Source organism: Zingiber officinale, chromosome 9A (assembly GCF_018446385.1).
Source record: "Zingiber officinale cultivar Zhangliang chromosome 9A, Zo_v1.1, whole genome shotgun sequence".
NCBI classification, from domain to species: Eukaryota; Viridiplantae; Streptophyta; class Magnoliopsida; order Zingiberales; family Zingiberaceae; genus Zingiber; species Zingiber officinale.
In genome coordinates this window covers 2994102-3066190 of record NC_056002.1, presented here as the reverse complement: position 1 = coordinate 3066190, position 72089 = coordinate 2994102, and the positions used below count along the sequence as shown (strand labels likewise).

The 72089-nt window shown below is 37.2% G+C and overlaps 1 protein-coding gene and 1 long non-coding RNA gene across 2 annotated transcripts; both read right to left on the bottom strand.

Moving 5' to 3' along the window:
* Nucleotides 1-54348: 54348 nt before the first annotated feature.
* LOC122021474 lies at nt 54349-55259 on the bottom strand. The gene is made up of 2 exons (XR_006122554.1): nt 55129-55259; nt 54349-54618 (listed from the first exon to the last, which is right to left on the bottom strand). It is a non-coding gene; the product is annotated as an uncharacterized LOC122021474 (long non-coding RNA).
* Nucleotides 55260-55773: 514 nt separating this feature from the next.
* On the bottom strand, nt 55774-56839 carry LOC122021493 (nicotinamidase 1-like). The gene is made up of 5 exons (XM_042579613.1): nt 56744-56839; nt 56526-56590; nt 56200-56329; nt 55922-56111; nt 55774-55784 (listed from the first exon to the last, which is right to left on the bottom strand). The coding sequence occupies exons 1-5, from the start codon at nt 56837-56839 to the stop codon at nt 55774-55776; spliced, it is 492 nt and encodes a 163-aa protein (XP_042435547.1).
* Between the last annotated feature and the right edge of the window lie 15250 nt (nt 56840-72089).

Here is a 72089-nt window from a genome sequence, read left to right as displayed (position 1 = left end):
GAATTATCTATCATCTAAACTAAACAAGATTTTCATTGATAATCTTAAATAAATAATCAATATTATTAAAAATAACTCTTAATTAAATACACCCTTAAATAGCTCCTTTGTTACCATATTCACACTGTATCAAAAGCACAAAGTTTTATACATCTTTCTACTATTATAGAAAAAAACAAAAAACTTCTCAAATTCTTCATGATTCTACAATTTTTAATTATATATATTTCTTTCTTTGATATTTAATTATTATATATAATTAATTTTTATAAAATTTAAATTCACACCGTCCTAATCTCAAATAGCATTAATAATTTTCTCATCTCTCATCTCTCATCTCTCATCTCTTTCTTTTATTTTTTTATTTTTTTATTTTTTAAAATAGAAATAAAAAAAAGAATTTAACAATTGGAACAGTTAGACTGTCGTGTCAGGAGTCAGAGTACCACTGTACTTTTGAATTAATCGGAAAGAAGGCCAACCACGGACCGAAGCTCTGGATTAAAAAAAACAAAAAAATAAGTAGGCCTTTCCACTTGTTAAAAAGAGGCTTAAAAATAATAGATGTCCATGTGTGCGGCTCAATGATTAAATATTCAAAGAAATAATAAAAAATAGAATTCAAATTTTAAATATAATGAATCTCATAAGATCATTTAAATAAATTGTATTTAAAATTTACTCGGAAATAATCAAGGTAAATTGTAAACATTTAAATTACCAAAAATAATATTACTAATTTTCTAATACTTCCTTTTACATTTTCAAAAATATTAATGACTAGGAAGATCCACATTAGATATCTTATTTAAAAATTTTGTTCTAAAATTTAGACATGATAATTAAAAAATTTTACCCTATCCATTCTTTAAATTATATATTTATGAACAGTACTTCTCTAAATTTATAATGGAATATATTTCCTAAACATTATAAAAGAGAGAAAAAAAAATAGAGAAGTTAATATATGGCGTATTGAAAAATGAATATTTAAATTTAATAAAATAATTTTTTTACCCTAAATTATATATTTTAGATAGAGAAACTATTGTGGATGCTTTTAGTGTTTAGTAGGCCTTTTGGCTTAGGTTAGACACTTGTGCTTAGTTTACTCGGACGGATGAATCCGTGAGAGAAAGGAATCAATGACAGGAGAAAAATCCCTAAGGGAAGGGAAAAGAAAGACAATGCAAAGAAAAGAATCCGAGGAAAGGAAGAGAGAAGAGAAGGCAGAGAATGGAAGAAGGGAAGTGGAAAAGGAAAAAAAAAAACAAGAGTGTCGGTCATGGGCACCATCGGTGTCATGCGATGTGTACCCAAAACTCTTGGAGGATGGACGCTTGAGCTCCTCGATAGAGTACTCGCGTGGGCTGATAAGGGGGAGGATGAGCTTGTCGATTGTGAAGCCCTTACAGATGGGTTGTGCCTTTTTCTTCTTCTTGGAGGTCTTAGAGGAAGTGATAGAGGGAAACTCCTATGGCAGTTGTTGTGGCAAGGATGTGTTAGTGTCATCGTCGTTGCCCTTGGAGCATCCACAATCGTGGATACCCTCAAGGAGTTCCTTCAATGTTATGTCAACGCCATGTCAAAAGTAAGAACCTCTCCATTTCCCTCCACTGTCAAAAAACCTCTCAACTACTCACATTTTTTTCATTATATAATTCATCTTTTCTTCAATTGATTGAAATCAATTAGAGATTATTTTCCATTATTGTTATTACCGCCCAACAAACTCAATAGGAGTGCCTGAACGTTAAGTTTGAGTGTTAACTTGGTAAAATGTTATCTAGATAATGGCTTGTACGAACATGAAAAACAAGATATACCACAAGATAAGTTGCACAAATATTATCACACCAAATTTTGAGCATAGCAGTTGAGGAAAAGTGTAATTTTGAAAGAAGAGATTGTAGCAAAAAAATTTCTAACATCGTGTTAGCTATAGTTTTATATTCAGCTTCAGTGCTTAAGCGAGAGACTATAGGTGCTTCTTTGAAAGTCAGGAAATAAGATTTTGCCTAAGAAATATAGCATATCCACTAGTAGAACGTGTTCGTGTAATTTGCACTAACGTTCTAATTCAGGTTTTAATGAATGACAAGTTAAGTTAGGTGTTATTGTGATCTAATGCATTTATCGAGCATGCAGATATTGACAAGTCTAGGGAACCTGACATCAGGATGAAATCCAACTAGGTCTGAGGACCCGATAGTTGGTGCGAAGCCCAGATAGGTCAAAGGGCCGACCTGATATCTGACGGGAAGTCCTGCTAGGTCCGCGAGGCTTGATAGTTGGTCGAAGTCCAGTTTGATTTGTAGACCTAACAACTAGCGAGAAGATCTAGTGGGTCAAGAAGCTAGTCGATAGACAGTAAATTGGTAAGTGAAAGTAAGTCACTGGAGAAGAGTGACTCAGTGAGGATGCGTACCAATTAAGGGGATAGTAGGTATCGATCCAATTTATGTTCATTTCAAAAATCTAAATTAGGACCCTGACTAGATCCTGGTATGGAGGATAGGGTCTAAGTCATAAATTAATCATATTATTACTATACTAACCTTGTTTTGCAAGTTAAATATTTTTGTATTAGACTAACACATTTTGTAGGGTAAAGAGAGCACAAAAGGCCTCGGGTGAACAGTACCCAAGGCGCCTTCTAGGCGACTGAAGGTGTCTTGAGTACTGTTCATGGAAGGTGCCTTCAAAGGCTTGGAAGGCACCTTCCATCAGATAAAAGCAAACTTCGTCGACGATAAGATGCAAGATTTTTTGGGATAAACTTTTACACATTAGAGGCGCCTTCAAGGCTATGGAAGGCGTCTTCCACACTCTATAAAAGAGCATCTCAACCAAGACTTCTAACACATCAATTCTACATGCTTCTACGGATCTTTTTGACGTTCTGACTGCTTCAGCTTCCTACTGCTTCCCTGCTATAACCTTGCTACGTCCAACTGCCACTGAGAAGCCATCCAACTCAGAACGCAATTCGATCATCTTTAAAAGTGTTGAGTAACAAGGTTCAATTTTGTACTTAATTTTTACAAAAGAAAAAGTGTAGCATGTTACACTTTTTCCTACTCTTTTTGCACTCGATCTCCTCTTTCTATGGTTCTAAAAGAGGTTATTAGTAGATTACCCGTCGATAGGTCCGCGGGACCTGGGTCTTGGAGTATGAGTCACCGAAGGCTCCGAACCAAGTAAAACTGCTTGTGTCTTTGTGATTTCTCATTTCTTTTTTTTTTTTGCTGCACATACTTTATTTTTTAAAAATAAGTTTTTTAATCACGTGATTCACTCCCTCCCCTCTCATGTGCATCTCGATCCAACAAGTGGTATCATAACCATATTCTACTTTAAATTGGCGCAACCACCAATCAAGTCGGATGAATCGTTTTATTTCATTTCAGATTTATATCTTTTGTATCTTATTTGAATTGGTAAAAATTTACCTCTTCAGATAATTATTTCTCATTTGGTTTTAACTCAAAGTTGGTGCAGCACCACTCGAGTCTTCGATATTTCTTTTTATCTCAAACTTTGCTAATCCAAGACCTAGTCTTGGGATAGTTCTTCTCTTCTATTTCTTTTACAAGAAAATTAATGGCTCAAATTGAGGGGTCCAGCATAGTTCATCCTCCACTATTCAATGGAGATGACTTCCCCTACTAGAAGAAATGAATGAAAGTATACCTGAAGACAACCATCGACCAGTGGTTTAACGTCACCAAAGGATATAAGGTGTCGGTCGACCACAACACCGGAAATCTAATTGATCCAGAAAATTGGAATCCGGAGATAAAGAAGAAGGCCCAAATCAACTTCAAGGCTCTCAACACAATTCAATATGGTCTAACGAAGGAGGAGCTAAACCGCGTCAGACCACACGAGAATGTAAATGAGCTATGGGACAAGCTCATAGAACTACACAAAGGGACCAACGACGCAAAGGTAAGTAAAAGAGATTTATTTTTAAATAGATTATTTAACATCAAAATGTAAGGAGAGACTGCAAGTCAATTACACACGAGGATCAAGGACATCCTCAATGGGCTCCACACAATCAACCACCAAATGGAGAACTGAGATCTAATAAGGTATGTTCTAAATATATTTCCTTGAAATGCACTATGGGAATCCATTGTAGATGCCTAAAATTTTGAGGAATTTATCTAAATTAAAATTAGACAAATTATTCTGTGAATTAGAGTTGTACGAGCAGACTAACGCTAAACCCACAGAGAAAGGTATTGCTCTTATTGCAAGATTGTCTAAAGAAAAATTCAGAACTAAACCAAAATCAGAAAATATGTCTAACCCAGACTTAGGCAACGAAGAACACCTAGTGAACCTGGTAAAATAAAATGTTCACTAGGAGAAAGAAAGACTTCACCAAAAAGGATATGCAGAAGATCAAGTCCACTCCCAACAACAAGGTAAATGTTGTTGGTGCAACCTTAGGTCAAGGTTGACTTGGTTGACCTGACTCGAGTTGGTCAAGGGTGACCTGACTCGAGTTGTATTTTGATGTTTGACAATGTTTGAGGAGAGTAGAAAAGTTGTATTCTGATGTGTTGACAAGAATACGAACTTGGGAGATTGTTGGTGCAACCGTAGGTCAAGGTTGACCTGGTTGACCTGAAAAGTCCTAGTATGGAGACTTGGCACGGGAAAAGTCCAAGTATGGAGACTTGGCATTGGAAAAGTCCAAGCAGGGAGCTTGGCACGAGGGAAAGTCCTAACTGGGATGTTAGGCAGTTGGAAAGTCCTGGTGAGTGAAGCCAGGCAATGGGAAAGTCCTAACTGGGATGTTAGGCAGTTGGAAAGCCCTGGTGAGTGAAGCCAGGCAGTGGGAAAGTCCTAACTGGGATGTTAGGCAGTGTGGAAAGTCCTGGTGAGTGAAGCCAGGCAGTGGGAAAGTCCTAACTGGGATGTTAGGCAGTTGGAGAGTCCTGGTGAGTGAAACCAGGCAAGGGAAAATCCAGATGGATCAGGGATGATCGGACTTCTGGTGTTGGAAAGTCCAAGTAGGTCAAGGGAGTGATCGGATACTTGGCACGAAGAGGAAAATCCAGATGGATCAGGGATGATCGGACATCTGGTGTGGAAAAGTCTAAGTGGGTCAAAGGATTGACCGGACACTTAGCGGGAAGTGCTAGGTCAAGGGAGTGACCGGATGCTAGGGATGATGTACCAACAGTCAAGGTTGACCGGATATTGGTGTGGAAGCCTTAGGTTTAGGGTCGAGAAGTTTGGATCGGTCGTAACCGATCCGGTGATCTGCGTTGCCCGATCGGTGGTGACCGATCGTAATCGATCGATGGCTCATCGATTGTAATCTGATCGGCCCGGAGACCGATCGAGGCAACGCAACCTCGCGAGAAGAAAGACGTGGATCGGTCTGCCGACCGATCTATCTAAGGAAGCGAGGGGATTCAGAGAAGGGGCGATCGGTCTATGGACCGATCAGGATGTTCCTGATCGGTCCACAAGACCGATCAGAGGTTCCTGATCGGTCCATGGACCGATCAGAATCTAGCTGACGCAGCGGCTAGTTCTCGCTCTTCTTCTTCGCGGTATAAAGAGGGCTCAGGACTTCGTGAATTTTGCTACTTCTTCTTCCTTCCGAAGTTCTCTCTCAAGCTTCGCTTCTTCTTCCTGAGCTTTGTTGAGCTCGTTGGGTGCTAAAGCTTCGAGTGAGCTTCTTCCTGTTGCTGGTTTTCTAGCTAGGCTTGGATCCGAGAAGCTGCTGCTTCACCAGGGTTCCTGCTGACTTCAAGAAGGCAAGCAAGTGTTGTTTACATTTCTGTTCTTGTTTTCTTGTTCCTATTTGTACTCCTATTGCTGTTGCAAAGATTGTGGTGAGGTTTCTCCACCCACAAGGAGTATCTATTAGCCGGGTTTCCGGGGACTCATCCACCGACGGATTGGTAGGCTTCGTCCACCTTACGGACACGCCGAGGAGTAGGAGTTCATCTCCGAACCTCGTATATGGTTTGTCTTTCTTCTCCTGTTTTCTTTCTACGTTGTATTTCCGCTGCACTAACCTAATCGTAGGAAGAAACGTGAAAGATTGGGGTCGGCTATTCACACCCCCCTCTCTAGCCGTACGAAGGATCTTAACAAATGTCATGTGCTTTGGATGCAACAAAAAGGGACACTACAAGCACGATTGCCTGAATCTCAAAAAGAAGAAAGCATTTAAGGCGACTTGGGACGAGTCTTCCTTAGACATATCAAAAGTAGATGAATCAAAGCAAGCAAGTTACCTCACGCTGATGGCAATCAGAAGTGAATCAGATCAAGAAGATGAGTCCTAATACGAGTCGAGCTATAGATCTGCATCTGGTTCGGACGAACCAACTCGGGTAAACTGCTTACATAAAAAATTAACAAAAACTGAGCAACACGTTAAACTCCTCTTTAAAAAAAAAATAGCATCATTAAGGAACAACTGAGCTTGAGTTCCTTAACTGACCAAGTTCAAGACAGAAATTCAACTCAAGCTGCAAACCTTGAGGAAGAAAATTCTATTTTGAAAAGTTAAGTTAAAGAATTATAAGAACAGTCAGAAAAGTTTACCTCAGGGTTCAAGTATCTAAACATGATACTTGATCCCAAAGAGTTGTATATAATAAATTCGGACTTGGATACAAGTCTAACTCTACCTTTAAATAATTTCTAACTCTAACTCAAAATAGGAAATAAACAAAAGCTTGGATTCCGAAAGCTTGTCTAACCAAGCAAGTAAAACTCAATTAATACTATATATCTAAAAATAAAATTCACTATCTGAAACCAAATAACTCAACCTTAATCTCAAAAATTAAAACTTCTAAGCTAAATTCAAACAAAATAAAAATGAAATCAAATAAATAAAAAACTACAACTAAATTAAATAAATATGAAATTAATCTAAACTCAAACTATAATCAAGTTTATTATTGTTGGTGCAATATTCCCTAGGTCAAGGTTGACCGGGTTGACTGAGCTTGAATTGAATCAAGCTCGAGTCATGATGTTTGGGTTTCAATGTTTGACAATACATGTAGACAACACATGAAGATTGCAGGGACAATTGTTCATGTGGGAAAATTGTGAAGGAGAGTCAAGTAGGTCAAGGTTGACTGGATACTTGACTGGAAATCCTAGTGAGTGAAGCTAGGCAGAAGTGAGAACTCCTGGTGAGTGAAGACAGGTAAATGGAAAGTCCTAACTGGGAAGTTAGACAGAAGGAAAGTCCTGGTGAGTGAAGCCATGTAGATGAGAAGTCCTGGTGAATGAAGCCAGACAGTTGGAAAGTCCTGGTGAGTGAAGCCAGGCAGAAGAGAAGTCCTAGTGAGTGAAGCTAGGCAGAAGGGAAGTCCTTGTGAGTGAAGCCAGGCACGGGGAAATCTAGATGGGTCAAGGTTAACCAGACATCTGGTGAAAGTCCAAGTAGGTCAAAGGAATTGATCGGATACTTGGCACGAGGAAGAAAAGTCCAAGTAGGTCAAAGGGATTGACCAGATACTTGGCAAGAGGAGAAAAGTCCAAGTGGATCAAAGGGACTGACCAGACACTTGGTGAGAGAGTCCTAGCTGGTCAAGGGTGACCAAATGCTAGGTCTTATGAATCAACAGGTCATGGATTGACCGGATGTTGGTTTGGGGGCTTGGGACTTGGTTTTGGGCAAAAACCAATGTCTGGATCGATCAGCTGATCGATTGACTGATGCCCAATCGATCGGCCGATCGATTGGGAAGGTCCCCGCGACAAGCCTCGAGTGGGCAAGTCGCAGAACGCACAGAACGCCTCTGGATTGATCGGTGGATCAATCCAGAGCTCCCAATCGATCAATGGATCGATTGGGAGTTAGCGATGTTGCGTGATAAGCCCTGGATCGATCAGCCGATCGATCCAGGCAAATTCCCAGAGCACAGAGGCGCTCTGGATCGATCAGTTGATCGATCCAAAGTCTCCCCGATCGATTGGGAGCAATCCAATCGATCGGGATCCGACCGTTGGCGCAGATAAAGGTCGTTGGCGTGCGTCTTCTTCGGTAGTGCTTACACGATTCATCTCCGATCTTCACTAGCGACTCCACAACATCTCTTGAGGTTCAGATCGCCAGTTCTTGAAGGATCTTGGAGAGACATCCAAGTCAAGAGGCGAGAACACAACAAGAAGGAGAAGCTAGGGTTAGGGTTTTCGGTTGTAAAACCTGTAAGATTTCTTGTATTTGTTTTTCTCTTTGCCTTCTTCTTGTATAGAGAGATTGTAGGGCTTCTCCGCCTTTGGTAGTTACCATAAAGGAGTGTTATTCATAGTGGAGGGTGCGTGAGTGTGTGGATCCTTGGATTAGTCACCTCTTGTGAGGTGGATACCAAGTAAAATCCATTTGTTGGCATTGTTATAGTTGTTTCTTGTATTTCCGCTGCACATCTTTGAAGAAACAAGCAACGTCAAGCACGAAGATCGCATCGAGCTATTCACCCCCCTCTAGCTCCATATTTGGTCCCAACAAGTGGTATCAAAGCAAGGCCGCTCTTCACCTGAATCATCGCCGGAAGAGGCAAACAAAACAAGCAAAGCTAGAGGGTGAAGAAGTTGGAGCAAATTCATCAAAGTCAAAAAATTCAAGAAGCTCAACTTCAAGATGCAATTTCAAGATGGACTTGGATTTGACACACGGGTGCCTCCACCATTCACATCTACAAGCTTCGATCTTTGGAAATCAAGGATCGAAAATTTCTTAATGGTGGAGATAGAGCAATGGTTTGCTCTTATAGAAGGCTTCGAACCTCCAACGAACTCCAAGGGCAAAGTCCTCAAGAAAAGCAAATGGAGCCCGGAGCAAGTCCAAAGGTGCGAAGCAAATGACAAGGTAACCAAACTATTGGTTAATTTATTGCCTAGCACAATTCTATGCAAAATTGGAGAGTTCAAGGATGCCAAGGAGCTTTGGAGCAAATTGGCATCAATCCATGAGATCCCCTCCACTATATCAAATCAAGAGGAATCTAAAGAGGGTGACTCATTGGAGCAAGATCAAGAGGAGGACTCCGAAGTTGAGAGATACTCAACTTCCGAAGAAGAAGTCCAAGAAGAAGTTTCATCTTCAAAGGGATGCAATGAAGAGGGCAAGGAGGGAGCATACTCCTTGTTCCATGTACAAGACGAAGATGAAGAAGTCTCCACCTCTAGGATTGAGGGGGAGCAACTTGTGACACCGGATCAAGAAGAAGGAGAAGTCTCCACATCCGGGTCGAGAAGAGAAGAGGATGAAGAAGCTTCCACCTCCACAAATCAAGTCATATCTATTGGAGGAAAATCATTTGCGGATCAAGAGGAAGCCTCTACCTCCGGATCTAAAGGAGAAAGTGTCATCCCTACACATGAAGATATAAGTGTGTCAATTAATAATAAAAATTATATCATATACTTTGAATGTAGGGAACATGGGCATTACAAGAGTAAATGCCCTAAATTGGCCAAGAAGAAGGGCCAAATGGCACAAAAGGGCAAGGAGAAGCCCAAAGAGATCGCTCCCGGAACAAAGAAGAGCAAGGAGCACATTGTGTGCTTCTCTTGCAATCAAAAGGGACATTATCGGAGTCAATGTCCCAAGGGGAAGAAAACGGTCAAGGCTCGAGGAGGAAGCTCAACTCAAGGGGGAGCCTTCAAGGTAAAAAGGAAGGTAACATTTATTGAGCCTACTCTTTTAAATCATGGTAAAAAGCGTGATAGTTCTAATCTATATCATTTTAATGCTATTTACCATGAAAATAGGAGGCATGATAAGGTTAAGGAAAATCATGTAGCTTATCATGCTAAAACCTCTCAACCTAGGCCTAGAAAGGTAGATAAAAATTTAAGCAAGAACCCTAAGGATTCTAGGTATGTGCTTAAGAAGAAGAAAAATCAAGGTTTTAGTGAAAAACCTAAGGTTGAAGAATTATGGAAGGAAAATCAAGTCTTGAGGTCAAGACTTGACAAATTAGAGAGGACTCTTCGAAAAATAACAAATATGACGTAAGGGTCCAAGAGTTAAAACCTAGGTCAAGAAGTATCAAAGTCATCCAATGGTCATAAGGGTTTGTGATACAAACCTAAAACCAAGAAGGATGTAATTTCTTACCATAGGGTTCCATATAGTTATGGAACACACCCTAGGTCTAGTGGTCAAGCCAAAAATACTAGGGAGGTCATCCCTAAGAGTATTTTTGCAACAAATGTGACTAAGACTTCTAAGAAGTCCAAAAAAATCACAAAGAAGGTCACAAGGGAAGCAATCCCTAGAGTTGACCTAGAAAACGTGACCAAGGCTTCTAAGAAGTCAAACAAGATCACTAGGAAGGTATCTAGGGAAGTTATCCCTAGTGAATACCTAGAGCATCCAAGGAGCACCAATAGGTTTTGGGTTCCTAGGAGCATCTTCTCTACCCCATAGATGGGTTAGAGAGTGTCAACTCTAAGAAGAAGGGTAGTTAACCCAATTTTGAAGAAATTGACACTCAAGGAGCATTTTCAAGATTATTATTAACCTTTGAAAATGAAATAGATTTATTGAGTTACTCTTTGAAAGAGTAAAATGTGTCAAATTTGAGAAGTATTGATTTTATTTTAAAATGGCACATATTGGGAAAATCATAAGAACTACCAAGTTGGGATTTTGGTATGTTCTTGAGAAATTAAAAGCAATTTGAGCCTTAATTTAAAGTGATACTCTTGTGGAAAAATGAAATATGTCAACACTTGAGGAATATGCTTAATCTTAATTGACATAAATTAATCAAGAGAATTAGAAATGCCAATTTAGGCTTTAGCATTTTCTTGGAGCATTTAGAGGACAATCTAGGTTTAATTTTTAAAATTAGCTAAGGTTTAAGGTTACTTAGATAGGTAATCTAGGTATTTTATTTATGCTAAATCTTGCCATGATTGTTTGCCCATTATATGTTATGACATCATGTTTATTGTTGCATTCATATTTTATTATGAAAAACACAAAAATATCATGTCATGACATACATACATCATGTAGTTATAGGAAATTTTCTTTTAAAAAATATTTCTTTTTTATGTATGTCATAACATTATCATGCATTATGTTTATTTCTTTAAAATTAAGGACTAATGGCATTAATTAACAAGTAACATCCTTGGTGGATGTCTATTATTCAAAAATGCCTAGATAGATATGCATGATCCCTAGACTAGGGCAAAATCAAACTTTACATCTCACAAAGACTCATAAGGTGACTTGTATGTGTTTTAGTGCACATTAGATATAAGTGAGATGTTAGGATGATGAACAAAATTCAAGATGTGGATTTAGTACATTCTTTTGAGTTTTAAGTTCATCAAAACACATAGGAATGTGTTTTCCCATCATTGGGAAAGCTAATGTACAAGTCATGTGCATTATGCCCAAGGAACATGGTGGGATATTGATTTTGAAAATGTTTTTGAATATATTTTGGAAAACCTTGGTGAAGGCTATCTTTTGATAGTAATCATCATTGAATAGTTGGACACAAACTTGAAGAAAACACTAAAGTTTTTGCGAGTTTTCAAGTTTGTGTAAATATTTGAAAATATGATGTATTTTCTTAGAAAACTATTTTTTCTTGAAAATATATACCCTAAATAATGTCTACACAAATTTTCACGATTTTTGAAATTTTGTAGCATTTTCTAAGGGTTTCTGAAGTTGACTGAAATGAAATTTCAGCAACTATCAGACCTCAATCGATCACTCGATCGATTGAAGGGTCTCAATCGATCGAGCGATCGATTGAGAACAGGCTTCTCACGAACAGAAGTCGTTGGATCGATCCACCGATCGATCCAGTCCTCCTGAATCAATCAGTGGATCGATTCAGCATGGTCCGATCGATTGGGAGCCAACTCCAATCGATCAAAGTTGCTGATTTTGGCTGGTAAAGCCTGATTTCAGCACTTTTGGACCATGGTTAGTCTAGGTAACCATTCCAAACCCTTAAAAAATATATTTGTATACATACACTACAAGAAAATTAGTCTATTATGACACACATAAATGTCCTTATAGTAAATTTATGGTGACACTAATGTTTTGGTGACATCTACTAAAAACTCCCTATAAAGTGATGTCGTCTTAAACCCTCCTCAATTTCTTGACATTTTATAATGTCGTTATACAATATCAATGCTAACATCAAAAGTGTCACAACTTAAATATATAATGACACTCTATAATGTCAGGAAATGTTTTTTAAGGATATTTATATATGTCGTGTTATCATTATAACAATGACAAATCTAAATGCCACCAAAACTCATTTATTATGATTTTTTTTTTTATAAGAACAATAAAAAGTATCACTAAAGATAATTTATAAGATCATTTTAAATGTCACCTTAACTAATATATAATGACATAATAAATATCATTATAATAATTTATATATACATTTAAAATGATCATTAATATTTATTTAGAATAATAACATGAATTCAAATTTATACATCATCACAATTCATCCACCATTTAGAATAGAAAAAATATAAAATACATTTAAAGTACAAATAGATAATCCAAATTCATCCAACAAATATTTGAGTCAGATTTACAAGATAAACTAATGACAAGTTCTTTACATCCAAAATTAATTACACACTACACTTAAAATATTAAATTTTAGAGCTAACAGAGTCTTATAAAATAAAACTAAACTAAGCAGACCATCTTCAACCATCATATTGATTCACAAAAATCCACGTATCCGTCGCCTATAAAATACACTGAATATATTTGTATTAGTGAAATAAAATAATATTGCAGACAAAAAGTTAATAGAAATAATGATAAAGATAGTATATCATATCAAACCAGAAGATGTAAAGTATCATTTCATATTCATCTAATAGTAATCTTCACTTATTGTTAACTGCAAATATATTTCATATTTATTTAAAATTATAATAACATGATAAATATAAAAAAATTAATAATATTTTAATAAAAAGTTAAAATTATACCAAATGATAATGTCAGACTATCATTCCTCCAAGTGTATCCTCAAACTTCTGTAAAAGATCATAAGATCTAATCAAACTCACTTCTGATTCTAGGAAAACTTGTATTCTTAATTCACACCGATTTGATCATAGTGCTTGTCTCCCTACTATAGTATTTAGATCCATGCTATGGAGCACTCCTTTTGCCACAATTTTTGTTGAATCAAATAAACTTTTAATCAAAATAGAGCATCCAATCTACATAAAAGTGAAAAAGAGTTAGAAATTTGAAGAGTTTGAAGATGTGTGAAACGGATAATAAAATGAAATTAAACAAACCTTAATCGTAAAGATGGATAATAAGGAATAGAAATTTATGGATTACTACTTGGTGATGTGTGTTGATTCCTGTTGTAATTTGAAAGAGGATTCTGGTTTGATTGATTAGAAATCTTGGCATTTAAATTAAACAGTCACTTAAGAAGCTAATAGTTCATATAAAAGCTTCAAATAAGAAGTACAAGTTATCTATTATCTGAAATTTTATTGTGAGGTAGAATCAATTTTCATTAATATTGAATGTTGCATCTACTGAACAAGACCCAGAAGAATAATGAAATTATAACTTACATTCACCAGCAGATGCATGCCATGTTTCACCTTGCCGAGCACCTAACCCTGTGAAAAATATCTCCTCCCACTTATCCCCCCCCCCCCTCCCCCCCAATTTGGTACCCATCTGTGTCTTTGCCCATTTGTTAGTCCTATTAATAATTAAGCATATAGTAAGAAGTTTTGAATACTGACTATTAGAAGCAAGATCACTTTAGCAACCAATTGTCATCTAGAAACATGAAATGCAAAATCTTAATATTGAGCATTAATAGATCAATCTAGAGTACATTATCCTTTTTATAAAGAGACCAAATAGATGATAAATGATAAACTTTTGGATGTATGATCTAACAAATAAAATCAACAAGACTAGTAATTTCTAGAAAAATAAGTTCAAATAGAATAAATAGCTTATATTAACAGCATTAACATAACAATTAACAAGTCCAACTCCTATTTTTTGGTGTTAATAGGATAAATTATCATTGCAACAAGCAGACATAACTTATAAAAAAGAGAATGATAAGTAGATAATGTAGTAGATATTGCTAATCTAACCATTTAAGCAAGGTATATTGTTAGGGAATAGTATATCCCGTGATGCTCAATAGACAAAATTCAAGGTGAAGTAAAATTAAAGAACCATAAATTTTAAAAAAATATATTACATTTCCTAATATAATTACCACAACTAAAAGAATCATAATTAAAATATTGTAATTAAGCAAACTTAATCACTGATATTACTCAAGAACATTATTAAAGTGATATTTTGCTATTTAATTGTATAAGCATAAACTTGATTAGATTCATTTAAAATTTCTCAAATGAAACTATGTTCAGTTTATTAGTTAGCTTATACAAGGTATTAGAGTTCTCAACATATAATTAAGAAAGGTAATATAACTTTTAATGGTTCTTGACAGCATTAATAAAAGTAGACACATCTAGGATGCAACAAAATAAAAATTGCTCAAGGTGTGGAAAACATTAAGAATAGAAAGGTCAATGTGGTAGAGATGGACATGCCAAAATATTGAAGCAGTACTAGTTGTCCAACTTTGTCCACAAGCATATCAAGTGCATTTGTATGTGAATATTGTAAATGAACATGCCAAATTTGGTAATTTCTCATGTGTAAGAGATTGCGTATATTTCTCATGTTGGATGCTCAAATCCAAAATTAGTTATAGTCACAAAGGGTTAACATTTTCTTGCAATTGCAACTTGGAGGTATTTTGCTCGCATAAACAGTTTTGGGGTATGGAATCATAACACATGTGAACGATAAATTCATCGCAACATATTCTTTCTGTCCTTTAATAATATCTATAGTACACATTTACAGAAAGAGATCAAGTTGGATTTCTATTTCTGAATTGTACCAAGGGTTATAATCCACAAGAAATAAGATGATGTAGACATGATACTTGAAGACAAAACTATATGCAATCAATGGAAACTCGAAAGCATGTTTAGTTAAGAAATTTAGTTCATTATAGTAATTTCATTAATTGTGATTGGTTGCCACAACTGAGGGGTAGTAGATGCATTTGACTAAAGAAACAACAAAAGAATACATCGGAAGAAATTCTAGTGTTCTAGCATGTTGTTGAGTCACAAATTCTATTATTAGGTCTTCAAGGTACACAAATATTAGGAAGACTAAGGCATTAATTGAAGCAACAGGTAAAAGAAATACTGTTAGTGAATTTACACATAAATGTAATATTAAGTAAAACAAAATAAAAAAATAAGATATGAAAAACATAAAACTCTTATCCTAATTGTTAGAAAAAAATAAGGGAGAAACAAGAAAAAAATTGAAAGGTACAAACCTAAGAGAAGATGAAAGGTGACTTCGGCGTGCAAGCGACGGCTTACGATGTGAGAAAGAAATGCAGCAGCGTGTGAAAAATAGAACTGTGCACGCCATGAGAAAGAGGTGCGACATTGGGAGAATAGAAGATCAAAGGAAAATGAGTTGGTGTGTGAAATTTGAAGCGGTTTGTGGTGTCAGACAGCAAATAGGAGAAGAGGAGATTGAAGGATATCGAAGGAGAAGAGGATATTGAAGAGGCTGTGTGTGGCGTGAGAAAGAAGTTCGCGCAGCGAAGGAGAAGAGGAGAACGAAGAGGCGTGCGTGAGAAAGAAGTTCGCGCAGCGAAGGAGAAGAGGAGAACGAAGAGACGTGCATGAGAAAGAAGTTCGGCACTATAGGGGATAGGAATCAGATTTAGGGTTTTAAGTTAGAAGAATTATTAATAGATTAATAATGACATTTTTTAAAAAAATGTCAGCATATAGGGTCTAATTTGATATTTAATTTTTAATTATTTTTGGTTTTTTATAAGTGTCATTATAAGTTGTTTATTATGACACTTATAAATAAGTGTCGTGAAGGTAATGTCACAATAGATTAATTTTCTTGTAGTGATAAAAGGGTGTTTTCATGTTGAAAACAAGGATGGATTGGTTAAGGAAGACTAAGTAGAAGTTTAGGTTGAGGTTTGCTTTGAATTTTGAATATTTGAACCTCAAAACTTCTAAATTTGGGTTTCCTAAAGGTTTAGGGATTCCAAGTCATTGTTGGTGCAATGACAGAAGGTACGACCATGTCTTTAGGGGGAGTTACTCTTTAAGGACATAAAAATTATGTTTCATACACCTTGGAAGGTGGTTAACCTTTTGTCGTAAAAATGCTCAAGGTTGGGCATTTGTCTACATTGGGGGAAGAATGTAGGGTTAAAGGAACATGAAAGGTATGGGACTTTCATTATCAAGTTGATCACAACGAGTGAAGTTGTGAACAACGGTGAGTCACTCTTCAGGGGGAGAGTATGTTTTGATATGTGCCCAAAGATAGGAAATGTTTGTGATGTGTGCCAATAGGGGGAGAATGAGTGTGGCTAAGTTAGGCCTTCATAACCTAAAGGGGGAGTTTGCCCTCTAGAAAAGGAGGAGAATGAAGGGAACCATCATTCACATATTGGCATGAAGGAAGTTGAGGCTATGAGATTAGCCTAACTTAAAGGAGGTATTGTCAAACATCAAAAAGGGGGAGATTGTTGGTGCAATATTCCCTAGGTTGACCGGATTGACTGAGCTTGAATTGAATCAAGCTCGAGTCATGATGTTTGGGTTTCAATGTTTGACAATACATGTAGACAACACATGAAGATTGCAGGGACAATTGTTCATGTGGGAAGATTGTGAAGAAGAGTCAAGTAGGTCAAGGTTGACTGGATACTTGACTGGAAGTCCTAGTGAGTGAAGCTAGGTAGAAGTGAGAAGTCCTGGTGAGTGAAGCCAGGTAAATGAAAAGTCCTAACTGGGAAGTTAGGCAGAAGGAAAGTCCTGGTGAGTGAAGCCAGGTAGATGAGAAGTCCTGGTGAGTGAAGCCAGGCAGTTGGAAAGTCCTGGTGAGTGAAGCCAGGCAGAAGAGAAGTCCTAGTGAGTAAATCTAGGCAGAAGGGAAGTCCTGGTGAGTGAAGCCAGGCACGGGGAAATCCAGATGGGTCAAGGTTGACCAGACATCTGGTGAAAGTCCAAGTAGGTCAAAGGAATTGACTAGATACTTGGCACGAGGAAGAAAAGTCCAAGTAGGTCAAAGGGATTGACCGAATACTTAGCAAGAGGAGAAAAGTCCAAGTGGGTCAAAGAGACTGACCAGACACTTGGTGAGAGAGTCCTAGCTGGTCAAGGGTGACCGAATGCTAGGTCTTATGAATCAACAGGTCATGGATTGACCGGATGTTGGTTTGGGGGCTTGGGACTTGGTTTTGGGCAAAAACCAATGTCTGGATCGATCAGCTGATCGATTGGGAAGGTCCCCGTGACAAGCCTCGAGTGGGCAAGTCGCAGAACGCACAGAACGCCTCTGGATCGATCGGTGGATCGATCCAGAGCTCCCAATCGATCAGTGGATCGATTGGGAGTTAGCGATGTTGCGTGATAAGCCCTGGATCGATCAGCCGATCGATCCAGGCAAATTCCCAGAGCACAGAGGCGCTCTGGATCGATCAGTTGATCGATCCAAAGTCTCCCCGATCGATTGGGAGCAATCCAATCGATCGGGATCCGACCGTTGGCGCAGATAAAGGTCGTTGGCGTGCGACTTCTTCGGTAGTGCTTACACGATTCATCTCCGATCTTCACTAGCGACTCCACAACATCTCTTGAGGTTCAGATCGCCAGTTCTTGAAGGATCTTGGAGAGACATCCAAGTCAAGAGGCGAGAACACAACAAGAAAGAGAAGCTAGGGTTAGGGTTTTCGGTTGTAAAACCTGTAAGATTTCTTGTATTTATTTTTCCTTTTGCCTTCTTCTTGTATAGAGAGATTGTAGGGCTTCTCCGCCTTTGGTAGTTACCATAAAGGAGTGTTATTCATAGTGGAGGGTGCGTGAGTGTGTGGATCCTTGGATTAGTCACCTCTTGTGAGGTGGATACCAAGTAAAATCCATTTGTTAGCATTGTTGTAGTTGTTTCTTGTATTTCCGCTGCACATCTTTGAAGAAACAAGCAATGTCTTATTCACATGTTCGAAATTATTCACATGTTTTTCGATGTTGTGTTCTTTTGTTTTCTTTCTTTTCCTTGTGATTTGATTGTTCTCTTTGGTTAACCTAAAGTTATTTTAGGAAATTAAATATTAGCTTTCTATTAAAGGTTTTGTCTAGTCGGTGGTGGTTGCTCCCATATCCAAGAAGGCCATGTGCCTCGCCACGTCAGTACTGGGAACCTTTTATGAAAATTAATATTTAATAGAATTAATAACTTAAGGAGACTTGGGTCGAACGTGTTAAGTTCCGCAGGAGATCCAAGTCAAAACCTAAAAGAACAAATAGATTAAGTTTTGGATCAAACGTGTTAAGTTCCGCAGGCGATCCAAAATTTAATTTAAAAGAACACATGGTAGCTAGGAAAAGGTTCGGACCTTTGTACAATGGAACCTATAGGTTTTCGAGTAGCAACCAACAATTGGTATCGGGCTAGGGTTTTGCCTCTGTGTATTTGGTATTTAGTTTAATTATGCACATGTCATACATAATTTAGGCAGGATAATAGTAGGATGTGCTAACTTTGTGGATGCAGGATCCAACTATTATGGCTTTTAGTTAATTATGTGTGTGATTGGACCCTTGGACATGTCAAGGGCAATTTATATGTGTGCATGATTGTATTAAAATACAGCAGGAGCTGTATTTAGTTTTATTAGGATTTTATTTTGATCTAGATACATGTACATTCCTTTTATGGAATATAGGATCAAAATGTAAATTCTATTTATGTCATGATCGAATCTTGCAAAGCGTGGAACCTTCTAAGGACCAGAGGCGCAGCGGAACTAGGAGCAAGATGGATGCGACAGGTAGCGGTGGCCAAATATGGCAGCACTTGGGATGACAACACACGGAGGACAATTAGAGATAAAAGTCATAATAGTTGAAAATTAAATTTTCTATTTATTGCTTTTATATTAGTGTGCATGTTAGTTTACAAGTTTAGTAGGCTAGCATAGTTAAAATTCCTCATTTATAAATAACTAAGTGGGAGAGGATTTTTAAATAAATCCCATGGTCTCCATTACTGGTTTGTAAGTGATGCAAACAAGCTTGCGTTGGCTCTGAGTGCCTTCCTCCATAACGGATGAGCTTGTTTGTGGATCACTAGAACAGACTTCCATTTTTGGATGACTATAGGAAATTAATTAAGAGCGTGTGATTTTCCCCAACGGAAGGGGCATAATCTTATTAATGGACTTAGTGTCAAGTAATGGTATACACTTAGACACATCTAATAGTATCCTCCCCAATGGAGTCACTATTATTATTTGTGTGACCAAATAATACCAACTATTAATTTTATTTGTCAAAAAGTTAGGTTGACAAGATAATAAAATTAATGGGTTAAAACCCTCCTTTTACAAATGTTGAATTTGTATACGTCCACACTAACGTGGCATACAAAATTCACGGTGTGATGAGGTGTTGGTTAATTTAAAATAGTATTGTTTGAGGAATCAATATTATTCTAAATTTAGAGTTCTGACCAAAAGTTATTTGTGATTCTTAGGATGACTTTCAACCCACTGTCCATCATACTTCAACAAAATAGACTTACTGGACCTAATTACATAGATTGGAAAAGGAACCTGGACATTGTTCTGACTGCTGAAAGTTATAAATTTGTACTGACTGAACCTTGTCCTGATGCACCCACTGGTGAATCTACCCAAGAGGAGATTGAATATCATAAGAGATGGGTAAAGGCAGATGAGATGGCGCGGTGTTACATTTTGGCTTCAATGTCAAATGTATTGCAACATCAGCATCAAGATTTACCAACAGCTTATGATATTATGAACAATCTCAAGGAGCTCTTTGGTCATCAGGATAGGGCTTCTAGACAAGAAGCTATGAGAAAGATAATAACAGCCACCATGCAAGAGGGTACTCCTGTAAGGGATCATATCCTAAAGATGATGGCTTATCTGAACGAGATGAGATCCTTGGAGGAGAAATTGATGGGAAACCCAGATCGATATGATCATCCAAATGCTACCTAGAAGTTTTGAGCAGTTCACTGAACTATAATATGAATAAAAGGATTTATTCATTAGGGGAACTACTTTCAAGAAGCAGAAGGATTATTTCGTCACAATTCTAAAATTCACTTTGAAAATGGTTCTACTTCTAAACCGAAAGGAAAGAAGAAGAAGAAACAAGCTGAAGAAAGAAAGTGAATAAATCTCGAGTACGGGATTAAGCTGGAGTGAAGAAGCCAAGGGCAAGTGCTTCATCCGCAAGCAGTCAGGCGGGCTGTCCTCGTAGGAACCAAAACAAAGGTATATCTCATGCTCGTTGTTGAAATATGTTTAGCGGTGTTATCTACCAACACCTGGTGTATACGGGAGCCACCGATCATGTCTGCAATTCCTTGCAGGGGTTCCAGAAACCCGACGACTATCTAAGGGAGATTACCGTCTACATGGGCAATGCTACTAAGGTGGCAGGTGTTGCGTCTACTTGTCTTTTAGTAGAAATAGAAATTTGGTTTTAAGAAATTGTCTTTATGTACCAGTTTTAGAAAGAATTTAATTTCAGTTTCTAAACTGTTTTTAGATGGATATTCAGTTTCTTTCAAGATGATGTAGTTATTAAAAGAAATAAAGTGATTATCTGTTCCGGTGCATTAGTTGGCAATTTGTATATTTTAAATCCAATTTCTTCCACAAAGCAAAACATGGAAATTTATAACTCATCTTCTAATTCTAATAAGAGAAAAGAACCTTCGGAAATGAACCAAGCATATCTTTGGCATCTAAGACTTGGTCATATTAATTTAAGTAGGATTCAGAGGCTTATAGCCGATGGACTTTTGAGTTCATTAGAGTTGGAAAATTTTCCAACTTGTGAATCTTGCTTAGAAGGTAAAATGACCAAGAGGCCGTTCAAGGCCAAGGGGTATAGAGCCAAAGAAGTGTTAGAGTTGGTTCACTCGATTTGTGTTGTCCTATGTCCATCCTGGCAAGAGGAGGTTTTGAATATTTTGTCTCTTTCATAGACGATTATTCAAGATATGGATACATTTACCTAATGCGCCGCAAGTCCGAGTGCTTTGACAAGTTCAAAGAATACAAGGTTGATGTGGAGAAACGATTAGGTAAAGTATCAAGACACTACGATCTGATCGTGGTGGCGAATACCTCTTAGGAGAGTTTAGGAATTACTTATCAGAGGTCGGGATTCAATCCCAATTGTCCACACCTGGTACACCCCAACAGAATGGTGTGGCAGAACGAAGGAATAGGACTCTTATGGAGATGGTTAGATCGATGATGAGTTATTCAGAATTACCAAATTCGTTTTGGGGATATGCTCTGGAAACAGCAGTATACGTTCTGAACTTAGTACCTTCTAAATCAGTTTCTTCTACTCCCATAGAATTGTGGAATGGGCGAAAACCCAGTCTAAGACATATTCGGATTTGGGGTAGTCCAGCACATGTGCTGAAACCAGATGCTGATAAGTTAGAATCTCGTACAGAAGTTCGCATGTTTGTAGGATATCCCAAAGGAACGAAAGGTGGTTTATTTTATAGTCCTAAAGACCAGAAGGTCATTGTTAGCACCAATGCCCAGTTTTTAGAAGAAGACTATATAATAGATCACAAGCCCAGTAGTAAAGTTGTTTTAGAAGAACTTAGAGAGGACATGTCTACTTCAGTACCAACAGTACAAGATGAAGTACCACAAGAGACTGCAACACGTGTCACACATGATACACAACCACAGACAGTGCCTCGTCGTAGTGGGAGGGTTGTGAGGCAGCCTGAAAGATTCATGTTTTTGGGAGAGTCTTCGGACTTGATCCCGGGTAAACATGAACCTGATCCCCGGTCATATGACGAAGCACTCCAAGATATAGATGCAGTATCTTGGCAGAAGGCAATGAATTTTAGAATAGAGTCTATGTACTCTAATAAGGTCTGGGACATTATAGAACAACCTGATGGTGTAAAAGCCGTTGGATGCAAGTGGATCTACAAAAGGAAAAGAGGGACATACGGGAAGGTAGAAACCTTCAAAGCTAGGCTTGTTGCGAAAGGGTACACTCAGAAAGAGGGAATCGATAATGAGGAGACCTTTTCATCGGTAGTCATGCTTAAGTCTATCCGGATACTCTTATCCATTGCCGCTCATATGGATTATGAGATTTGGCAAATGGATGTCAAGACAACTTTTCTTAATGGAAGTCTTGAAGAAAACATCCATATGAAGCAACCAGAAGGGTTCATTGAAAAAGGCAAAGAGCATCTAGTGTGCAAGCTCAATCGATCCATTTATGGACTGAAGCAAGCTTCAAGATCTTGGAGCATCCGGTTTAATGAAGTAATCCAGTCATATGGATTTATTCAAAGTCCGGATGAGTCTTGTGTATATAAGAAGTGTAACGGAAACGTGGTGGTATTTCTTGTACTATACATAGATGATATTTTGTTAATTGGCAACAATGTCAAGGTATTATCGGGCGTAAGGGTATGGTTGTCCAAACAATTTGATATGAAGGACTTAGGAGAATGTGCACACATTCTTGGGATCAAAGTTATAAGGGATCGTAAGAAAAGAATGTTGTGTCTATCCCAAGCTTCATATATAGATACAATCCTTGCTCGTTTTAGCATGCAGAATTCCAAGAAAGGTTTCTTACCTTTTAGACATGGAGTAGCTTATCTAAAGAGATGTCTCCAAAGACATCAAAAGAGATAGAGGACATGAAAGCAGTCCTTATGCTTCAACTGTAGGAAGCCTAATGTATGCAATGCTATGTACGAGACCCGATATCTGTTTTGCCTGGGCATGGTCAGCAGATATCGAGTAACCCTGGACAAGGACATTGGACTGCAGTAAAGCATATATTAAAGTACCCGAGAAGGACTAGAGATTATATGCTAGCCTGTGGGTTACACGGATTCAGATTTCCAATCAGATAGGGATAACAGTAAGTCTACATCAGGCTATGTGTTTACTTTAGGAGGTGGAGCCATTTCATGGAGGAGTGTTAAGCAGAAATGCGTTTCGGACTCAACCATGGAAGCTGAATATGTAGCAGCCTCTGAGGCAGCTAAAGAAGAAGTATGGCTCAGGAACTTTCTAATGGACTTAGATGTGATTCCTGGTTTGCCCAAAATCATCACAATTTATTGTGATAATAGCGGTGCAGTTGCAAACTCGAAGGAACCACGAGCTCATAAGGAAAGTAAACATATAGAGCGCAAGTACCACCTGATACGAGATATTGTGAAGCGAGGAGAAGTTGTCATCGCCAAGATTGCATCAGCGGATAACCTGGCAGATCCTTTCACTAAGGCCCTTCCAGCGAAAGCTTTCGATCGGCATGTGGAGGGAATGGGAATCAGATGTATGGTAGAAGATATGGCAGCTTAGTCATGTTGGTTGCTACTCGGAAAACCTAGAGGTTCCACTGTACAAAAATTTTGTACAAAGGTCTGAACCTTTTCCTAGCTACCATGTGTTCTTTTAAATTAAATTTTGGATCGCCTGCGGAACTTAACACGTTTGATCCAAAACTTAATCTATTTGTTCTTTTAGGTTTTGACTTGGATCTCCTGCGGAACTTAACACGTTCGACCCAAATCACCTTAAGTTATTAATTCCATTAAATATTAATTTCCATAATTGGTTCCCAGTACTGACGTGGCGAGGCACACGACCTTCTTGGATATGGGAGCAACCACCACCGACTAGACAAAACCTTTTATGGAAAGATAATATTTAATTTCCTAAAATAACTTTAGGTTAACCGAAAAGAACAATCAAATCACAAGGGAAAGAAAAACAAAAGAACACTATATCGAAAATAAATTCGAAACTCGAGAATCGTATGCCTCTTGTATTTGGTATTATTTCCAAAAATAACTAGTATGATGCGGAAAGAAAAATTACTAGTCATACCTTTTAGAAAGACCTCTTGATCTTCTACCGTATTCCTCTTCTAACCTCGGATGTTGTGTGGGCAACGATCTTCCGAGATGAGAACCACCAAGCACCTTCTTCTTCCTTGCAAGTTTCGGCCATCAAAACTTCTCCTAGGATGAAGAGGTTCGGCCACCACCACCATGCTCCAAGGGATGCTAGAAAAGAGGCTTCTTTTCTCTCCTTCTTCTCCTTCTTAGATCCGGCCACCAAAGCTATCTCCACCATGAGAAGGTTTTGGCCAAACAAAGGAGAGGAGAGGAAAGAAAGGGCCGGCCACACCCAAGGAAGAAAAGAGGGAGAAAAATAATAGAGTCGTTCGCCTTGAAGCCTCCTCTACCCCATCTTTTATAATCCTTGGTCTTGGCAAATAAGGAAAATTTAATAAAAACTTCCTTAATTCTTTTGTCATTGAAAAGGAAAATTTATTTAATTAAAATAATTTTCTCTTTTCAAATTATAATGGCCGGCCACTCTTCTCCCCAAAACAAGGAGAGTTTTAATTAAAACAAAAATTAAAACTTCCTAATTTGTTTCTAGAAATTTATAAAAATTTCTCCAATAATTTTAATCCCTTCATGATTGGTTAATAAAAATAAATTTTATAAATTAAAATCTTTCTTTTAAACATGTGGATAATTTCCAAAAAGAAAAGTTATCTCTAAAAATTAAAATCTCCTTTCAATCTACAAATAAGGAAAGATATTAAATCTTTTCTTAATCTTTTGTAGAAACTAATAAAAGAGAATTTTTAATTTTTAAACTTTCTTTTAAATCATGAATATAATTAAAAGGAAAGTTTTTACCAAAATTAAAATCAACCTTTTAATCTACAAATAAGGAAAGAGATTTTAACTCTTCTCTTAATCTTTTGTAGAATCTTATAAAAGGAAGGATTTAAATTTTTAAACTCTCTTTTAAATTATATTATACACATAAGAAAAAATTTTAAATTTTAAATTCCTTTTTATTTAATAGGGCCGGCCACATGAATTCACCCATGAACATACCCATGGCCGGCCCTAGCTTGGTCTCCAAGCTAGCTTGGCCGACCCCTATAGGATGGGTAAGAAGGTGGGTATGCGGTGGGTATAAATCTCTATATACTAGAGGCTACGATAGGGACCGAGAGGAGGAATTGGTTTTGGTCTCCCGATGAAATTAAGCATCCCGTGTTTGCCCCGAACACCAATCAATAATAATTCATTCCACTAAAGAACTATTATTGAGGACCAATCCCAAATTATATTTTGGGCTCCTTCTTATGATGCTCTGTGTTTAAGATAACAAATGTCCACCAATTAAGTACAACTCAATTAATATCTAGCTCAAGAGTAGTACCACTCAACCTTCTGTCGGACTAAGTCCACTTGCAGGGTTTAACATGACAATCCTTATGAGCTCCTCTTGGGGACATTCTCAACCTAGATCACTAGGACACAGTTTCCTTCTATAATCAACAACACACACTATAAGTGGTATCATTTCCCAACTTATCGAGCTTATTGATTTATCGAACTAAATCTCACCCATTGATAAATTAAAGAAATAAATATCAAATATATGTGCTTGTTATTATATTAGGATTAAGAGCGCACACTTCCATAATAACTGAGGTCTTTGTTCCTTTATAAAGTCAGTATAAAAGGAACGACCTCAAATGGTCATACTCAATACACTCTAAGTGTACTAGTGTAATTATATAGTTAAGATAAACTAATACTTAATTACACTACGACCTTCCAATGGTTTGTTCCTTTCCATCTTGGTCATGAGCTAATGTTTATAATTTATAAGGAACCGATAACATGATCTTCTGTATGTGACACCACACACCATGTTATCTACAATATAAATTAATTGAGCAACTACATTTATCATAAATGTAGACATTGGACCAATGTGGTTCTTATTTCTAGATAAATGTTTATACCAAAAGCTAGACTTTTAATATACACTCTAACAAGTCATTAGTATAAGTGGGAGATTGTTGGAGTGTATACTGAAAGCCTAAGCTTTGTAAACATTTATTATGAATAAAGAATCACATTTGGTCTAATTGTCTACATTTGTTTGTAGTTGTTCATTTAATTTATATTGTAGATAACATAGTATGTGGTGTCACATACAGAAGATAATGTTATCAGTACCTTATAAATTATAAACAGTAGCTCACGACCAAAATGGAAAAGGATCAAACCATTAGAAGGTCGTAGTGTAATTAGGTATTAGTTTATCTTGACTATATAATTACACTAGTACACTCAGAGTGTATTGAGTAGGACCATTTGAGGTCGTTTCTTTTATACTGACTTTATAAAGGAACAAAGACCTCAGTTATTATGGAAGTGTATGCCTAATATAATAACAAGCACATATATTTGATATTTATTTCTTTAATTTATCAATGGGTGAGATTTAGTTCGTTGAATCAATAAACCCGATAAGTTGGGAAATGGTATCACTTATAATGTGTGTTGTTGATTATAGAAGGAAACTGTGTCCTAGAGATACTAGGTTGATAATGTCCTCAAGAGGAGCTCATAAAGATTGTCATGTTAAACCCGCAGTGGACTTAGTCCGACATGACAATAAGGTTGAGTGGTACTACTTGAACTTAGATATTAATTAAATGAGTTGTCGAACTCACTTAATTAGTGGACATTCGATATCTTAAACAGGAGACTAACACACTCATAATAAGAAGGAGCCCAAAATGTAATTGGGATTGGTGCGGTAGTTCAATGATAGTTCTCTAGTGGAATGAATTATCATTGATAATATTAAGTTGTGTGTTCGGGGCAACACGGGATGCTTTTATCGGAGACCAAAACCAATTCCTCCTCTCGGTCCCTATCGTAGCCTCTTATTTATAGAGTTCTATACCCACCTTCTATACCCACCCAATAGGGCCGGCCAAGCTTAGGGCCGGCCTAGGTATAATATTGGGTGGCCGGCCCTAGCTTGAACCCAAGCTAGTAGGGCCGGCCAAATTAAATTTAAAAAGAAATTTAATTTTAATTTTTATTATTATGTGGAAGATATAATTTAAAGAGAATTAAAATTAAAATATCTCTCTTGTAAAAGATCTACAAAAGATTAAAGAAAGAGATTAGATCTCTTTCCTTATTTGTAGATTAGAGAGATGTTTTATTTTCTCTTTAAAAATTATTCACATGTTGATAAAATTAAAATTATAGAAATTTCCTTTTATCAACCATGAAGAGATTTTAAAGAAAAAATTTATTTTTTAAAATTTTCGGAAACAAATTAGGAAGTTTTAATTTGTTGATTGAAACTCTCCTAATTTGCTCTTTTGATTGTGGCCGGCCATCATAAGTTGATTGGGAAATTTTATTTTATTTTTCTCAATTAATTCATGTCAAGGAAAATTAAGGAAATTTTATTGTAATTAAATTTCCTAATTTGCCTAGGCCAAGGAATATAAAAGAAGGGGTGAGGGTGCCTTCATGAGACACAACATCTATTATTTCTCTCCCTCTTTTGTTCCTTGGTGTGGCCGGCCAACCTCTCCCTCTCTTCCTCTTGTGGTGGCCGAACCCTACTCTTCCATTGGAGCTCTTGTGGTGGCCGGATACTACTCGGAGAAGAAGAAGAAGAAGGAGAGAAAGCTAGCATCTCTTGGAGCTTGGTTAGTATTTTGATTTTCTTCCTTGGTGAAGCTTCCTCTTTGTTGGCCGAACCTAGCTAGGAGGAGAAGAAGGTGGTTGGTGGTTTCTCATCTCGGTAGATCGTTGCCCACACAACGTCCGAGGTTAGAAGAGGAATACGGTAGAAGATCAAGAGGTTTTTCTACAAGGTATAACTAGTAATTTTTATTTCCGCATCATGCTAGTTATTTATGGAAATAATGCCAAATACAAGAGGCTTACGTTCTAGTATTTCGAATATGTTTTTCGATGTTGTGTTCTTTTGTTTTCTTTCTTTTCCTTGTGATTTGATTGTTCTCTTTGGTTAACCTAAAGTTATTTTAGGAAATTAAATATTAGCTTTCTATTAAAGGTTTTGTCTAGTCGGTGGTGGTTGCTCCCATATCCAAGAAGGCCATGTGCCTCGCCACGTCAGTACTGGGAACCTTTTATGAAAATTAATATTTAATGGAATTAATAACTTAAGGAGACTTGGGTCGAACGTGTTAAGTTCCGCAGGAGATCCAAGTCAAAACCTAAAAGAACAAATAGATTAAGTTTTGGATCAAACGTGTTAAGTTCCGCAGGCGATCCAAAATTTAATTTAAAAGAACACATGGTAGCTAGGAAAAGGTTCAGACCTTTGTACAAAATTTTTGTACAGTGGAACCTATAGGTTTTCCGAGTAGCAACCAACACCCTCTCGCTCATTTGGTCCCAACAATTATAACTATAAAGTAAATTGACAGTACAAACCTAAAACCTAAAGTTCAATAATTCAGAGGGAGATTCCAAACTAGTTGGCACCTCCAAAATAATAATTTACCCGACTGGATAATTAGAACTATGTTAAATAGGGATAAAAGCTTAACTTGATAAACAGTACTGAAAAAATTTTGGATGATAGTAGTTTAGGGAATTTGTATCTATGCTTGTCTAGGAAGATATGACTTCGACTTGGTGCATTTGGCTTAGTAGAACTAACTGAACTACTCCTTACTAATCCTAACTAGTTAGACAAAAGTTTAGTACTAAGTTCAATGGACAGGACTATTTGAAAAATTTCGAAGGCATTGTTACTCTAATGATTTTCAGGTGACTCACCACAGTTTAGATGTTTATTCAAAGAATGTTTGTTTGTTGAACCCTAAGCTAACTTAACTCTAGAATTTAATTTAACTCATCTCACAAAAGTATAAGATTCCTATGATTGAAAATATAGATCGAATGAGATGAATAAAGGATTAAATTAAATTAAAATCAGATCAAACTAAATTAGATTAAATTAAATTAAAATCAAATTCAAATATAAATTAAAATTAATTAATTTAATCAAAGTAAATTAACGTTAATCATGACTCATACCCTTTGTAGGAAATCTAGTGGATATTGGATAGTGGTTGTTCCAGACACATAACTAGAGATCACACCAGGTTCAATCAACTAACATACAAAAGCTTAGAAATAGTTACCTTTAGAAATAACGACAAACTTAAGGTAATTGAGATAGATAATATCGAACTCAAAATTTATTTTATTATTAAAAAGGTATTAATTGTTGATAATTTTAACTACAATTTACTTAACATTAGTTAGTTATGTGATTCTAGATATAAGGTTAGATTCCTATCTCTAAATGTTTAATTAAGGACATAGATAACTCTAACATAAAACTGAAAGAGTTTAGGAAGGACAACATGTATGCAATTAACCTAATCATCTCTTCACTTAAGTGTCACTTGACACAAAAAGAAGAAACCTGGTTATGACATAGAAGAATGTCCCACACAAGCTTTAGAAACCTAACAATATTAAATGGCTTAGTTAGAGGCTTATTAAAATTCCTAACTTAGATTCAACGATCTATAATGCTTGTCAATAAGGAAAGCAAACCAAATCAACCCATAAATCAACTAATCAAACTCAAACAAGTTCTATACTAGAATTATTGCACCTGGACCTATTTGATTCCTATGAAATCAAATCAATAAATGGGAGTTTGTATTATCTAGTAATAATAGATGATTACTCAAGGTTCACCTGGGTGAAATTCTTAAAAAATAAAGATGAAACATTTGAAGTCTTCAATAATTTTTGCAAACAAATTGAAAATGAAAAAAAATTAAAAAATCAAACGAATTAGAAGTTATAACGGAGGTGAATTTAAGAATAATGATTTTAATCTATTTTGCCTTAAAAATGACTATTATCATGAATTTTCATGCCTAAAACACCCCAACAAAATGGAATAGTTGAAAGGAAGAATATAACCCTACTTGAAGCCTCCAGGACAATGCTAAATGAATATCAACTTCCAAAATACTTTTGAGTAGAAGCTGTTAGTATAACTTGCTATGTATAAAATAGAACTGCAATAAATAAAAATTATAATAAGACTTCATTTAAACTCTATTATGATAAAATACCCAATATCAAATACTTTAAAGTATTTGAATGCCATTTTACATATTAAATATAAGAGAATACTTAGGAAATTTTACGAAAATAAATTTTTGTATGTTACTCATTAAACAGTAGACATAACAAAAATATACTGAGAATTAAAGAAACCATAAATGTAAAATTTGAAGAATCTAACTATAACTTAGAACAAACTTAGATTCAACCAATTAATTTTGTTAGAGGTAGCACGAGTCAAGGGAGAGCAAGTGAAAACCTAAGTCAAGAATATAAAGAAGAACATCAATCATAAGGAAATGAATAAACTAGAACCATAAGGGATAACCCAAACCACCCACTTGAACAAACAATTGGTGACCCAGACCTAAGGGTCCAAACTAGAGCAGCCGTTAGAAACCTAAGCCAAATAGCTTTAATCTCTAACATCGAATCCAAAATAATAGAAGAATCACTAAGTGACCCAGATTAAATCTTAACTATGCAAGAGGAATTTGAAAGAAATAAAGTGTGAGATCTAGTTCCATTACTAAAACATAAAAAATTAATAGAAATAAAATGGGTCTTTAGCAATAAACTAAATGAAAAGGGGGAAGTCATTAGAAAAAAGGCCAAATTAGTAGCAAAAGGATTCAGTCAGGTTGAGGGACTTGACTACGATGAAACCTATACCCCTGTCACCAGACTTGAATCAGCTAAAATATTATTGAGCTATGCGGCCTATAAGGGTTTCAAATTATATCAAATGGACATAAAATCAGCTTTTTTCAATGGATTAATTAAAGAAGAGGTATATATAGGTTAACCCCCAGAGTTTAAAAACTTAGAACACCCTAACCATGTGTTTAAATTAAAGAAAGCCCATTATGATCTAAAATAGGCTCCTAGAGTTTGGTATGAAAGGTTGACCGCATACTTAATCTCGAAAAGCTTCAAACAAGGTCAAGTAGACCCAACCCTATTCGTTAAAATAATTAATCAAGATTTCTTTATAGCTCAAGTCTATGTAGATGATATAATATTTGGGTCAACTAATTCAAAACTTCTATAAGAATTTATAACATTAATAGAATAAGAATTTGAAATGAGTCTAATAGGACAACTAACATTCTTCCTAGGTCTACAAATCAAACAAACAAATGAATAAAATAATATACAACAACAACAACAACCAAGCCTTGTCCCACTAGGTGGGGTCGGCTGTATGAATCCTTTTACGCCATTGAGCACTATCTCCTATTATATCATCATCTATATTTAAATAAATTTTATCTTATTTTATTGTTGCTAACCAAGTTTTTTTTGTCTTCCTCTTCCTCGTTTGATATGCATGTTTATCATAGTTTCACATCGCCTAACTGCAGCATTTATTGGTCATCTAAGTACATGTCCGTACCATCTTAAACATGTCTCTCAGAGTTTTTCCTCAATAGATGCAACTTCGACTTTCTCTCTAATGCTCTCATTTCTTATTTTGTCCATCTTCATATGTCCACACATCCACTTTAACATCCTCATCCCTGCAACTCTCATCTTCTACTCATGTGCTCGAGTCATAGCCCAACATTCAGCTCCATATAACATAGCAGGTCTAACTGCGGTTTTATAGAACTTACCTTTAAGTTTAAGAGGTACTTTACGATCACATAAAACACTCGACGCTCCCCTTCAATTCACCCATCCTGCTTGTATTCTATGTAAGACATTTCTCTCAATCTCTCCATCATTTTGTAAAAATGATCCTAAATATTTAAATCTCTCGGTTCTGGGCAACTCATCCTCTCCTATCTTAACAATTGTTTCATTACTTCTAATATTGCTAAACTTAAATTCCATATATTCTGTCTTTAATCTACTAAGCTTAAAACCTTTCCCTTCTAGTGTTTTCCTCCAAGATTCTAGCTTAGCATTTACTCCTTCATGTGTCTCATCTACCAAAATAATATCATCTGCAAACAACATGCACCACTGTACTGTGTCTTGAATATGCACAGTGAGTTCGTCCATAATTAGTGTAAAAAGATAGGGACTTAGAGTTGATCCTCGATGTAACCCTATCTTTATTGAAAATGCTTCAGTTACTCCGCCTGAAGTCTTTACTTTGGTTATTACATCCTCATACATATCCTTAATTAGTTCAATATATGTTACGCTAACATCTCTTTTTTCTAAAATTCTTCATATAATTTCTCTTGAGACTCTATCATAAGCTTTTTCTAAATTAATGAATATCATGTGTAAATCTTGTTTTTGCTCCCGATTTTTTTCAATTAATTGTCTAAGAAGATGTATAGCTTCTATTGTCGACCTTCCAGACATGAACCCAAATTGATTTTCTGTCACTGTGGTCTCCTTCCTTAATCTTTTTTCTATTACTTTTTCCCAAAGTTTCATAGTATGACTCATTAATTTAATACCCCTATAGTTTGCACAATTTTGTACGTCTCCCTTATTCTTATATAAGGGAACTAGAGTACTTATCCTCCACTGATCAGATATTTTTTTTATTTTTAATATCATGTTAAATAATTTTGTAAGTCATTCAATACCTTGTTTCCCTAAGCACTTCCATACCTCTATCAGAATATCATCTGGTCCAACGACTTTTCCATTGTGCATATCATTTAAAGTTTGTTTTACCTCTGAAGTTTGAATTCTACAATAAAAATTAAACTTTCTATGCTCATTTAACCTAATTAAATTAACTAAGTTAAATTGGTCACCTAAACCTTCAATAAAAAGTTGATGAAAATACCGAATAAAATAATATTTATCAATAAAAATATACACTTGAATTACTCAAGAAGTTTGGAATGGAAAATTCCAAGGAAATTAAAACCCTAATGACCACCAATGTAACCCTAGACAATGATCCAAATGGAAAATCTATAAACCTCAAATATTACAGAAGTATCATACGAAACCTACTATACCTAACTACTAGTCGACCTGATATTTTATTTGTAGTTAGTATGTGTACTAGGTACCAAACGTGCGCCAAGGAGTCACACTTAGCTAATGTTAAAAGAATCTTTAGATACTTAAAAGGCACGTCTAACGTAGGAATGTGGTACCCTAGAATAGTCAATTTTGAACGTATAGAGTTCTCTGACTCATATTATGACGACAGTAAACTAGATAGAAAAGGTACAAGTGGTGGTTGTCAACTACTTGATCATCACTTGTCAGCTGGTTTAGTAGAAAGTAACATTTTGTCGCTTTATCTACTACTAAGGAAGAACATATATCAATAGGAGAATGTGTTGCACAACTATTATGGATGATGCATACCCTAAAAGACTTCAATATAAACTTAAAAAAATATATAAGTATTAATCGATAATATTAGCTCAATCAACTTAATAAAAAATTTAGTACATTATTCAAGAACCAAACACATCGAAATTAAGCACCACTTTATCAGAGATCATGTAACTAAAGAAGACATTGAATTCAATTACATTGAGTACAAGTCAAACTTAGCTGACATATTTATCAAACTCCTCCCTGAAAGTGAATTTAGCAATTTATGTCGACAATTAGAAATGTGCTTCATAGACTAGGACTTGCATTTGTTTCAAATTCTAGATTAAATATTTTTTTAAAAAAAAAGTAGGATATGTTTTTTCTTAAAATAATTTTCAAATGATTTGCAAAGTCTAGAAAAAAATCATTACTTATGTTTTATAAAAAATCTCATTTATCTAGTTTTTCAAAACTCATTTTGGCCTTACTCTATATCAAACCCATAGAAAGTATGATCCTATAGATCTAAGTAACGAGCATCTCACAAACACACTAGGTTTACCTTGATTGTGTATTCAATAAATTAGAATGACGTGAAATGCATAGGTCTTTGCCTGAACTTCAGATACTTATATTAGTACATCAACATAAGTTTGGGCGAAAAATACCAAGATTACAGTGATCAAATTAAGTAATCCATTTTAGTCAAACACTAACTGGATACATTTACTTAACTTGATTAACTAAGTGAACACTACTATATATATATATATATATATATATATATATATATATAAAAGGTTCAAGGGGAGGTTATTTGCAAAAAAAAAAAAAAAATTAAAACTTAATCAATTTTTTAAAAATATTTTAGCTAGATATTTTAAAATTTCCACTGATGGTATTTTACTTAATCTTTGTGAAAACTATTTTTCAAAATACTTTTAAAAATACCTTTCAAAATTTGCTTTACAAAAACTCTGATACTTTTTTAAAATATCTATTTTAAAAAATAAAATATTTGAAAATTGTATTGAAAGTTGCTTCAAAAATATTTGAAAAGATGTTTTTAAAAATACTTTGAAAATTTTTTAAAAATTTTAAAAATTATCCTTTCACTTTGAAAATTATCTTTACCAAACATTTTTAGTCTGTTTGAAAATCATTTTAAAAATACTTCTAAAATTATTTTGCATAAAAAAATTTCTTTGAAAACACTTTAAAATATTTACAAAATTCTTGCAACATTTTTTTAAAAAAACATGTTTTAAAATCTATCTTGAAAACTGGTTTCTAAACTTCTTTCATAATTTAAGTTTTGAAAAATTATTTGTTTTAGCAAATTAAATTTTTAAAGTTTTGAAATCTTTATGAAAAGTTAAAAAATTTCTTTCAAAATACTTTAGAAAAATATTATTAAATCCTCCTCCAATAAACCTGTAGATTTTTATAATTATTTTGAAAGTTTTATATCTTGAAAATCTTAACTCTAAAATGATCAAAAGAATAAAACAGAAATTAAAATTACTTAATTTCTTAATTTTCTCTTGAATCATGATATTACTATTTCATTTTTGCATATCTTTTCCTAAATTTAACTCAGGTTGTCATTGCATAAAAAAATGGGAGTTTGCTGGTGTAATTATATTAACGGTCTAACTCAGGTTTTGATGAATGCATGACAAGTAAGTTAAGTTAGGTGTTATTATGATCTAATGCATTTACCAAGTGTGCAGAGAATGGCGGGTCAAGGGCACCTAACACCAGGATGAAATCCAATTAGGTTTGAGGATCCGATAGTTGGTACGAAGTCTAGATAGGTCAAATAGCCAACCTAATATCTGACGGGAAGTCCGTCTGGATCAGCGGGTCCTGATAGCTGGTCGAAGTCCAGTTGGATTTGTAGACCTGACAACTGACGAGAAAACCTAGTGGATCAAGAGGTTAGTCAATAGACTATAAGTTGGTAAGTGAAGGTAATCACTAGAAGAGAGTGACTCAGTGAGGACGCGTCACGATTGAGGGGACAATAGGCGTCTATCCAATTTAGGTCCATTTTAAAAACCTAAATTGAGACCCTAACTAGATCCTGGTCTGGAGGACAAGATCTAACTCATAAATTAGTTATATTATTATTATGCTAATCTTATTTTATAGGTTAAATATTTTTATATTGGACTAACACTTTTTGCAGGGCAAAGAGAGCATAAAAGACCTTGGGTGAATAGTACTCGAGACGCCTTCCAAGTGACGTAAGGTGCCTTGAGTACTGTTCATGGAAGGTGCCTTTGAAGACTTGGAAGGTGCCTTCCATCAAATAAAATCAAACTTCATCGACAATCGGGAGTAGAATTTTTGGGATAAACTTTTACACATTGGAAGCGCCTTCAGTGCTATGGAAGGTGCCTTCCACACTCTATAAACGAGCATCTCAGCCAAACCTTCTAACACATCAATTCTACAAGCTTCTATGCATCCTTTTGGCTTTTCAACTTCTCTGACTTCTTGCTACTTCCCTGATATGACCTTGCTACGAGAAGCATCCTTTTGGCTTTTCAACTTCTCTGACTTCTTGCTACTTCCCTGATATGACCTTGCTACGTTCGACTACCGCTGAGAAACCGTCCAACCTCGAACGTGATTCAATCATCTTCAAAAGTGTTTGGTAGCAAAGTTTAATTTTGTACTTAATTTTTACAAAAGGAAATGGAGCGACTTACACTTTCTTCTACTCTTTTTGTACTCGATCTCCTCTTCCAAAGGTTCTAGAAGAGATTATTAGTAGATTATCCGTCGATAGGTCCACGTACGGGACCTGGGTTTGGAGTAAGGGTCACTGAAGGCTTCGAACCAAGTAAAACTACTTTTGTCTGATGGCACAATGGGGCTGGCAATTGGAGGTGAATTGCCTGTAAAACAAAATGCTTTTCTCAATCTTTCAACTCAAATTAATAGCAACAGTATAATTATAAAAATTAAATTAAACAACTATAAAATGAAAGAAGAGGCACAAGATTTACTTGGTTACAATTTAGGTGGTTGTTAATCTAAGACAAATGAAAAGCTCTTAAAAGTCTCCTTCGATGAAGGAGGAGAAGCCTTTTACACTCATTGAATGCTCAAACAGTTATTGGGAAATGAATACAAGAGTTGATAATTAATTCTTGGTCCAGGGGTCTTTTTATAGCCCCCGAAAAATTTTATCCGGGGTTGGAAGGTACCTCCAATAAGGCAAGAAAGGATAAAACTTTATCCTTCGCCAACGACAGTTTTTGCCTAATAAAAGGCGCCTTCAAGTGATTGAAGGTGCCTTCCATGCTTGAAGGCGCCTTCCACCATAAAGGTGCGAGGGCGCCTTCAATCCACTTGAAGGCGCCTTCCACCAGAAAGGCACGAGGGCGCCTTCAATCCACTTGAAGGCACCTTCAGCAGCTACTACCGAGCTCCAAGTCTTCTCCTTTGGCTCTTCCACTGCTCCGCTCACTTGGGTGATTTCGGTCAACCGGAATAGGGCTCACCAGAATCCATTTTCTGACCTTCTCCTCGAACAGTCTTCCTCCCTGTCTTCTTGTCCCTCGGACTGTTGCGCGCGTCCTTCTCGTCTACCAGTGTACTCTTCCGCAGCACCTCGTCCCTCGGATGCACTGAGCCCGTCGACTCTCTTCCTATGCCATCCTTCTCGCTAGCTGCGTCTTTCGCTCGACTTCTTGTGTTCCTAAGCTCCTGCACACTTAGACACAAGGATCAAATACACAGAACCTAACTTAACTTGGTTGATCACATCAAAACTACCACGAGATACCAACAGTGTCTTTGTGATTTCTCGTTTCTTTTCTTTTTCTACTACGCATACTTTGTTTTAAAAAAATAAGTTTTTTTAACCACATGATTCACCCCCCCCCTCCTTACATGCATCTCGATTTAACAGAATGTCTATCTTTGGGAGATCCAATTCTATCTGCATTACTGTAGGCAATCAACTCTCATAAGGGCTGATGATATAAAAGAAGATCATATAGAATAGTGCCTTTGAGATATTGAAGAATTTTCTTAACACCTTTCCAATGGTGTTCAGTAGGAGAATGCATAAATTGATAGACACGATTGATAGCGTAAGCAATATCAGGTCGTGTAATGGTGACATATTGTAGGGCACCAACAATGTTTCAGTAGATCTTGGGTCAACCATTAAAGAGGAGGATGAAGGTGCAGTGCAACTACCTTCAATGATTAATGTGGATATAGGACATGCATCATTCATTTTAGCTCATTGTAGAAGTCCAGTAATAAATTTACTATAAGAGAGAAGACAACCCTCAGAATATGAAAGAAACTCTATGCCAAGGAAAAAATGAGCATTATCAAGATCTCGAATAGGAAACTTTTGATGAAAAAGATGGAGTAAAGTAGTAATGTCATTTTGATTACTACCAGTTATTAAGATATTATTCACATAAATCAGAATAAATATTGAAATTCCTCATTACATTTGTAGAATATGGAAGAGTTAGTTTTAAGCCAGAAAATCTCCTAGTATAAAGTCAAGTAGATAGACGATGAAACCATACATGAGATGCTTACTGAAGACCATAATATAGATTTCTAAAGTTGGCATACATGTGTTGGAAGTTTCAGGTGGATGAATCTAGGTGGTTTCTCCATAAAAATAATTTTTTCAAGGTGTCCATGAAGGAAAGCATTCGAAGTATTTGATTATTGTATCGATCAATTGGAGCTAACAGCTATAGATAGTAGCAATCTGATAATTATAAGTTAACGACTAGACTAAAGGTTTCATTGAAGTCAATACCTAGTTGTTGATTAAAGCCTTTAGCAATAAGGTGAGCTTTGCAATGTTCAATAGATTCATCTGTACGATACTTAATTCGGTAAACCCATTTAGAGCTCATAATATTCATAGATGGAGTACAAGGAACTAACCTCTAGGTTGCATTATGAAGAAAAGCATCAAACTCTGTAGTCATCACAACACGTCAATTTGGATCTTTGTCTACTTGTGTAAAGCTATAAGGTTTAACAAAATTTGAAGAAGCAATAAGAGCACATGGAAGAGGATAATGAGTAGCAACTGGTTGACATAGTGCATAAATATCACTTAGAGGAAGCATTCATCGAGGAGTATCATCATTAAAGCTACTTAGAGATGAGTGGTCAAACAGATGGAAATCAGAACTAGAGAGTGGATCATCACTAGTTGCTGAGTCTAAAGAAATTTATGGAGATGGAGCAAAACTCAAGATATCATCCCCCCTTATACTTTCAATATGTCCTGATGAAGTAATCTGTGGAGATTCTAGTATATTACTTGATGATATTAAAAAGGTGTCTTGATTATCTAAAGGAGGATCCGAGATAGTAACTGCAAACGAAAAAAAAAATATCAAAGTAACATGTCGAGAAATATATATCCGTCCGATCGAAATATAAAGGCAATGATATCCATGATGTAAATTGTTATAACCAAGGAAAACACATTGTTAAGAACGAGAGTTTAACTTGTGTTTCAATTAAAGTCGTAGCCAAGAATAACATGCGCAATCAAAGATATGGAAGAAAAAGTAATCTAAAGGACGATTATAAAGTCTTTCCAAAAGACACTTGTTTTGAAGTAGTGCAGTGGGTAAACGATTGATAAGGTAGATTGCGGTTTGGACGATGTCATCCCAAAATTTAAGTAGAATTGAGGCATGATTAAAAAGAGCTAAGGCAGTTTCAATAACATGACAATATTTTCTCTTAGCGGATCTATTTTGTTCAGGAGTGTGTGGACAAGAGACTCAATGAAGGATGCTAGAAGAGGTAAGATGACTGATCCTGTCTAAAATCTGTGAAGTGGTGTGCTAACTCCGGTGAACGAAGATCCTTGATAAAGATAGCCTCTTAGAGACCTAAAAGAACCTCTCCATTATCCTGCGCACATTGAGATAAACCAACAAAGTGTTAGTGACCTAAGACTGGGGTGGGGATCCTTGGCTAGACCCTCCGACATTCAAGTCAATTTCTCTCTCTAGCGTGAAGAAGAAGAACAGTAACTGAAGTACTTTGAAACAGAGTTTAGATGCTAGAACTTGTGTACCTCACCAACGGAGAGGAACCCCCTTTTTATACTATCTCATATGACCTCTGTAGTCGTGAAGTAGTTCCCGGTTTGTTAGGAGATGAAGTCATCTCCCGAGCTTCGTGCAATAATCTTTTTAAGGAGTCTTTTTTGTATCCCTAAATGCACCTCTTTTATCATTTGTGACTCATATTTATGATGAGATATGCATATGAACACGTCATTATAACTGAAGAAGCTTCTAAAAGATATTTCCCACCAAGTTTGCAGGGTTGTCCTACTCATATACTTCTGTTAAGCATGTTTCAACCAATCGTTCAAGCTGGTCGTACATATATTGAGAATACCTCCTGCTAAGTATGTTTTGGCCGAGAATGTTTATGAACTTTAGGAGGCTGAGTGCCCTTACTCTCGGTCAGACTTTATCCAACCGAACACATACTGACCATAAGCTGTCGGCCGGTAATATACCATAAGTTTCTATAAAGTTAAGTACCTTTACTCTCGGTCGGGCTTTATCTGACCGAGCACATGCAGGCACACATTGGTGCCCGCTCGACCTTCCCTTGGTCGATAATATGCTAAGAGTTTCCATAAGGCTAAATGTCTCTACGTTCGGTCAGGCTTTGTCTGACCAAGCACGTGTAGGCACTCATTGGTGCCCACTCGGCCTTCATTTGGCCTTCACTCAGCTGGTAATATACTAAGAACTTCTATAAGGCTAAATGTCTTTATGCTCGGTTGGGCTTTGCCTGATCGAGCGCGTGTAGGCGCACATTGGTGCCCACTCGGCCTTCACTCGGTCAGTAATATACTAAGGGTTTCCATAAGGCTAAATGCTTTTACGCTTGATCGGGCTTTGCCTGACCAAGTGCATGCAGGCACTCATTGGCACCCACTCGGCCTTCACTCGACCGGTAATATACTAAGAGTTTCTATAAGACTAAATGTCTCTACGCTCGATCGGGCTTTACCTAACCGAGCGCGTGCAGGCACTCATTGGTGCCCACTCGGCCTTCACTCGGCCGGTAATATACTAAGAGTTTTCATAAGGCTAAATACCTTAATGTTCAGTCGGGCTTTACCTGACCAAGCATGTGTAGGCACTCATTGGTGCCCACTTGACATTCACTCGGTCGGTAATATACTAAGAGCTTCTATAAGGCTAAATGCCTCTACGCTCGATCTGGCTTTGCCTGACCAAGTGCGTGCAGGCACACGTTGGTTCCTGCTCGGCCTTCACTTGACCGGTAATATACTAAAAGTTTCCATAAGGCTAAATGCCTTTACGCTCAGTCGGACTTTGCTTGACCGAGCATATATGAGCACATGGGTACTCGCTCGGCCTTCGATCGACTGGTAATGTACTAAAAGTCATACATAAGGTTGAGTACCTTTACGCTCGGTCGGGCTTTGCTTGGCCGAGCGTATATGAGCATACCGGTTCTCGCTCGGCCTTCGGTCGACCAGTAACATGCTGAGAACTATCTACAAGGCTAAGCGCCCTTATGTCGGTCGAACTTTACCAAGCCAGGCGCATATACGCACACTGGCTTTCGCTCGGTTTTCGATCGACCGATAATATGCTGAGAGCTATTTATAAGACTAAGTGCCTTTATGCTCGGTCGGGCTTTGCCTGACCGAGCGCGCGAAGGCACTTTAGCTATATACCTCTCTTATCTTTCTCGATCCTGACTCCTTCTTCATTTGACAGACCATCCTATCATAACTCATATCAATGACGATGAAGCGCTTGATACTCTCCTCCCCAATTAAAATGACGAGAGAGTATTTTACGATCAAAATAACGCTCAACATGCTTTTGAAAATGAAAAAAAATATCGAAGAGATCAAATTTTCTTTTCATAGGAAAAATCTAAGTGAACTTACTAAAGTTATCAATAAAAATAATATAGTAAAGAAATCCCTGATTAGAAAGAATAGGAGTAGGACCCCATACATCAGAGTAAATAATTTATAAAGGAAAACTAGAGTTGCAAAAAGTGGATGCAAAAGGTAGTTTATGAGATTTTACTTTCATACAATCTTCATATAAATGAGATGATGATGCTAAAGAAGTTAGTAAACAAAAATGATTAATAATATCTTAAACAAGATGTAGATACGGATGATCAAGACTTGCATACCAAGAGAATTTGTCCATACATTCTCCAGCAAAGGTTTTGAGAGAGGTGGATTGAAGATGATAAAGATCATTTTTAGTGTCTCCTTGGAGTAGAATAGTTCCTCTCTCAGGATCATTCACAAGACAGTGATTAAGATGAAATTCAAAAAATACATTATTATCAAGAGTAAATTAACGTACAGAAAGTAAATTTTTAGTAATAGAAGAAACATGAAGAGTGTTGCGCATGTGAAAAGTATGACCACATGAATGAAATGATGTGTTTCCAATGTGAACAATTTGCAAACCTGAGTCATTGTCTATTTGTACCATATCGGGTCCATGATAAGGTGAAGCTTTTGTAAGAATATTATACTCCGGTGTAACATGATGAGTTGTTTCAGAATCCGGATGTCATCATGGGGTTTCAGGAACTGATGACGTTGCATTAAGAGGGATTGAGAGTGAGAATGCTCCGGAATGAGATGATTGAGTACTGGATTGCCAAGATGAGGGAGAGGGTCGATTTGATGATACAAATCCTCCTCAAAAATTTAAATCATATTTTTTATAACAATTTTGAGCATAAGGACCATAATTGAAGTAAATCTGATAACATCCTCGATCTCGACCTCAATCTCGGCTCTGGCCTTTGAAACCTCCAATCTAATTTTGATGACCATGTTGGGGAGGAGGTTGATTATGTTGATCAGGTTGTGGAGCTTTGCTAATCATGTGTGTCGATAAAGATAGAAACTGACATCCTTTGATATTATATTTGTAGAAGCCTTTTATGAGAGGATAACATATCATGAAGAGTTTCTAGTGGCACTTGATCCCTGTGAGTCATCACAGTGGGAACAAAACTATCATATTGAGGACATAAACATGCAAGAACATGCATTAATAGTTCTGGATCAGAGACTGGATGTCTAATTACAGTTACGTTGTTGACAATGGTCTTAACTGATTACATATAGTTATTGATATAAGCATCTCCTTGTTGCACAAACTGTAATTATAGACGAAGTTGGAGAACTCGAGCTTGAGAGTAGGATGCAAAAGAATAATCAAGAGTTTTCCAAACTTGACGCAAGGTATTGAGCCTAACGAGCATGAAAAGTATAAATTCAGTAATTGATGAGATTAACCAAGTCAAGATTAATTGATGATTCTTAAACCAAATAGTATAGGATGAATCATCTTTTCGTGGTGGGGATGAAGTACCATCAACATAACAAAGTAAGTCATGAACACAAAGTAAAGGAATAAATTGTAATTTCCATAGTAAATAGTTATCATGATTAAATTTAATAGAAAAAGATGGAACCATAGGAATAGGAAAAGAGATATTTTGTGATAGCGAAGGGATCTCAGTAGAATGGAAAGAAAATATTTTTTTATTTTTTTCCTCTGTTTTCTTTTCTCTCTATTTTTTCTCTGTTTTCTTTCTCTTTGTTTTTTTTCCTCTCCGTTTTTTTCTTTCTTATTTTTTTCTCTCTGTTTTTTTCCTTTCTCATTTTTATTCTCTCTCGAACAGAAAGAATGAAAAAATAGAATAGATAATAAAATAAAATAAACAAATAGCAACTCTACCTTACTACGATTGATGTTGCCAAAGTTGCTATCATCGACGAGAAAAAGCCATTGATGAAAGGTGAAGAAAAGTTACTATTGTAGTCATCAAAGTTGTCAAGGTTGTCGTACTATAGCTGATGATATCAAATTTATTGAGATTCAATCAAAGCCCCAAATTGGAAAATTTTGGAAAAAAAATCATAGACTTAAAAGGGTGTAATGGCGCAACAAGTGGTATCAGAGTCATGGTCCATACCAGATATCATGTGGGGTGGTCTTGAATGAAGTTAAGGGTAGGTCCGGAGTATGTCAGGTTGATCGAATGCTTATGGGGAGGCTCCGGAGCAGGTCAGGGTAATCGGATACTCACGGGGAGACTCAAAGCAGGTCAAGATGACCGAATGTTCACGAGGAGATCCGAAACAAGTTAGAGTGACTGGATGCTTGCGGGAGGACTCCGGAGCAGGTCAGTGTGATTGTATACTCGTGGGGAGGTCCAAAGTAAGTCAGGATGATCAGATACTCGCAAGGAAGTCCAGAGCAAATCAGGGTGACCGGATGCTCATGAGGAGACACAGAGCAAGTCGAGTGATCAAACATGGATGCTTGCGGGGAGGCTCGGAGCAGGTCAGGGTGACCGGATTCTCACAGGGAGGTCCAAAGCAAGTGAGGGTAACGGGATGCTCGGAGGCAAGGCCTGGAGTAGCTAAGGGTGACCAGATACTTACGAGGAGGCCAGAAGCAGGTCAAAGTGACAAGATGCTTGCGGGGAGGCCCGGACCATAGGCGTAATGGTGGTCCTATATTTGAGGGAAGGATTGCTGGGATTCAATCAAAGTCCCACATTGGAAAGATTTGGGAAAAAATCATGGGTTTAAAAGGATGTAAGACATCTCTACTAGCATGAGGTCTTTTGGGTAGAGCTCAAGAGTAAAACTATGAGGGTTTAGGCCCAAAATAGACAATATTATGCTATTGTGGATATATGTGAACATCCTTTTGGCACAACAAAATCAGCATGTAGAAACTCCTGTAGCCACTGTAATAAAAATTCGAAAGAGGAAAATTGGGAGGCTGATACCATGTAGAAACTAATAGATAGAAAAGAAATAGAATAGAGAATAAATCTTTTTGATCATCTATTACTAAAGCTAATAGGCTTATTTATATAAGTTATCCAAATAATAATGAAAAGATTAAATATGATATACAATCGTAATAATTATAAGCATATTAATATAATAAATTTAGAAATATTATTTTACTATTTTATTATGATGCCAAATATAATAAATCATAATTAATTGAAATCAATTAGAGATTATTTTTTATTATTGTCATTAACAACGAGGCATGCCATAAAGCCCGTTGTGTCCACCGCGCCCACATTTCCATCCCTACTTGCACGCGGTCAATCTATTCTAGTTCATTGTCATAGGTGTAGAAGGATAGAGAAAATATATAACTCACTGATGCACCTACGGAGAGGATGAGTGTGTTTAACGCCTCTGAGAGGAACCTCTCCACCCTACGAAGCAAATAATAGATCAGATGTTACTCGATGGAAAAAAACAATCTTGACTGAATTGCATCCGATAAAGACATATTTGATGCCAGACAGAGAGGTTGACCTCCTTTTGTCAGTAGAAGCGGTAGTAGATGGCCATGACTATCGTGGATGTGATAATGAGGGTAGACATCACCGCCACGACGAGGTAGGTCCACCGCTCCGCCTGCTTCATCGTCGTTCTCTCTGCCACTAACATCTGGACCTCAATCGGCCTATCAGCCACATCATCATTCTTCTCCGGTTCCATGCCCACCTCCTTGAGTACGAAGTGGACAACGGTGCTAGGGCACCGGTGGAGACAAGAAGCCTGGAGGTAGGAAGGGTAGAAAGGGAGCAAGCAACCATCGAAGGGTCATGGAGGAAAGGAAGTGTTGGATCGTGAAAGTCGATAGAAGAGGAGGGGGGTGAATATCGATCAAAAAAAGTTATCATAGAGTAAGTAGCGGAAAAGTAGAATCACAATGCTAACAAGAACCTTTTTACTTGGTTCGGAGCCTTGGTCGACTCCTACTCCAAAGCCCGCACTCGTCGAGTGCTTTCGTTGGGCAATACACTAGCAGTTCGAAAAGATGATTACAAATTTAAAGTACAGAAATGCTAAAATAAATGAAATACCAACAACAAGGAAAAGAAATTAGCGCATTGTCGGAGAAGCTTTGTCGCAGGAGCACAGTGCAAGATCGCAAGCATCAGAAGATGTAGTCGTGAGATCATCTTTGCTCCAGGGCTCACCCTCCTTATATAGGAGGCTCCGAGCGCCCGAATCCCTTCCGGGCACCTGGAGTGTAATGTAGCCCAGCCAACCATGAAGCTCCACGTGGCGAAGCGTGATGAGGATAACTTTTGCATTCCAGGCTCCCGGATCCCTTCCGGACGCCTGGACCTCTGTTTTCCAGCAGCTTCAACTCCCTGCAAGAAAACGTTAGTCCAAAGCACAAATGCAAATAATATATCCTGCAAAACAAAATGTTAGCACAATTTTATAATTAAAAAAGAGTATTAATTAGATTTCGTCTCACCGAGACCGGAATCTAGTCAAGATCTCAACTTAGAGTTCTGAAATGGTTCTAAGTTGGATCGGCGCCTAAGTTCCCTTCCCGGGAACGCGTCCTCGCAGTCACTCCCCTCCAGTGACTTACCTTAACTTACCTGTCAGACGTCCGGTCAGCCTTTCGACCCGTCTGGACTTCGTGTCAGCTACTTGGTCAGCCCGTCGACCTAGCTGAACTTCCCTACAACACTGAGTTAGCACAATAGATAAAAACCATGTTAACAGAATTCAAGTATAACCTAGGATTATCTCCCCCTAGGGTTGCCTAGCTTCACTCACTATGACTTCTATTGTCTGACTTCACTCACCAGGACTTCCTCCACCTAGCTTCACTCACTAGGGTCCAGCTTCACTCACTAGGACTTCCACCACTTAGCTTCACTCACTAGGGCCCAACTTCATTCACCGGGACTTCCACCACCTACCTTCACTCCTAGGGCCCGACTTCACTCACCAGGACTTCCACTACCTAACTTCACTCACTATGATCTGGCTTCACTCACCAGAACTTCCACTACCTAGCTTCACTCACTAAGGTCTGCTTCACTTACCAGGACTTCCACTTTGCCTAACGTTTGGTTAGGACTTACCTTTGCTAGTCATCTAGTTCTGACTAGACTTCTCTCTCTCAAATAGCAAATCCTATTTGGGTGAACCCTTGGTCATATTGTCAAACATCAAAACCCTAGAGATCGATTCCACCAACAGGAAGTGTGTTCGGAGAAGTGATGGGAGAATAGTGCGGTCGTAGTAGCCTTCATCATCTCTCAGTCTCTCCGACGAGTTGTGTATCGAGGTGTGTGGTGTGATGAACAGAGGCAAGTGCGACCGAATACTTTATTGAAAAAGATAATATAGTAAATATCAAATTGGGTTATATACTAAAATGTTCAAACTTAATGTTGAATCAAATAATATTATGTTATAATTTAATTTTTTATAATCTTAATTATGTGATTATCTATCTGATAAATGATAATTACATAATTAAAATTATGTATGATAACTTCAACTAAATATTTTAGTGGTATTAATAATGGAGGGTAACTTATTTGATCGAGAGAATAAGAGAAATTAACGGTATGAATGGTAAAATATTGTTCCTTTTCACAATAATAAAAAAACAAAAATGACTAATTGAATAGGTATATATAAATATAAAAGGCCATATCCTAATCATCCGAGTGTCCTGTGTGATCAGCATTATAATCATCTATAGAAAAATAAATTAAGAAATTAATCAGATCATCATATGAAAGAATATTTCTATCAGCTTTGTCAGATATCGATCCTAAATATGATAAAGAGCACGATATCATATTATAAAATTTTAAATATCGTTCACTAATAATAAAATATAAAATCGAATGAGAAAATTCTTATCTCTCAACGTGCTAAAGCCAATCATTTGAACATGTAATTAGGTAAAACTAAAGTACAGTCTAAATTACAAGAGATGCATGTGATCCAACGTGAACTCCTGCCAAATATGATAGAAATATTTCTTTTTATAAAATAATGCAATTTTCTATTCCACTTTTTTTTTATTTATAAAAAGTCACTTTCTGTACACCCTTATCAATTACAATTTACATCTACCGACAAATGCTCGCTATTAATCCTAATTTAGCAACATTCTGTATGGTGTATGGCTGTGATAATTAGTTGGCTTGAGGTATTTAATTTTTTAACTGATTAATTTTAGAATAATCAGTTTTATAAAAACAAAAATTATTAATTATTAGGATAAATTAAGAGGCGGTCCACAGTTTGAAATCCACTGTATGTTTTTTTTCAAAAAAAAATGTCCTATAATTCATTATAGTTAAATCTCGACCCCAACAATCAAGTCTCTTCGTATCTTATAAAAGATAAACATCAAAACCCTTTGTTTTTCACCGAAACCACATCGAAGTTGCCCTTTCAATGATTTTGCCACATGAATCATACCGCTAGGGAGAATTTAGAATTTAGAGGTGGACTGGGCTTTAGATATAAAAGGGTTGGACTTTAATGGGCTAAGTAAAAAACTTCTCTAGTTTGTTAAGGCTTTTTTTTTTAAAATATCAATATTGTAAGAGTGATTCGTGTTGTGTCATGTTAAATATATTTCAACCCTCTGTTGCCCAAAGTTAGCAATAAGCAGTGATGATGCTTGTCAATTATATTCTTCGAGCAAATTCCGAATTGGTTTAAAGAAGCTCAATGATAAATTGCTCAGCAAACAATCTTTTCCATTAGCTATATTCTTTTTTGGCTGGGCTAAAGTCCAATGTTCCTGTCTGAAAACTAGGAGATGGTATGCTAATATCAGCAAGTAGTGTTTAGGAGGATGATGTGCCAATCGAAATCTCAGAGGGCCCCTTGATGATCGCCAATGTTAAGAGATAATGGATTGAAGGATGGTGTATCGTCGTAGATATGGAAAAACTCCTTGATAATTCCGCGCACACTCAAATGAACCAACAAAGTATTAGTAACCTAAGATCGGGGTGGGAATCCCTGGCTAGACCCTCTGATGCTTACGTTAGTCCTTTCTCCCGCTGGTGGAAGAAAAATCGCAATAGAAGTAGGGTTTCAATGCCACAAATAATGCTTGTGTATCTTGCTAACGGAGAGGATTTCTCCTTTTATATCACCTCACTTAACCTCCGTAGTCATGAGGTGGCCCTCGATTTGTTATAGTTTGTTAGGAGATGAGAAAAGTACAACCTGGACTTCGTGTTATAATTCTTCAAGAAATTTTTTTTCTACCCCAGATGTACTTCTTTTATCGTCTATGAGTTGAGTTTCTCATGAAGCGCTCTTTCAAATATGTCCCTTTAACTTCTTAATGAAGTGACTTTAAAGGAATATTCTCTAGCAAATTTACCAAGTTGGTTTAATAATGTTGGTTGTTTATCTGCTGCCCATATTGAGAATACTTTCTGTGAAGTGTATCTCGACCGGTAATATATTTAGAATACTCTTCAAGAAGTATTCCCGGTCGGACATATATTAAGAACATCCTTTATGGAGAATTTTAGCTAGTCATGTATTGAGAATACCCTTTAGAGCATATCTCGATAGGTCATGTATTGAGAATATCCTTTATGAAGTTTCCCAACCGATCATATATAGAGAATACCTCTTATAGAACATCTCGACCGATCATGTATACAGAATACCTTGCTTAAAGTATCTCGGTCGATCTTCACTTACCTAAGCATATATATAAAGAATAATCATATTCAATTATCTTGCCAATGATATTTTAGAATCCTTATCAGGATAAGTTTCTTCCGACTTGATCAACCTTTGCTAGCCGAGTTGATGTATTAGGCCTAATGTCCTATATTCAGTAGGTCCTCATCTATCCCGTCGTGTAATACTGAATAAGACTGAATGTCCTTTAGGCCTGGCCAGGTTCATATCTGTCCGGGCATACGCATGGAACCTTTCGTTCGATCAACCCTTGTTCGACTAATCATATATTTCTTTATATTACCATCAACTGTCCTTCTATTCTGACTTTAACTATCCCATCATTCTTCCTACCTACTAACTATAACTCATATCACTAGTCTTCTCTTCAAGTCTAGTCGAAGGAGGTGTAGCCGACTGACTAACCTAAGTCTACTTCTGCCCTTTTGATAAATATTGATTTTTTTGAACATTTTATATCTACTACAGTGATCCCGTGACACCCTCAGCATATATCTTGTAACTAAGTTAAATAGAGGTGTAATCCTAATTTCTGCGACACCAACCTTTACTCTTTCTTGCTTCATCTTCTTCCAGAGATATTATTGAGAGTTATGGATTCAAATCTTCCTCCTTCGGATTAACTATTGTCTGAGAAAGAGAAGTCTTTGGCAGAGGTTGTACAAGCTTTAGATTTCCATCACTCGCACCAAAGAGAGCTGGAAGTATTTTTACTAGCAGCTCAGTCTCAAATTCGGTCTGAAGTAGCTTTGAGGAGCAAAGCTTATTTGGATTTAAAGTAGAAGACTGAAGAATTAGACGATCTAAGATCTCAACATGCTTCAGAAATAACCATTTTCTCCAAGAAAGTTCATGTACACGGTTTACTGATATCGCAACAACAACAAGACTTGGACCAACAGAAAGCTATGGTAAATTTTTTGCAAGCTGAATTAAATCGGGTTAGATTAGAGCTAGCTTCTTTGCCACAAACCCAAGAGGGTGAATCACACAAGCGCAAGAGGATGGGACAAACATCTTGTTGGGGTTGCAAGGTTGCAAACATAGTCCCATATTGAAAATACATGGAAAATATCATGGATTTATAAGAAAAAGATATCTCCATTAGTAAAAGGCTTTTTGGGTAGAGCCCAAGAGCAAACCTATGAGGATTTAGGTCCAAAGTGGATAATATCATACCATTGTAGAGATATCTAAATTCTTTTCGATCCTTCATGTTGGTATCAGAGCGAGGTCACTCTTCACCGGACTAACCGCCGGAAGAAGCATGAACCAGAGCCATGATTCAAGATCGAACCATGTGGGTGAAACCTTGAACGAAGTAGGAGAAGCTCTGAGCAGGTCAAGAGTGACCTGATATTCAAGGGGAGACCCTAAGCAGGTCAAAAGTGACCCGATGCTTGAGGGGGACCCTATGGTCCTTTGTTTGGAGGGGACGGGGGAGGGATTGTTGGAGTTGCAAGGTTGCAAACATAGTCCCACATTGAAAATACTTGGAAAAGATCATGAGTTTATAAGAAAAAGATATCTCCATTGGCATGAAGCCTTTTGGGTAGAGCCCAAGAGCAAAATCATGAGGACTTAAGCCCAAAGTGGACAATATCATATAATTGTGAAGATATCTAAATTCTTTTCGATCCTTCACATCTCCTCTTTATCCAAGCTATCATTCCACCACACGTCCATACTTGGGATGGGCAGGACAACCAGGAAGTAGGACAAGTAGCAAATTATTTATCTGGTGTATCTTTTTATGGAAGATTCATGAAAGTTCAAGAGTTTTGATTGTATAATTATTAATGACAATATAAAGTTCTATGTTTATATCTGGTGATGCTATTTACCTCGCCAAGTATTTCTTGGTTCGTTCAGGTTTAATTTGGTTAATCATACGTTATGAACTGGATAAAGCTTCATGCCTTTGAATTCGGCCAAATTTATACTCGCCCGGATATGTACTGTAGGATCGATGACGTGCTAGAGGGGGTGAATAGTACTCGTGGCTAATTCGTTCGTTTCGCAAAATACACAGAATATGCAGCAGAATAAAGAAAGACATAAAAGCAATCGCTAACGCGATTTCTTTTACTTAGTTCGGAGCTTGTGACGACTCCTTCTCCAAGGCCTGCGATCGTTGATCACTTTTGTTGGGCAATAACTATAAGCTCAAGAAATCATTACAAGAAGAACAAGTACAATTGCAATATTAAACTAAGTTACCGATAATACAAAGATGATGGAAAGGTTCGTCGATTTTCAGTGTAGTAGTTGAATGTTGTTGAAGCTTTTTGGAGCAGCACATAGGAGCACAAGTAGTCTGATTTTTTATATTTCTGAAGTGCTGGTCGAGACCCCTTTTTATAGCCTCTTCAAACCTAATCTAGATCCTCTGATCTTGGGATCAAGTTTTGACTTGACCTGGATCGGTCAACCAATACCCTGGTTCGGTCAACTTAACCTGCTGAACCCGTCCGACCTTCCATCCAGATCCAGCCTCTCTGGATAGAGCCTTCGTCGGTCGATCGATCCCGCCATTCGATCGACCGATCAACTGATGATCTTCGCCTCATCCCATCCAATCAACCCATCTCGACTGAGTCCTGTCTATCCTCAGTTCGGTCGACCGATCTCGAGGTTCGATCGACCGATCCCTCGATCGTACCTAGTCTAATCTCTGGAAATCTGATCCTGTTGTACTGGGTTTGGTCGACCGATCTGACCATTCGGTCGATCGATAAAGACTAAGTCTGCCCCTACAAAACTTATTAGTTTCCTACAAAATAGAGTTAGATAAATAGCAATTAATATGTAAATAAATAACTTGATAGTCTTCGGACTGTCCGATTCTGATTTCGGATTTCCTCTGAAAACCCTAAGTCGAACCGACACCTACGGTTCCCTCACTAGGAAACATGTCCTCACCTACTCCTCTCAGGAGAAGTTACCTGCTGCCAGACTGGTCCTCCAGACCTACTGAACTTTTCCTCAGCGACCGACCTGTCAAGACTTTCCGCCTAGGGTTACCACCCCCTAGGACCTACGGTTACCTCCCCCTAGGGTTTTCCATAACGTAGGGTTACCACCCCCTAGGGCCTAGGGTATCTCCCCCTAGGGTTTTCCATAACCTAGGATTACCACCCCCTAAGACCTAGGGCTACCACCCCCTAGGGTTTTTCACCTGCCTAACCACAGTTAGGGCTTTCCATCACTTAGGGTTATCGCCCCTTATGACCTAGGGTTACCACCTCCTAGGGTTTCCCACCTACCTAGAATCCACTAGGACTTTTGTCTAGGACAACTTAAGACTTTCCTGCAAGCTCAATCGACCTTGTTAGATCACAAGACAACTTAACTTAAATCCTTTGCCATAACAAAAACTTAGGTTCGATCATCTGGTACTCCCTATACCAACAATCTCTCCCTTTTTTATTATGGAAATATGGTTCAAAGTTTAGTAAAACATAACAATAACTAAAGAAATTTTAGCATGATCATAAATACAATAATTTGTAAAAAAAACTCCCTTGTACTTCCCCTTTCATAAAAATTATGTTTAACTCTTAACTTTAACTTTTCTCTCTCCCTTTGACATAAATAAAAAATTAATATAAGTGGAGAGAAGGTTATTTGACAAAAAAGTTTTTTACTCTGTTTAACTTTAAGCTCCCCCTGAAGGGTAGCACAAAAAAAACTTAGCTAATTTTTAAGCGTTGAAAGTGAGTTAGCTTTTTCAAAAAAAAAAACTTAGTTAAACTTAGGTTTGAAAGCAATTGTTTTGAAAAACACTTAACTAAATTAGAAATGCTTTTAAAATACTTATTTTTTTCAACAAAAACTTAGCTAAACTTAAGCTTTAAAAATTACTTAGCTGTAAAAAAAAACTTAGATAATCTTAAGTTTGGAAACTGTCTTAGCTTTTTCTAAAAAAAAAACTTAGCTAAATTTTAGCTTTGAAAACAATTGCTTTGAAAAATACTTAACTAAATTAGAAATTCTTTGAAAATAGTTAGCTTTTTCAACAAAAAATTAGCTAAACTTAAGCTTTGAAAATTACTTAGCTGTAAAAAAAACTTGTCTAATCTTAAGTTTTAAAACCGTCTTAGCTTTTTCTAAAAAAACTTAGCTAAATTTTAGCTTTGAAAATAATTATTTTGACAAACACTTACCTTAATTAAAAATGCTTTATTAAGTACTTTAGCTTTCTAAAAAGAAATTTTGATAACAACTTGGCTTTTAAAAAGACATTGGTAAAAACATAGCTTTAAAAATATTTTGATAAATACTTAGTTAAGTATTTAGCTTTATAAAGATTTTGATAAAAGCTTAGTTAAGTACTTAGCTTAAAAAAATTTTGATAAAAAATTAGCTTAAGTAAAAAAAATACTTTTTCAAAAATATTTTAACTTACTTTTGTTGGTGCCGGAAGCATCCGACGATCAACCCCGTATTTTGATAATGGCAAAGGATTCAAAGTTAAGTTGGTTTGTGATCTAACAGTTTGAATGAAATTGCAGGAAAGTCCTAAGTGTGCTTAGGTAAAAGTCCTAACTGCGGTTAGGTAGGTGGAAAACCCTAGGGGGTGGTAACCCTAGGTCATAGGGGGTGGTAATCCTATGCGAAAAGTCTTGGTAGGTCGAGGGCTTCAGGCAAAAGTCCTAAGGGGTGGTAACCCTAAGTGGAAAGTCTTGGTGTCGCGAACCAGGTGAAAGACTGGATGGGTCGGGGAGCAGGCGTCCAACAGAAAGTCCGGAAGCATCGAGCGCTGAGCAAAAGTCCAGTCAATCTGGAGGATCACACTAGCAACAGGTAACTCTCCTGAGAAGAGTAGGTGAGGACACGTTCCCAACAGAGGGAACAGTAGGCGCACTACAAGAAAAAAGCTAATAGACAATGCTTTTAAAGCGTTGTCTTTGTGCCTGAAAAAACATTGTTAAAGGCACTGTTGTTAAAAATCTTCTCAATGACAACGCTTTTAAAGCGTTGTCGTTTGTAGCGAAGACAACGCTTTTGCAACGCTTTAAAAGCGTAGTCATGTTTTGCAAAGACAACACTATTACAACGCTTTAAAAGCGTTGTTGTTTTTTTACAAAGACAACACCTTTTTGCAACGCTTTAAAAGCGTTGTCGTTTTAAAGAAAAAAATAATTAAAATTATTTTAAAATCATTATTTCTATATTTACGGAATTATTATTTTTCTTTTACCATGTCTAGGTTCAAATTTTACATATAATCAACTCAGCTAATGATTTCAAACTCATACCAAAATAATAGAATTCTGACATTGAAGTAATATTAGTATTTAATTACATGAGAAGCTGGTAAATATCAAAATTAACACTAATTCTGTTTCAAAGTAGATAGTGATATTCACAAATAAAACAAAAGACCACAAAATAACTAGCCGACCTCGAAGCCAACAATCTGTTTACTTCTACTAGCTACACTAAAAAATTATTATCGGCTTGAGAACGAGACAAAACAGTACAGTAATTACTACCACAATACTGAAGAAGTAGCTTGTCTTTCTCAATCTATTGCAAGAATAAGCAATTGGATTTTGTCTAGGATCTTTGTGAGCTTTGAACAGATTGAACAGTTGGCCTGAAATATAAACAAAAAATTACAGTCAATAGTTTGAACCAAAAAATTACTTCTACTAGCTATTTTCTATAAATGAACCAAAACTCATTACTCAGAAATGAAATGCTTGCAGAAAGAAAGAAAGAAAGCTTGCAGAAATACAACGTTTCTTCAAACTGCAGAAAGAAAGCAAATATCTTGTAATACATGAAGTATATATAGTAAGCTTGAAGTGTTTTTTATTTCATATTTACATGAATTATATATCTTGTAATACAAGCAAATATCCTGAAGTTCAATAATACAGATCTATAGTAAGCTTCTATGCCTACAACCAATGAAGTTCTATAAGAACTTCTTATGAGACATCAGTTGAGGTTTGTGTTATTTACATTCCTTTCTAATTTTAATAGAGAATGATCATGGCCAGCATGCGAGTGAACAACTTCAAGGAAATTCAACAACGTTATACTTTAACAAGGGCCTTAACTAGATTGAATAACTTACTTAAAGGAAGTAATTAATGTCTACCTGAACATTGCTTTCTTCCATTAAAACCTCCTTAGCTTTTTCGCAAAGCACCCTAACCTGAAATTTTATTTAAAAACTTATAAATATAGTTATTAACTCACAATGATAAACTGTAAGAAATTTCAAATATTATTTTCATAGGGAAAAAAAGAACACTAAACAAACATTGGACTGCAAAAGCTAATGTCTTTGAACTCATTGTGAACTTGTTTAGATAAGAGAAACTTCTCTTTCTGTCAGTCGACTAACACAAAACTTGCATGAGACGATACTCGAACTTGTGGGATGGCAACAATTCTGCATGAGATCAGTGAGGCTTCCACAAGGTCCCAAGACGACAACGACTTCACTCATGGTTTGCAATGTCGGTACAACTTGGCTCATGGTCTAACTTCTTCCTCTTTAGTATTTTTCCCTTTCTAGAACTCCGAACATCCTAAGCCTAAGGTACTGATCCAATTAGTTATGCTATAATTCCTTGATCAATCCCCATTTACACATGCATCTATCTTTCTGCCCTATACATGTATTTACCTTCCTTATAATGGTCGATTGAACTAGTGAATATTTTACCACATTGGCATTCATGATCTACAGAAAGAAACCCAAAAAGAGAGTCTATGAGAAAAGGCACCATTTATTTAACTATTCAGGATCTATAGTAAGAATTCTTCAACAAGTAGAGTTGATATATTGCAGATCCACAAAAAGCTTCTAATTTATTGGAACAAATCCACACAGGCAATTCAACAAACAAGTTAGCTTCAACCCTAAACGAGTAGTGAGAAGGTACCTGGAACCAGATCCTCCTCCCCTGATCCCACAATGCAGTGAGGCGGATAAGGAGGCTCAGGCTTGTTTGGGTGGTGGGAATCGAGGAAGACGAGCACAGGCCCCTCCATCTCGCAGAAATGCCTAGCTAACGTCGCTGCCTCCTCTACCATGGAGGAAATCTGCTTGTTGGGCTCGATCGGGGCCTGCCCCTCGCATCCACAGGCAATGATAAGATCATGGAAGAACGTTTAAAAAAATGGAAATTTTGCAAGGAAGGAAGAGAGGTATGCGATGTACGAGGTTGCCAGCTCCGACAGTGCAGAATCCATTGAGGATGTCGACAAGAACAAGGCCCAGAGAGGTGCATGAATCCGGTCGGAGTGACAAATCGAAGTCGGCTTCCTCCTCGAAGGGGATCTCGCCAGTTCTACATTAGCAGTTTCAAGTATGGGAAGAGCTCAAATTTCTCTACAAACTCCATTGTTTAAAGCTTAAATCATAGGATATGTGGAACAATCTAGGGAACTGGATCAAAGACCTACAACCGAACCAATTCGTTAGGAAGAAAGATCGACTAAAGATTAAAATAGATCTAACACCAATATCTACCATTTTACATATACAGATCCCAGTAATCACTAGAAACAAACATCTCAACCAAACCACACGCCATAACAGCATCACAGATCTGTGAATTGCAAAACACCCACTCAACCTCAAATCCGTAAAGAATACGTATGAATCGAGCAGAAAACCCCCAAAACAAACATCTTGACCATAGAAGGAATAAATCGAAGGAGCGATCAGATGAAAATAAGTGAGGGAAAGGGCGAGATGTAACCTCCTGCTCGATGAGCTGCTTGCACTGCATGAGCTGCGCAATCTGCTCGTCCGGGTTGCCATGGGTGTCCGAGGCCGGCACTGGACTCATGCTCATCTTGTCCTCCTTATACCAGTCACCGCCTCAACGTCGGGGGCGAAGGAGGCAAAGAGATGAGTCGATCTGTCGTGGTCGATCACCTCAGCACCGGGATCTGCCGCTTGACGAAGGTGTGGTCTTGACGGAGAGGAGTTTGGAGGAGTGGTTCGCCGGAGAGGAGTTGGATGGAGAAGGCCGCATGAGATGAGGAGTTGGGAGAAGGGTTTGGGATCAAAAATGATCAAAAGATACGAGTTGGGAGAAGGGTTCGGGTTTTCTACTCCTTACTTAGATCCAACGGTTTGTATTAATCAAGATTTAGATGAGAACTTAACAATAGACAACACTTTTTAAAAAACGTTGTCGTAGACACTAAAACAAAGTCTAATAGACAACGCTTTTTACGAAGCGTTGTCTTTGACCGATAAAAATCACTAATAGACAACGGTTTTTAGAAAAGAGTTGTCTATTAATAAGAAAATAATGAAATAGACAACGTTTTTTATAAAAAGCGTTGTCGTTTAAATGTTGTAGAATCCCAATTTTCTTGTAGTGGCGTCGGGTCGACCTAGGATTTCCGGTTGGAAATCTGAAATTAGACCCGAACAGTCCAGAGACTGTCAAACACCTTTCTTATGATATTATGTGTGCTAACCTTGTCTTGCAGGGTATATGTGTATTTTGTGAACTAACACGTTGTGCAAGGACAAAAAAGCACACTTGGCCTCGGATGAACAGTGTCTGAGGCGCCTCCATGGAGCTTGGAGGTGCCTCGGGTGCAAGCCAGAAGAAGTCAGCGCAGCAGAGCTGGAGGCACCTTGGATGAATCTGAAGGCGCCTTGGACCAGAGCTTGGAGGCGCCTTGGAGTGGCTTGAAGGCGCCTTCAAGTGGATGAGGTGCGACCGGATCAATGCTGATCAACACGGCTGACTCGGTGGGTTGGAGGTGCCTCGATGGGCTTTAAGGCGCCTTCAGCAGTGTATAAAAGGAGGTCTCGAGCAGCAGTATAGAATATGACCTTCCAAGCAATCCTTGCGCAACTAGCTGCTAATGAGAAGTTCCGACGAAGCTACAATTTAACGCCGGCGACTTGGAGCTCAGAAACGGTCATTTCTATTGTCGTTGGTATATTTAATTATTATGAATTGTACTTGAAATTTGTAATCCTTTTCGAAATTATAGTTGTTGTCCAACGTAAATGCTCAACGAGCGTGGGCCTTGGAGTAGGAGTCACCACAGGCTCCGAACCAAATAAATACCTTGTGTTTGTGTTGTGTTCTTTTTTATTTCCGCTGCTTTACTCAATTAGTGTTTTACGAATCGAACGAAATAGCCACGAGCGTTATTCACCCCCCCCCTCTAGCGCTTCTCGAGTCAACAAATGGTATCAGAGCGGGGTTGCTCTGAATTGGTACAACTACTGTTCGAGCATTTTTTTCGTCGCTTTTTCGTTTAGGGTAAAAATAAGTGCTACAAACTAAATTTCATAATTAGTAATAAATCAAAATCTGTCTTAAAGAATATCTCCATCTTTTTCTTCCAGTTCGCAAATTTCCCCTCGAACTTTGGTGGGTAGATATTCGATCCAGCCATCTCTTGTGCTTCGGTCCACTATTAGTCTTTCTAAAGCGTCCTCGCTCTGATATCACTTGTTGGTCCCTTAACTGCCAGCTAGAGGGGGTGAATAACCCTACAAAAAAAAAACAAGCAAACATCTTTCTCAGAACTTTAGAAATAAAACACTTGTATAAAAAAACTGATTAATAGATAAGAAAAAGAAGCACATCAATTTACTTGATTTGCAATCAGGGGATTACTAATCCAAGACGTTTGAAAGCTCACTAATGTCTCTTTCAGGTGGAGAAACCTCTTACAACGGTCAAATTTCACAATTACAAAGCTAAACTCAATTAGGATCGATTACAAGTATTGTTTTTAGCTTCTGGAATTAGTGTTGTATTTATAGCCCTGATCGGGACGCCTATAAAGGTTCCAGGCGCTTAGAGGGGGATAAAATTTTATCCCCATCGCAATGGATCGTGACAGCTGGCATTTCGATAAAGTTTCTGATCCAGACACCTGGATTAGGTCCGGGTGCTCAGACCAAGCTATTCCAACTCGACCAGGACGCGCGCCTAGGGTGCCATGGGTCTGGGCTCTCAGAGTTTGGGCGTCTGGAGTACATTCAACCTCTAGTTGACTTTTCCTCCGGGTCTTCTGCTCTAGGTCTGCTCGCGTAGGTGATTTCGGCTATGTGGAATAGGGCTCACCCGAACCCATTTTCTGACCTCCTCGAGCGTCCTTCCGCTCCAGCTTCTCGTCCCTCGAAACTGTCTTGCACTTCCTTCTCATCCACCAACATACTCTTCTACAAGGCCTCATCCCTCAGACGCACCAAGCTCGTCGACTTTCTCCTATGTTGTCCTTTTCGCTAACTGCTTCTTTCGCTCAACTTCCTATGCTCCTAAGTTCCTACACACTTTGACATAAGGACATCAAAATATAATAGGGCATAACTTGACTTGGTTGATCACATCAAAATTATCACGGGGTACTAACAGAAGGTACCTTTAATGCCATGGAAGACGCCTTCAACACTCAATAAAAGAACATCTTGACCAACCCTAAAGATACACTTCAATTACAAGCTTCTACGCATTTGTTTGGCATTCTGTCTGCTCCAGCTTCGTGTTGTTACTCTGCTGTGACACTACTGCTCCTAACTACTATTGAGGAGTTGTCCAACACCAAGCCTAATCCAACCATCTACGAAGGTGTTAGGTAATGAACATTTAATTTTGTACCTAATTGTTACATAAAGGAAAGTGCAGCGTGTTACACTTCTCCTATTCTTTTTATACTCGATCCTCTCTTTTGGTGGTTCCGGAAGAGGTCTTTTAGGGATTACTTATCAATAGGTCCATAGGATCTGAGTCTTGGAGTAGGAGTCGTCAAAGGCTTCAAACTAAGTAAAATCGATCGAGTTCTTGTGCTTTCTTGTTTCTATGTTTAGTTTTTCCACTGCGTACTTATTTTATAAAAACAAAGAGATAAAATTTTTTGAAAACCATGTGATTCACACCCCCCCCTCTCTCATGTGTGTATCAATCCAACAAGTGGTATCATAGCCCTGTTAGCTATGAATTGGTGCAACCAGCAATCGAACAGGGGGTTATTTTTTCGCTTTAATCCTTCAATTTTAAGTTTTTTTAAAGCAATCTGAATTGGTATGATTACCTCTTCAAATAATTTTTTTGACATAAATTTTTTATTGCTCGAAGTTGGTTCAACACCACTCGAGATATTTTTTTAGTTTCTCTCTCTCTTTCCCACACTACTAATCCCAAGATAAAGTCTTAGAAATTGTTTCTTACATATATCTATCTTGCAAGATCTTCTAGCATCAATGGCTCAAATCAAAGGACGAAGTATTCACGAACCTCCACCATACGAAATTGATTGCTTCAGAATATGGAAGCATCAGATGGAGTGCTTCATCATGATGGGTGACTTCGACTGTAGAATAGCATTGAAAAGATCCATCCAAAATTTAGAAGCAAATTAAAAGGTAATAAACTTTATTTTAGAATTATTGTCTAATAAAATTGTATGCAAAATCAGAAAATTCAAATATGCCTACGACTTTTGGACCTAAACAAACTTCACGAAGATCTATCTCAACTGGAAGATCAAGTCAAACTCGAGCTCAAATCTGAGTCTGAATCTCCAGAGTTAGCCTCAGAATCAGACTTAGGAGAATCAGACCAGACCAACTTTATGGCATTAATGGTAAAGGAGGAGGTAGAAGGATCTGAATATGAGTCAGAGCAAAAGTCAGAATCTAAATCTGAGACTACGATGGATAAGGAGGAGAATTCTAACGAGGATTCAAAAGGTAAATTAGTAAATTTAAAAGTTAAAGATCATATAACATGCTTTAAATACAGTGAAAAAGGGCATTACAAAAGTAAGTGCCCTACTAATAAGACTCAAGCCACATAATCGGAGGCAAATGAGAAATCAATACCAAATGCCCAGAAAGAAGACCCAAAGATCCAAGGGAAGAAAGGTTAATAAGTTTACGATACATAAAAAATCTCATTTTTTCTACACATGTTAGAAATTTAGATGATCACTACTGCTCAAGTTTAGATTCTCACCAAAAATTGGATATGCATGCTCGCTCAAACAAATCAATTAATTTAACTAATCAAGTTAATTCAAAATCATTTAATAATCTTTCAAAGTTTAAAAAATTTATCTTCGAGTTTTAGAAAATTAGAAAAAAATGAATAAGCTTTTGAAAAATAAACTTGATAAACTAGAAAAAATTATTGATAATTTTATCAACATACAAAATTTAGACTTGGATTACAAGTCTAAATCAAATTTAAAACTTAAACTCCAAAAACCAAGGTATAATCAAGTATCTTTTAATTATGAAACCAATTAATAAAAATAATAATAAATTTAAACTAAAATAAAAAAAAATTAAAATAGAGGTTCAATAATTTAAGGGAAGGAACTAAATTAATTGGTACCTCTAAAATAATAGTTTACTCGGCAGGGTAACTAGGGCTAGATTTAAAAGGATAACTTGACTTTTGTCCAACTTAGTATCAAGGTGGGCGAGATGATAACACATTAGGGAAACTCAGTCTAGGGAGTCAAGTAGGATAAGGTGTATCCTTCTTGGTCTACTTAGCTAAGTGAAACTAACTAAAGCTACCTCACCAAATCTTAAACAAATTAGACCAAGGCTTGAAAGATTAAATGCCCAATTTCTTAAAAAGTCTAGCTTTGTCCAGAAGTGGTCGTTGCTCGGATACTCAAGAAGACCCCTGTGTCTCGCCACAATCTGGAAGTCAATTTTTAAAATATACATTTAATTGACTGACGATTAAAACTGAATCTAACACAAAGTTAAACTATCTTCGAATAGAAATTCAACTAACTCATCTCACAAAACTATAAATATACATTTATCTGAAAACTTAGACTAAGTGAAATGATTAGATCAATAGAATTCAAATTTAATCCAAACCCAACTTGATTCAAATTAAAATTAAATTAGATTAGATTAAATTAAATTAAAATAAAATTAATTAATTAAAATAAAATTAATTAAATTAAAGTAAAGTAAAGTAAAGTAAAGTAAAATATAATTAAATTAAATTAAAGTAAATTAAAATTAAATTACAATTAAATAAAAATTAACTTAAACTTAAAACTTAACTTAAACTTAAAACTTAACTTAAACTTAAATTAAAACTTAAAAATTAACTTAAACTTAAAAATTAAACTTAAAATAAAACTAAAACTTAAAATTGAAACTTAAACTTAAAACTTAAAACTTAAAACTTAAATTAAAAATTAAAAACTTAAACTTAATTAAATAAAATATAAATTCAAACATAAATTAAATTTGAAATCCAAAAATTGTTTATTTTAGTTAATTAATTCAAATTTTAATTAATTAATCCTAATTTAATAATTCATAAATTTAATCATTCCGATCAATTAATCAAACTTAATTCATGGTTAATTTTAGATTATTTAAGTTAGAATTTTTAATCCAAAATAAATTTAAAAAAAATCAAATTATGTCTACTTTAGACAATACATGTTAAGTATCTCTCTAAACACATAAGATTACCTTGTTTGAAAATCTAGAATGGTTAACATGTTAGGAAAAGAAAATTAAGTCATGACTACAATTGCTTATATAGATTTCAAAAGTATACACTTTTTAAAATAATTATTGACTAACCCTTAGTGTTTAGATCCTATAAGGTCAACTATAAACTTGTGGACCCTCAGACACAGGTGATTAATAAGGATTTTCTAAGAAACTATCAAGTTAAGGGGGAGACTTATTTGAAAAATAAATTTAATCACATACTTTGAAAATTTATTTTCAAACTTCTGTTAAAATAGTTCAACATATTTTTTAAAATCCTTGTGAAAAATTCTTTTTAAAAATTACTTTACAAATTTTTTAACAAAAATATTTAAAAAATATTATTGAAAAACTTTAAAAATTATTCTGAAATACTTTTTTTATTATGAAAATAGCCTAAGTATTCCTTTGATTTGGATCAACCCCCAAGACACATATGAAGTTTTCCATATAGTTAACAAGGACTCCTAAGGGTGTGTCAAGTTGAGGGGAAGTCCTAATTAAAAGATTAAACATAATTTTTAAAACTTTTTCAAAATGTAGTTTTGCCCATCTTTGAAATGATATTTGAAAACTCATTGAAAATCTTGCAAAACATTTTGAAAAATCATCTTGCCAAAAATTTGAAATTTTTTTTCAAAATTCTTTCATAAAAATTAGTAGAAAATTGTTCAAAAATGTATATGTTTTTTTAAAAAAAATCTTTTTGTGAGGTACTTAATAGATTTTTTTTGGTAAATATTTTAAATAAATTCAAGTACTTAACGTTTTTTTCTTAAAATATTTTAAATATTTTTTTAAAAATCTCAAATACTTTAAATGTTTTTAAAAATTAATACGTATGTCTTTCCCAGTTATTGTTGGTGCACAACCTAATAGAAAAGTGAATTTAAGTTTATGTTTTTTTTATATGTGTCAAAGGAGAAAAGTGATTTTAAGTTTGAAAAGTTAAGAATATTTTTAATCTCTCAAACTTTGAGATAAAATATTTCTAATCTTCTAAACTTTTTGAATCTCTTAAACTTTGAGATTAACCCTTAAAGACTTAAGCTTAACTTAAGAAAATTATCAAACATCAAAAAGAGGGGAGATTGTTAGTGCAATCGACCTCTAAGATTTTGATATTTGACAATGTACCTAAGTCTGGTCAGTTTGACCAAGGGTTTATCTAAACAGGACTTAATGTTTAGAATAGAGAACTCTAGTTAGGATTAGATGATTATCAAGGGTAAGTCCTAACCGAAGGATAGGCAGATGAGAAGTCTATTAAGTGACTAGTTCTAACTGGAGGTTAGATAAGGGAAAGTCCTGGTGAGTAAAGCTAGACCCTAGTGAGTGAAACTAAGTAGTGGAAGTCTTGATGAGTGAAGTCAGACCCTAGTGAGTGAAGCTAGGTAGTGGAAGTCCTAGTGAGTGAAGTCAAACCCTAGTGAATGAAGCTAGGTGGTGGAAGTCCCCGTGAATGAAGTCAGACCCTAATAAGCGAAGCTAGGTGGTGGAAGTCTTGGTGAGTAAAGTCAGGCAATGGAAATCCTAATGAGTAAAATTAGGCAACCCTAGGGGGAGGTAACCCTAAGTAATGAGAAGTTTTAGAAGAGTAAACTCCAAGCATGTGTAGCGAATCTTGAAATCTATTAACACTGCTTTACTTTATTATTTTATCTATTGTGCAGTGTTGCAGGTAAGTCTTAATAGATCAGCTTGGTCATATATTAAGTAAGACTAAAGAAAGTCCAAACAAGTCTGGAGGACCAGATAAAGACGCGCCCCATTTGAGAGGACAGTAGGCGTCAGTCCAGTTTAGGTTCATTTTGGATCCTTAAACTGAGACCTTGACTAGTTCCTGGTCTTGGAATGATAGAAACTAATTATTACTACCTATTTTTATTGTGCTAACTTTGTCTTGTAGCGTATATTTTGTTTGTGTTAGACTAACATATTTTGCAGGGTAAAAGAGTACAAAATACCTTGATAAACAATACCCGAGGCACCTTCCAGGTGACGGAAGGCGCTTTGAGTATTGTTCATGGAAGTCACCTTGGGGGGCTTGGAAGGTGCCTTCAGTCGAATAATGCAGAACACTTCGGCAACAATAAGAAGCTGGAATTATGGGATAACTTTTGGAGTTGAAGACGCCTTCAGTACTATGGAAAGTGCTTTCAATGCTCAATAAAAGACCATCTCGACTAGCCCTCAAGATACACTTCAATTACAAACTTCTACGCGTCTGTTTGATGTTCCGACTATTCTAGTTTCATGCCGCTACTCTGCTACGACACTACTGTGCCCGATTATTGTTGATCCGACCATCTATAAAGGTGTTGGGTAACGAACATTTAATATTTTACTTAATTGTTTCATAAAGGAAAGTATAACGTGTTACACTTCTCCTATTCTTTTTGTACTCTATCCCCTCTTTCGACAGTTTCGAAAGAGGTCTTTTAGTGGATTACCCATCAATAGGTCTGCGGGACTTGGGTAGTGGATTAGCAGTCGCCGAAAGCTCCGAACCAAGTAAAATTGACCGAGTTCTTATGCTTTCTTGTTTCCGTGTTTAGTTTTTCCGTTGCATAATTATTGTATAAAAGCAAAAAAGATAAAATTTTTTGAAAACCACGTGATTTATCTCCCCCTCTCTTATGTGTGTATCGATCCAACAGACTAAGCTTTAGATATAAAAGGAGTGGGCGTGTTGTGCTTTAGTTTGTTAAGTTTTTTTGGAAAAAAAATCATTATTGTAAGAGTGATATTTCGTGTTGTGCCATGTTAAATATATTCCCAACCCTCTGTTGCCCAAAGTATAAGAGCAAATTCTGAATTGGTTCAAAGAAGCTCAGTGATAAATTGCTCAACAAACAATCTTTTCCCTTAGCTATTGTTCCTGTCGGGAAGCTGAGAAGATGAACCTGTCGGAATGACGCGTCTAGAATGTTAACCATATCTCCATGACCCAGATAGTGAGCTATCTTCTATGTTGGCCAAGTCATCGTGAGGTTTCCGGTCAACGCTACCTGCAGCCAACGGCCGGGGTGCCTCGGTCCCCGGTACCCCGATGCTCAAGGCAGGTCCCACGAATATATAAGCAGTAGTGTTAGAGTGTATACTAAAAGCCTAACTTTTGTAAACATTTATTTTGAAATAAAGAATCACATTGGTCAAAAATGTTTACATTTATGCTAAGTGTAGTTGTTCAATTAATTTATATTGTAGATAACATGGTGTGTGGTGTCACACACAAAAGATCATGTTATCAGTTCTTTATAAATTATAAACAGTAGCTCGCGACTAAGATGGAAAGGAGCAAACCATTGGAATAGTTATAGTATAATTAGGTGTTAGTTTATCTTGACTGATAAATTACACTAGTACATTTTTAGTGTGTTTAGTATGATCATTTAAGGTAAGTTCTTTTTATACTGACTTGATAAAAGAACAATACCTTAGTTATTATGGAAGTGTGTGTTCTTAATCCTAATATAATAATAAGCACATATATTTAGTATTCATTTCTTTGACTTATCAAAGGGTGAGATTTAGATCGATAAATCAATAGGTCTGATAAGTTGGAAAATGATATTACTTATAGTGTGTTTTGTTGATTATAGAAGGAAACTATGTCCTAATAATCTAGGTTGATAATGTCCCTAAGAGGAGCTCATAAGGATTGTCATGTTAAACCCTGCAGGTGGACTTAGTCCGACATGACGATAAGGTTGAGTGGTACTACTCTTGGACTAAGACATTAATTAAAATGAGTTGTCAGTAACTCAATTAATTAGTGGGCATCCGACATCTTAAACACAGGGAGACTAACACACTCATAATAAAAAGGAGCCCAAAATATAATTTGAGATTGGTGCGGTAGTTCAATAATAATTCTTTAGTGGAATAAATTATTATTGATGAAATTAAGTTGGGTGTTCGGGGCGAACACGGGAAGCTTAATTTCATCGAGAGACCAAAATCAATTCCTCCTCACGGTCCCTATCGTAGCCTCTTGTATATAGAGAATTATACCCACCACATACCCACTTCTTACCCATCCTAATGGGGTCGGCCAAGCAAGCTTGGAACCCAAGCTTGGGCCAGCCAAAGCAATTAGGATGAGTAAGATGGTGTGGCCGACCCTAGCTTGAACACAAGCTTGGTGTGGTTGGTCACATCATATTAAAAGTATTTTATTTATTAAATTTTTCTTATGTGGATTCCATGGTTTTAAAAGAGAGTTTAAAATTGAAATCTTTTCTTTTTATAACTTTCTATAAAAGATTAAGAAAAGATATGATATCTTTCCTTATTTGTAGATTAAAAATAAGATTTTAATTTTGAGAAAACTTTCTTTTTTTTTGTAACCATGTTCATGATTTAAAAGAGAGTTTTAAAATTATAAAATTTTCCTTTTATAAGTTTCTACAAAGGATTAAGAAAAGATTTGATATCTGTCCTTATTTGTAGATTGAAAGGAGATTTTAATTTTAAAGATAACTTTCCTTTTTGGAAATCATCCATATGTTTAAAAGAAAGATTTTAATTTATAAAATTTCCTTTTATAACCAACCATGAAGGGAAAAATTATTAGAGAAATGTTTATTAAAATTTTCAGAAACAAATTAGGAAGTTTTAATTCTTGTGTTATTAAATTTTCCTTGTTGGAACTTGAAGGTGGTCGACCACTTGATTCATGAAAAGGAATTTGTTTTTAATCTTTTAAATTTTCCTTTTCATGGCAAAGTAATAAGAAAGTTTTTTATTTAAATTTTCCTTATTTGGCAAGACCAAGGATTATAAAAGAGGGGATAGGGGTGTCTTCATGGCGAACAACTCTATTCTATTTTCCTCCCTCTCTTTCTTGGTGGTGGTCGACCCTTGCTTCTTGCTCTTCTCCTTTTCTCTTCCTCCTTTGTGGCCGGTAGCATCAACACAAGAGGAGTCCTTGGTGGTCGGTTCTAGCTAGGAGAAGAATGAGAGAAAAGAGGCTTTGTTTCTAGCATCCCTTGGAGCTTGGTGGTGGCGGCCGAACCTCACATCTCTTGGAGTTTTTTGTGGTGGCCGAAACTAGCTTGGAGAAGAAGGAGCTTGGGTGGTTCTCGTCTCGATAGATCGTCGCTCACACGATGTCCAAGATAAGAAGAGGAATACGGTAGAAGATCAAGAGGGCGTTGCATACAAAGAAAAGTATAATTAGTAATTATTTTCCGCATCATGCTAGTTTTTCTTTGTATGAATTCCAAACACAAGAGGCATATAATTCTAGGTTTCGAATTTGTGATTCGAGTTCGTATTTTTTTTTGTTTTTCGAATTTGTGATTCGATTGTTCTTTTTGGTTAAACCTAATGTTATTTTAGGAAATTAAATATTAAATTTTTATAAAAGACTTTGTCAAGGCAATGGTGGATGATCCTATACCTAAGAAGGTCTAGTCCCTCACCATGTTTGACCTGGGAGCCGATTTTAGAAATAAATATTTAATCAACTTTGTAACATAGGTCGGACTTGAATCAATAGTGTTAAGTTCCGCTTGCGATCTAAGTCTAAACCATTAAGAACAGATAAGTTAAATTTGGATTCAATAATGTTAAGTTCCGTTTGCGATTCCTAATTTAATTTCTAAATAACACAATAGGTTGTTTAGGAAAAGTTCGACACTTGTACAAAATTTTTGTACAGTGGAACCGGTACGATCTTCCTAGGACCAACCAACAAGTCGAACCATGGTAGAATAACTAAATAAATACAAGACGAGTACAGTGACGTACCCTGGCCCCGGGGAGCGCCCTCGGATGGATCGGTGAGCTGCTTATCGAGTTGTCATGACCCTGAAGAGTAGATGAACGCAAGTCAGCTGAGGAGCCAGATCTGACTGCCTGAAGTCGGACAAGGCATGAATCCGGGAGGCTACACGCAAATCAGGATATGACATCGGCACACAGGTTGGAATATAACAATGGCGCGCAAGCCGGGACATAATATCGGCACGTAGGCCGGACATATCACAACAATGTGTAGGCCGAAATACAACGATGGCTCGAAGGCCAGACCAATGTCTAGAGCGCCCGTCGGCGTGGATCGGATACTAGCTCAACGGCAAAACTATATGGCAGCGCGGATCGGAGGATGACAATAGCCGTGAAATCTGCGGGAGCCATGGATTGCCCGATGGATGCTGCTGGATGCAACGACCAAAAGAGGAACGATGATGAAGAACGTGGTCTGGCGGCTAGCAAAGGTGGTGAGATCACTAGCTGGGAGTGGTGCTGATGGTTGGAAGTTGCTCGCCGGAGGCTGTAGAGTGGATGACAGCGCTAGAAGGCAGAGGTGTGCCCGATGTCGATACCCGCTAGCGGCGATGCCTGCTGGGGGCGGAGGCGAAGGCACCTGCTGGCAGCGGCGCTTGCTGTAGGCGCTGGTCACAAGAGGCGCTGGCCACTAGGGGCGGCTGCGATAGCTGCCGGAAGCGACGAGAGGGATGGCATTGCTCCTTGGCGACCTTTGAGCCAGAGGAGAAAGGGGACGGTGGTAGACGTTGAAGACTTACGGCGCCGAGGGAGGCCGGCGGCTAACCTGGGTGGGATAAGCGTGGAGAAGGGGAAGACAGCGGTCCCTCTCGCTTACCCAGGCGGCAGCGCTGCTAGAGACGGAGGTGGTGTTCCTCGACGGCGTCAATGTCAGAGAGAGGAGGAGGCGACGGAGAGGGAAAGTGGGGGTGGCCTTGCTAGCCAGAGATGGCCGGTGCCGGGGATGCTGAGTAGGAGCGACGTCAAGGGCGGCGTCGGCGGCGAACCAGGCGGAGGCAGCAGCTCCTCCTCTCTGTGCTCAGCGGCCGCGTCGCTTCAAGCACAAAGTCCACTCCCTTTTGACGCATGAATAGGACCCCTTAGCCCCCACGGGCGGGATCAGCCGGTTATGACATGGATTCTTGCAACATAGGTCGAGAGGTCGAGGGTCTGCGGCAGCAAATGCGATAACATCAATATCTGTCCGTGCTAAACACTTGAGACCACCATGTCATAGCCGGGCCCGTATTCACCGTGATTTACTCCCTCTCATACTTGTGGGGCCGGGGTGAGGGGGCCGCTGGGTTGGCGGTTCCAACCTTTTTTGCAACATGAATAGGACCCCTTAAAGTTAGGGCTGAGCTAGAGCCCAAGACAGCCATAATGTAGATCCGTCTATGTGTGCCCCTAAACATGAAGCTTGGCCCCACCGATCATAATTAAGAGTTAGATTTAATTATTAGTCTCACTAATGCATCAATAAATAGCAAGCTAAGTTTTCCCCATGAACCCACTCCAAGCCAATCAAGCAGAGTGATCCCGCCTTAAATTGATGAAGCTAAACCATTAGCGAGCAGGCTGGAGTGTTGATTGAAAGAAGAAGACCACTTGAAGAAGAAGACCACTAGAAGATCCGTCGGAAGAAAAAGACCTCGTAGAGGTAGGGCTTGTAGAGAACACCAAAGGGAGAGGAAGAAGAAACGTCAACAATAAGTTAGGGGATCTCTGACGCTAAGTTAGCAAGGTGGAGAAAACAGTGGAAGCTAGTAGGTTTTCTCGATGAGGAAGCCATACCTGTGCCTGTGAGAGTGGGACCCTTTTATAACATTTTGTAATCCCCGTATTAAATAAATATCATGATTCAATGTATTTTTGCAATATTGAGTGATCACATTGCCCATACATTACAAGTATTTCGTACTATATCAATATATTATTCCACATGTTTTCAACAACACCATGTGGAACATTAATTGTAGCATTAAGTCATAATCTGTGAGGTCCATTGAGCTCCCTGGGGCTTAATCCATCAAAGGGAATGGTGGATTAGTAAAGTAGTCCAATTTCAGCTAACGAATCAATAGGCCTAAGAGTATAACCTGTTCATTTTATAAGGAGTTGAGGGGTGTTGGGCTTCAAAAGTGGGGTCTTTGTTTAGGAATTGTTTGGAGCGGAGCCCAATGACTCGGGTGATCTGGTCGGGAGTCTCAAGGGAGCAGAGTATTGGATCGAGAAGCGCTAGAGGGGGAGTGAATAGCGCTCGTGGCTTTCACGCGTTTCAGATTTGTAAATCAACAAAGTAAAGCAGCGGAATAAGAAATAAAAACAAGACGAACAAACACCAAGATTTACTTGGTTCGAAGCCTTGGGTGACTCCTACTCTAAGGTCTATGCTCCTTGAGCGTTTACTTTGGGCAACAACTAATATAGCACAAAAGAATCCAATTGAATATTACAATAAGTGCAATAAAAGCTATACCAACAACAAAATGGAAATTTCGAAGCTCCGGGTCGTCGGGGACTTGTCGTAGCTTAGCCGGGTCGTTTCTTGAGCAGCACACGAAAGATGAATCGCTTTTGAATTGATGTTCAAGGCTGCTGGTCGAGACCCCTTATAAAGACTATTGGAGGCGCCTCAAAGCCCCTTGAGGGCGCCTCCACAGTGCCGAGTCAGCCGTGCGAATGAGCGCTGAAGTTGTCGTCGCTGATCCACTTGAAGGCGCCTCTATACACCTTGAAGGTGCCTCCAATGCTGTTCGAGGCGCCTCAAACCACCATGAGGGCGCCTCTAGCTTCGCTACGCGCAAAGTCTACTCCTTTGCACCCGAGGTGCCTCAAGCTCCAAGAGGGCGCCTCGAGTATTGTTCATCCGAGACTAATATTGCTCCTTTGTCCCTGCAAAACATGTTAGTCCACAAACCAACCACATATCCTGTAAAAGAAAGTTAGCACACACAATAAACATAATAATATAAAAGTTTGACAGTCACGAACTATCCGGTTCTGACTTCGGATTTCCAATCGAAACCCCTAGGTCGAACCAACGCCTACTGTTCTCTACGCGGGAAACGCGTCTTCACCTACTCCACTCTGGAGAGCATACCTGATGTCAGTCCAGTCCTCCAGACCGACTGGACTTTTCACCTAAGGTTACCACCCCCTAGAACCTAGGGTTATCACCCCCTAAGACCTAAGGTTACCTCCCCCCCTTAGGATTTCCTCCACCTAGGGTTACCACCTCCTAAGACCTAAGGTTACCGTCCCTTAGGGTTTTCCTTCACTTAGGGTTATCATCCCCTAGGGTTTTTCTCCTGTCTAACCGCAGTTAAGACTTTCCTGAAAAACTTCATTCGCACATGTTAGATAACACATAATCTTAAGTTTGAATCCTTTACCGTTATCAAAATAAGGGTTCGATCGTCGGATGCTTCCCGTACCAACACAGAGTCCAGTGACTTGAGTGATCCGATCGGGAGTCTCAAGGGAGCAAAGTATAATGATTTAGACAATCTGGTCAGGAGTCTTAATGGAGTAGAGCCCAGCGACTCGAGCAATCTGATCGGAAGTTTCAAAGGACTAGAATCTAGCGACTCGGACGATCTGGTCGGGAGTCTTCCTAGAGCAAAGCCTAGCGACTTGGGTGATCTAGTCGAGAGTTTAAGAGAACAGAGCCCAACGACTTGGGCGATCCAATTGGGAGTCTCAAGGAGCATAACTCAACTTGGGGGATCGGTCGAAAGTCTTGAGGGAGTATAGCTTTGCAACTCAGGTGATCCAGATGGAAGTCTTTCAGAAATGACAATCCGCATTGG

Coding starts and splice junctions, on each gene's coding strand:
- LOC122021493 (XM_042579613.1), bottom strand. CDS start 56,839: ATGAGCATGAGTCCAGTGCCGGCCTCGGACACCCATGGCAACCCGGAC. Junction 56,591..56,743: donor AGCAGCTCATCGAGCAGGAG/GTTACATCTCGC, acceptor TGCAATTCACAG/ATCTGTGATGCTGTTATGGC. Junction 56,112..56,199: donor CTGTCGGAGCTGGCAACCTC/GTACATCGCATA, acceptor TGTGGATGCGAG/GGGCAGGCCCCGATCGAGCC.